Genomic DNA, 56036 nt, shown 5'->3' with positions numbered 1-56036 from the left:
AATTTGTGAAGATAACTTGTTTTTATAAGGTAATGTTTTTGTATGTTTATGTAGAGCACACCACTCAACCACAGTGACTAAATAAATAAAATAAACAACATCTCATTTACTTAAAGGCCTAATAACTGCTACATATCCATTGCAACATTCTCTCAGTATAACTAAGGACATGGACTAACCCCTCAACAGACCTCTTTTTGTTCAGTTGTAAATAACATTCCTCAAATTTCCTGGGAGCTTCTTCTCTGATCCCACCCAAGTGACTACACACAGCTGCAGCGGAAGCCGTTCTCTTATTAACCCACTTATATGAGTAGTTTATGAATAGTTTTGACTAGTTAGTTTAATGAGATTTAGATTTAGTTTTGATTTTGTTAGTTAAATGCAACTGAGCATGTAGCCAAGCATTTGGGGATAAGGGTTTTGCAAAGGGTCCAGCAATAGGTCTCTGGTTGCCTACTCACAACCTTTCAGTCATTAGTGCACTACTGACAAACTACTGCATGATCATAATCTCTGTTCATGTTTTACACAATAATTTATAACTGAAGTCAGATAAAGTGTGACTGTGGAAGAGAAAAGTAATGTCAAATCTCTGTGGTTGACCAGGGCAAAATTTATGCAGGGTTCTCCTGTACTCAAAGATTTAGGTTCTGCTTGCTAGAGCCACATATAGAAGTATGGTGTTCACTTAGTGAATAAATATAATGGTTCAGCTGACCGGTTAATCTACACACAAGGTTGGTTGGTTGGATGGTGGAATAGATGGATGGATGGATGGATGGATAGACAGACAGACAGACAGATAGATAGATAGATAGATAGATAGATAGATAGATAGATAGATAAGAAGCTAGGTAGAAAGGTAGGTAGTCCCATTACACAACCATTCCCATTAATATGGAGTTGGTCCAATTTAATACTTTACTGAAGCCTCCAAACTTCTTGAAAGGCTTTCCGCTAGATTTTGGAACTTGACTGTGGGGATTTGTGCCCATTCAGACAAGTGATCTTGTGCACTGATGTCAGGTGCAGTTGGTGTAGCAATTCATCCCAAAGGTTTCAGTGGGGTTGAAGTCAGGGCTCTGTGCAGGCCACTTGGGTGTGTCCACACCAACCATGGCAAACCATGTTGTGCACAGTGGCATATTTATACTGGAACAGGTTTGGGGCTCTTAGCTCTAGTGAATGGTAGTGAATGGTCATTCTACAGCATACAAAGACATTCTAGACAATTGTGTGCTTCCAATTTTGTGGCAACAGTTCGGAGAAGGCTGACATATGGGTGTGATGATTAGGTGTCCATATACTTTTGGTCATATAGTATAACATTACAAACACCTATTATGATCACTTGTATACCCAATATTTATGCAAACATCCAATCAACCAATCATGTGGCAGCAGGGCAAAACATTTAATCATGTAGATACAGGTCAAGAGCTTAAATTAATGTTCACATCAGAAAGAATGGAGGAAATGTAATCTTAGTGATTTTGACTAAATGATAAGTTTACTGTTAACACTCTCCTCTCTCTGTGAACACCCCCCTCTCTCTGTTTCCTGGTTCCTGTGTTGGTCCCTTTTCTCTTTGTTGACTCAGGTGTTGACAGATGAATGACCTAACCAATCAATAGTTAACCCATTGTCTCCGCTGTGTGTCAAGCATGATATATACTTGGAATACCTTTCTTGGAATAAATGAGAGATCTTGCCATTTGAACTTTGTGTGTCTGTGTGTCATTTGGCAAACTCTCCCAAGGCCTTGGTGTGGGAAGTGTGTAGCGAGGCGAGGGCATCTTCTTTCTTGTATTTTCTAGATTCTCTAGTTTCAAATCCTAACAGTTTTCTGGGGGCTTGTCCCTGGATATAGATTCACAAATCCTAACACTCAAACTAAGCATAAAAAGGCCAGGTGGGATTATTCCAATCTTTATCTGGCCAGTTTTGGTGAGCCTGTGTCTACTGTAACCTCAGTGTCCTTTTCTTGGCTAACAGGAGTGGAACCTGATGTGGTCTTCTGCCCTTGTAGTCCATCACCTTAAAGTTTGACATGTTGTACGTTCTGGGATGCTGTTCAGCTCACAGTGGTTGTAAACAATGGTTATTTGAGTTACTGTAGCCTTCCTGTCTAGCCATTCTCCTCTTACCTTTTGCCATAAACAAGACATTTCTGCCTGCCAAACTGTCAGTCACTGAATGCCTTGCACCATTCTGTCCAAACTCTAGAGTCTGTTGTGTGTGAAACTCCCAAGAGATCAGCCGTTTCTGAATTACTTTAAGCAGCTCATCTGGCACCAACAAACATGTCTTGGTTAAAGTCACAGAAATTATATTTATTACCCATTCTGATGATGTGAACATTAACCGAAGCTCTTGAGCTGTTAAATGGCAGAGTTACACTAAGGTGTGAAAACAACAGGTACCAGCAATAAATAGATCAAACACTAATTCAACTGGAGTTTGTTTCACTGTTTTAAAATACTACTAAATCTCAGTAAAATTTAATACCAGTAAAAATTTATGATTACATTAAACAACTGCCATTTTTGGTTAACACTCTATTACCGCTAAAAGAAAAGACAGACACTTAAAAAAACTGGCATATATAACTGGAGTAATTATATGTAATTCCAGGAGTAACTGAACCACTTTTAAATATAATCAATTCTTCCCTTAGCACTGGCTATGTACCTAAATCACTTAAATTAGCAGTTATTAAACCCTTGATTAAAAGACCTGACCTTGACCCCTCTCAACTGTCCAGCTATAGACCAATATCAAATCTCCCCTTCCTCTCTAAGATTTTAGAAAAGGTTGTAGCAAAGCAGTTATGCTCGTACTTACATAGGAATAACATTCATGAAATGTATCAGTCAGGATTTAGACTTCATCATAGCACAGAGACAGCGTTAGTTAAAGTAGTAAATGACCTACTACTGGCCTCTGATCAGGATTGTGTCTCGCTGCTTGTGTTACTCGACCTTAGTGCAGCTTTTGATACTATAGATCATACTATTCTCCTTGATAGATTAGAAAATGTTGTTGGCATTAAGGGAACAGTCCTCTCCTGGCTCAGGTCTTATCTGACCGATCGTTATCAGTTCGTAGATGTAAATGAAGACTTCTCCACGCATACTGAGGTTATCTTTGGAGTTCCACAGGGTGCTGTTTTAGGCCCACTGCTTTTTACTTTATATATGCTACCCCTAGGACAAATTATTCGTAAGCATGGAATTAGCTTCTACTGTTATGCTGATGATACACAGTTGTATGTTTCAGCGAAGCCAGAGGACAGACAGAAGCTTAGTAAGGTTGAGGATTGTGTAAAGGACATTAGACGTTGGATGTTAACTAACTTCCTTTTACTTAATTCTGATAAAACAGAAATACTATTATTAGGATCACGTGTAGCTAGAAATAATCTTTCTGATCAGACTCCAGCCTATCATTTGATGCTCATGTAGATAATATTACTAGGATAGCCTTCTTTCATCTCAGAAATATTTCTAAGATAAGAAATATATTGTCACTACATGATGCAGAAATACTAGTTCGTGCATTCGTCACCTCTAGATTAGATTACTGTAATGCCTTACTGTCTGGATGTTCCAGTAGGAATATAAACAAACTCCAGTTAATCCAGAATGCAGCTGCTAGAGTCCTAACTAGAACTAGAAGATACGACCATATCACACCAATATTATCAATACTGCATCGGCTCCCAGTGGAATCCCGCATTAACTATAAAATACTTTTATTAGCCTATAAAGCACTAAACGGTCTCGCGCCACAATATCTAAGCGATATTTTTTGGTTTTCTATGATCCGCCATGCCTACTTAGATCAAAAGATGCAGGCTATTTGACGGTACCTCGAATAGTGAAGGCTACAGCAGGGGGGAGAGCTTTCGCTTATAGAGCCCCACTGTTATGGAACAGTCTTCCTATTAGTGTTCGGGACTCAGACACAGTCTCAGTGTTTAAGTCTAGGCTTAAAACGTATTTGTTTACTCAAGCCTACCCTGACTAGACTTTCTATTATACTAATTCCCAGTCCTAATAATCTTTTCTCTCCCTCTCTCCTTCTGTCGAGCCACACACGATTTTATGCAGATACTAGAGATCCAGATCCTTTCTGCCTCTGGATGGAGCACAAATCTTCTCCAATTCCAGACTGCTGGGACTATGGCTGCTCCTAAGGCCATACAGACTTCATATAAGTCAATAATGAACTTTTTCACATTATCTGTTGTTACTCAGATGAGGATGGGTTCCCTTCTGAGTCTGGTTCCTCTCAAGGTTTCTTCCTCTTAAATCATCTTAGGGAGTTTTTCCTTGCCACCGTCGCCACTCAGTGGCTTGCTCAGTTGGGATAAATTCGCACCTTTAATATCTGTATACCGTGTTGATATTTCTGTAAAGCTGCTTTGAGACAATGTCTATTGTAAAAAGCGCTATACAAATAAAATTGAATTGAATTGAATAACGTCGGTGTTAATAAAATACTGTATACATGAAGCAGCCACCCTTGCAGATTTTCAATACCATCTTTTATTAAAAATTGCATTAAAATAGGAATTTCTGCCACTTACACAGTCAACAGCAATGGGCCTTTTTTTAATATGCATATGTACAAACAGAACAAATATTACAGAAATGTGAAAATTAAAAATCTTATAATCTTATCTTAAAATATTGTATGTTTGAATTACAAGGTAGAGAAATTTACAGTCATGCAGATTAACAGAAATGTTAGAATTCATCATTCACTTAGTCAAATCATCAATTGTTCAACCAAATGGCTATTAATTTTAGTCGAAAGTAGGTTGATTTTGTGATTAGAAACATATCCTGCATCTTGCATTATTGTCTTTCAGTTTTAACATGCATAAAGTATTATAATCTATCAACTGCATCAGTAGAACAGAAACATGTCTAGACTTGTGAAAGAGCCACATATAATACAAAAATAGCTTTCAAAAACCCATACATACATTTTAAACCTTACATCACAAGACTTTTCTTTATATCATATTTATTAGAAGAATCTTGTACTTAGGCAAATTGTTTGCAAAAAAACTAGCATTTTTGTCTTTGTATATGAAGCTAGCAAAACTTTTGTTGTATGATTTTATCGTAGAGGTGTAATAGTTATATTAGTACTGTGTTATTTAAATATATAATCTATCATATGTTATCTAACAACCAAGTTCTCACATCCCTCACATCTAGACAACTGTCTTCCTTGAAGCCTTGCATGCTGCACAGCTTCTTTACAATACATACTTTAACATCAAATATCCCAAATCTCTGTGCTGTAAGAAAAGCTCCAACCTTGAAAAAAATGGAATCTGGCCAAATCTTCTCTTAATAATGCCTCAATAGCACAAATAAGGCCTTATGTGTGTTGTTGTTTTTAATGGTAAAATTACAGCAAACACCATGATAAAATACTTCTGGAGGAATTAAGGCTTCTAGTTGATCCAATCCCATTTGTCCATGCCTGGCTTAGTTCCGTGGCTGAGAGTTAAACTCGTGGCAGATGTTGTGTATGATCTTGGGCACATACTTGTAGAGGTTGTCGAACTCATCCACAAAGAAGGAGTGATCTTTGTCTGGGTCTGTGGCGATGTATTCTAGCTCATCCTGTGCAGCCCAGGCAATGCCGATGGAGTAAGCAATCACACCTGATCAAACAGTTACAACACTTCCATTTAGTTAAACATTAAGAGAAGCCTTTCAAACAAACCCTGAATGCATGTGGGCTTGTTATGTGCAAATACATACCAAAGTACACAACAAATTCAAGTAAGATATACTATGCCATATCCTTTCATTCTGGCATTGGCATTCACTGGCAATGCCACAAACACGTTCATTTACAGAATCTTCCAGTGTGTAGAGTACGGTTTTTGTATCTCTACAGAAATCAAAACCAAAGTGGAGGTTCAAGATTCTGTACAGTATAGTGGATCAGTGTTCAGTTGTGCTGTTATCTTAACAAATCAGTTAAAGTAATAAAGCACATGACCCTTCAAATATCGATAGCACTCAGGGAATAACTATGGTCTCTGTACGTCACTCAGAGTCTTCTGTCTGGAGGCAAAACTCAGTCTAGGCCAGAGTCTCAAGAACTTATATTCCATGGATAAGTGTTTATGGTCTTGAAGTCAGCCTCTAAAGTGGGACAGACATTGACTGGGTCCCCATGTCTGAGTCATGCCATGGGTCTCTAAACTTAAAAAGAATTGTTCTGGGAATGAGCACTTAGAGTCTTAGTGAAGGTTAATACTTAGTCTTTGTCTTGGACTTGGCACTACTGAAGGGTCCTGGTTTGAGTCTCAGGTCTCAGAAGTTTAGTATAGGTTTTGGCCTTTGGTCCGAAACAAAACTGTTGTTTGTTTGTTTTGTTTTTTTACCACAAAGTCTTTCTGAGTAAGTTTGGAACATAATACAAGTACAAAATACAAGTAACATTCATATACAGTGAGGGGAAATATGCATTCAGACACTTTTTTTGTTATTTAATAGACCTCCAGTGCATATATCTACTTTACATTTAAACACATAATGTCTTAGTACTTATACAGTATATATGAACAAAAAGTATGTATTCCTAAGCATAAACAAAGATATGTTTAAAAAAAACTAAATTTATAGGGAAAAACGTATTCAGACACCACAAATTAACAGCATTAGAACTTTGTCGCAAAGCCATTTTTGGCAATTACAGCATCAAGGAATCTGCAGTAAGAAGTAATTAGCTTTTTGCAGCAATGTGGTTAAATTTTGGCCCATTCCTCTTGGCAATTCATCTTTAATTCCCCAAGGTTATGAGGGACTTGCAATTTCAGAATACTTCATGAATAAAGTCAGGAGATTGGCTTGGTCATGCGAACACCTTCACTTCATCCAGTTATTTTGGCTGTATGCTTGGGGTTATTGTCTTGTTGAAATCTTCATCCCCATATTGAGTTTCTTGGCCGAAACTCCTCTAATATTCCCCAGTACATCGCTCCATTCATGTTTCCTTTGATGATGTGTAATGCCCCAGTACCATTTGCAGTGAAGCAGCCCCATATATCATGATACTCTGTACTTCACTGCTCTTGGGATCATATACACAATCTTTCTTTCTCCAAACATGACAAGCTGAATTATTGCCAGAGAAATTATATTTGTTCCAAAAGAGTTCTGATTTGTCTAAATGCTCTGCAATTTTTAGATTCGCATCTCTGAATGGAGACGATTGTGTTACAGTTCATTGCTTATTGTTCTTTTCGTAATTGTTGATCCTGCTACTTTCAGGTTGTCCTGCAATCTTTTTGAGTGATTGCTGGTTTCTCTTTTTTCCTTCCTTATCATTAGTCTGAGTGCGCGTTGTGAAATCTTACGTGGCGAACATGTCGGGGACAGTTAGTTGTGGTTCCATTAACTTTCCACATATATATTATCAAACTACCTGTAATGATAGGGATGTTTAAGGTCTTTGCTATGGCTCTGCAGCTTTTTCCATTGGAGTGTTGTTTAATAATGCTGTCCCTAAGAACTTTAGGAAGCTACTTGTTGCATGAAATTTTCCCAACCCATGGCAACATCTTTTATGACACCTGGTGCAGTTTGCCCCAGAACATTTTTTGCATGATGTATGCTTGTTCATGCTTATGAATATATACTTTGTGTTCATATTTATAAGAACAAAGTCAATAGACATTATGTATGTAAATAAACAACAAAACCAAAAGTGTCAAATATAGATATGTATTGGAAGCGCACTATAACTTTTCTTTTATTTCTGTTTGAGACTAAGGGTGTGCAACCAAAATAGATGTGCAAGCAGGATGTTGTTATTTTCATGTGGGCACAAGTGAGCAGTCAGATATGAATCTAGAATGATAAACATAGATCTCATTAATTAACATGAATATGTGGCACTTCATAACACATTTACAGGTTATTAACTGCCTGGTCAGGGTCTTGGTGGTTCATATTAGACAACTAGTGCGTTTACATTTTGGGAAACAAAACCTTAAAAATTTGTTAAAAAGGTCGGGAGCAGGTACATATATTAATATTAGTTTTTGCTGAGACCAATTATAAAATTGTGTGATGTAGCTGAGGTTGAAGTACTGTCAGAGCCAGAAATCACAGACCATGCTGACAGTGCTGGCATTTCGACCTCTGGTGTTTTCCAGTGTTTCCAGGGGCATAGTGCTAGGTTTCTTATTTAATTAATTAACAAAAAAAAAGAAACCTAAACCAAAAAAGCTTCCAGCTTACACAATATCATATACAAATATGGATATTTGGAGCACTACACAGATAGAGATACAGATGGTTATTTTGCATTGGCCAAAATTGTGGAATCTTCACTATCAGCTGCTTTCAGTAGGTTTTCAAACAATCCCATAGATTGTAAAACGTACTGTGCTCTGTAACACTTACCTGAGCGGTGCACTGCCAGAGCGGGCGCACGCACATCATCATAGGAGCGCCCATCTGTGATGACAATCATGATCTTACGCTTGTTTGGCTTGGACTTGCTGAAGAGCTTCTCAGCAGCATAAGTGATGGCGGCACCCGTACTAGTACCGCCACTCCAGTAATTGATGCGGCGAATGGCATTTAGGACATCAGCCTTGGTGTTATGCTGGCCAAAAGCAAACTCGAGTCGCTGCTCATAAGTGTATTGCACAGCACCAATGCGTGTATCCGTGTCGGAGATCTCAAACTCACGCGTCACGTTGGCCACGAACTGCAGCACAGTACGGAAGTTGCCGGTACCTACGCTGCTTGAGCCGTCAATTACAAAGGCGATGTCATTGGCATTCAGGCATGTCTTGCTGCACACGAGCCGGTCTGTGTCACACACACGTTTCACCAGAGGCTGCGCTGCCTTACGTAGAGCAAACCAGCTGGTCACTGGCAGTGAGAAGAAGCCATTGGTCCTGCACACAGCCTGGTAGAATAGAATTAAACATAAAAATAATGACATTTGCAATTTTTTATGCACTGAAACATGAACATGATCCCTTTTTTTCAAATTTGTGATGCAATTTCTCATTTTTTTTGTGTGCTTTTTTGCGGAAAACTACTTGAATTGGTGAAACTGCAATTGCACTAAATTGCTTTGAATAGTCTTTTGCAGTGATGTACTCATGTTCAACGCACTTGAATCGAAGGGGCCTTTGGCTGAATGTGCATTGTAATGACGTCACATAGCACGTTGTGATGATGTCACATGACGCGTCTTGGCCAGAATCTGTGGGAAAATCTGCGGTAATTTAGAAAAATTGCAAGCTCTTGCATATATTGCACAGTTTCCTTGATTTTGCGTTCATTTCTGCGATTGCAAAATCCTGGAGGGACTGAATAATAATTAGCTTAGCGTGATTGAAAAAACTGGTCCATGTTCTCTGGTTGAGACCAATTATGAACTCAAGTGATGTAGCTGAGGTCCATTACCTGTTAGATCCAGTAGATCCAGGACAAACAAACAAAAAAACCCAAAACAATGCTACTGGTTTAGGCAACAACCTCTTTAGGTTTAAATCTGATTACAGATAATGATATTTGGAGCACTAAACAGATACAGATAGTAGCGTTACATTACACCATTAATATAGATGTAGATTACCTTGTCCACAAAATTGGCCTCAACCACATTGTGCTTCTCACTGTCATCTGGGCCTTCAATGGTAACAAAAAAGATATTGATGCCTGATTCCCGTGCCAATCTTGAAGCCTCCTCCACTTTGTCTGTAGGCCAGCCATCCACCAGCACCACAACGACATTGGGTGCCCCACCTCGGTTTCCATTAGCATCGCTGAAGAAATGCTTGTTGACGTAAAAGAGGGCTGTCCCTAAATCACCACAAGGAGGCAGCAAGTATCCAGTCAATACAATACCATTCTGAATACACAGACTTCTTGTTTCAGATGGGGTGCAGTATGGTTTTTGTTTGTTTGTTTGGTTGGTTGGTTGGTTGTTGTTGTTTTTTTGAAGGTCTATAGGACTGGAAAATGTTTAACTCAAACAGAGAGTGAAAGCAAGCAGGAAAGCACTGAATCATAGGTAGCAAGATTTTTCACAAATGTTTCACAGTAAGCAAACATTACAATAAATCTAACATTTAGTAGTTTCCACTAGCCAATGTGTAATATATGCATCTTCATCTTCAGTAGCCACTTAATTACGATCAGGGTCTCAGGGGATCCTGAGCCTATCCTATGATCACTGGGTTAGGCAGGAACACATGCTGAATGAGATGCCAGTCCATCACAGGACACCATGCACACACACTCACATTTACTCAATCATTTACACCTAGGCAAAATTTAGAGTAGCCTGTCCACCTACTTGCACCTACTGGAGAACCCGGTGGAAATCCACATGGACATATGGAGAACACGCAAAGCTGCACAGAGACAGCAACCTGTGCTCATGATCAAACTGGGGAAACTGGGGCTGTGAGGAAGCAATGCTACCTGCTGTGCCACTGCGTAAAACATTCAGTGTTTTTTAATAGCTGCTTAAGATACCTAACAGTGGTCAGCAACTACTGGGAACAATATTAGCAATTGGCTTTATTAATGAGCCCATTGGTAATATTCATTCTGAGTTGTTTAGCACTGCAACAAACAGAAAAGTACATAGCTGCATTACTTTATAAGAACAAACAATAATGTGCATGGTCTAATACAGGCATAAAGTTCACAGGCACTTAATGTCATAATTTAGCTAACTGAAGGATACTTATATCACACTCCACTCCTTTGTGTTTACCAGACAGTAGGTTCTGTACTGTTTTCCCTACTTCTGACTGATTCAACTAATTATTTGTTGATGGTCTTGAGCAGGTAAGTTATATCAGGGAAAACAACCACACAGTTGGCTTACATGGACATAATGTCTGAAACACAATGTCAGATGTAAGCTAAGTAAGTGGAAAAAAATCCACATTTGGTCAACAGAAACAAAATCACCAGTGTTTAGTGGCAGCCCTATAATGTACTTAACAGTTCCCATTTCAATTTTAGATTTAATTCAACCTCACATATGTAGATATGGGCAGTGTCAGTGAAATCCAAGTGATAATTGTGGCCTTTACACATTCACATGCTTATGTTGCAGAGAGAGAGAGAGAGAGAGAGAGAAAGTCTAATGTTTTGCTGATGTCGAATTTAAAATAAGCTGCTGCTCAAGTTTCTTGTTTAGTTCCAAGAATGCAATGCTTCTGCAGTGAGTAACTATCTAATCCCTTTTGATTTTTAATTGTGGATAATCAGCTGTCGAAATGCACTGACCCAGTGGAAATAGCTCGGGGGTTTCAAATCCTAGAGGGCCATGACAGCCTCTTTGTGGGAAACTATGTGATCGAATTCGTCAGTTAATCGCACAAGGCAGCACGTGCATGAATTAGTGTTGTTCTCATTAGAAGTTGACAGGTTTCCAGATTGCTGAAGTCTCACAATGTGGATAGGTAGGTAGAGAGACCACTCTGTAACTTTGAGATAACCAGCAGTATCAGAGCCAGGAATTTATTACAATGGGTTGAGGAAATACACCAAATAAACTCACTGTATGATCTGTACAATTATGATGATAAATATGATGTGCTCATGCATTTTGGGTGGATGTTGAACAGTAGCATATGCGATGATGGCTTAAATTGGTTATTTAATCATTTAAGACTCAATCTACTGTCAATAACCCTTGCTATATTAATAATGTTATTATTCTATTGGCAAATAATTAGTCCAGAATTTATTTTGCTTTACTGATAATTTTTTTGAAGTGTACTACTATAGATACTGTCTGCTTTTTAGTACCTCTGTTGCTTGCTATGTGATGCGAGTAGTGGCTTTGTTAAATTAAAATCAGATCTATGTTTCACTCACCCACATTGGAGAGTCCACCTTTCTGAATAATCTTGTCAATAGCAGGTTTGAGGTCTTTGGAGCTAGAGAACTGGCGTAGACTGAACTCTGTCACTGGATCATCCCTTGTGAACCAGAAAGAAAAAAATAACTAATATACTGTACAGTGGTGCTTGAAAGTTTGTGAACCCGTTAGATTGTTCTATATTTCTGCATATATATGATCAAAAACAACATCAGATTTCCTAAAAGCTGATAAAGAGAACCCAATTAAACAAATGAGACAAAATATAATGCTTGCTCATTTATTTATTGTGGAAAATGATCCAATATTATATATCTGTGAGTGGAAAAAGTATGTGAACCTTTGCTTTTAGTATCTTGTGTTTACAGAACAGCTTCAACTCTGGGATGTTGGTGGATTTCCTCACATGAACTGATTGCTTTAGGTTCTTCCACAACATTTCTATTGGATTCAGGTCAGGACTTTTACTTGGCCATTCCAAAACAATAACTTTATTTTTCTTTAACCATTTTTGGCAGAATAACTTGCATGCTAGTTAACACTAGACTCTTATTTCAAATGAACTGATAATCTGATAATACTTTTGCCGCTCACAGATATGTAATATTGGATCATTTTCCTCAATAAATAAATGAACAAGTATAATATTTTTGTATCATTTGTTTAATTGGGTTCTCTTTGTCTACTTTTAGGACTTGTTTGAAAATCCCATGATGTTTTAGGTCATATTTATGCAGAAATATAGAAAATTCTAACAAACTTTCAAGCACCACTTTGTTATATTCTCTTGCCAATATCTTCTTCATATTCTCACTAAAGATTTACATTTAAGTTACATTTGTAGACAAAAAGAGGGTGGCTTACCCATACTGGATGATCCCCATCATTGGGCCATTTATGCCTACATTAATGACTTGGGAAACCTCCGACAGGAAGTCTTTCTGGATCTTAAAACGACGCTTGCCAATGCTCCAGCTGCCATCCATGAGGAAGGCGATGTCAACTTTACAGTCTGCAGTAAAAGATACACGCATATCCATGTACTATAGACTCTGAGATACGTTTCAGCCAGTGGAGCAACTTAAGATTAACCTTGATTGTATAAATATAGCAAAAAGTAGTGAAAATGGATGGATGGATAACTAGATGGTTGGATGGATGGCATGGATTTTTGGAGTAGAGTGATTCCTGCTGCAGGCTGTTTCATTAGTACACAATTTTAAAAAGAAATGATCCAATTATCCAGGAATTCATTGGTGTCTGTTTGCAGTGTTCAATATCTTATCGTTGTTGTAACTGAAGGTCAACATCAAAGGCATTCCATGTAAGTATGCATGTGTTACAGGAATTCAGAGGTACTGAAAGAACTAGAGTGAACCTACTTGTGTTTCCCTGAGTGTCTGGAACTCTGGGTAAGGGGTCTTTCCCTCGGTCACTAAGGTCTAGGGAGGAGGAGAAATGTTTTATGTGGAATTAACACAAATGCAGAATGTATTCAAGTCAGTTCGGTTAATTTGATCACATTAGAGGAGCAACTCAACCTGTTATAATGAGTTATAATTACATGATATGAAATCCCTGGTATCAGCTCTGGGTCTTTCCAGAAGGAAAATGTTGCAGTAAGTGAGCGAGAAAGAGAAAGCAAACCAAGCAAACTGCCTCACCTAAATCAAACGGGTTCCCTTCTGGCTTCCACACCTCCACTGGCTCCACTGTGACATTAACATCACACAGATCACATCATGGCACCAAGCATCCAAGCAATAAAGCAAAAGCATAGAGCTCTCAATATCTCAACAGAAGCTCACATGAAAGTGTGACACTGGTACAACTGTGTGTGACAAACTAAACACTGTCACTGTGTCTGATTTTGCTTCTTACTCACTATTCCTAATACTAGTCTCAGGAGAACTAGGACACTAATATAGGGCTACAAAAGGCAAATTAATTCACACAGTGTAAATGATTTCATGCACTTCAGAATTCATACATTATTCTGCAACAGTAGTCGTGTTGAAACATCCAAAGTCCAAACTATTCACTCTTTACTATATAAGTGACCTATTGTGGTGCATCAAAACATGCACTGAATATACTCCATTATTTTTCTGGACAAAAAACAAAACGAAACAAAACAAACAACAACAACAACAACAAAAAAAAACAGATTCCCAAAGTAGAGCACTACATAGTTTCATACATGGCATGATAAATCGGTGGCTTCTTTAACACTTAATTCAGCCAATGAGCAGAGCTTTGCAATTCCAACAAGCTGAATGCTGCAATATGGGGTGTGAAGAGTACACTACCAAGATTCATATCAAAAACAAATACTTCATTTTACTCAGCCAATGCTTATCATAACGGGTGGAAAATACTAGCGTTATTATACATTGTTACTATACTTAGACATTATTTTGGGTAAAGTATTAAGACTTTACTTGCACATTATTGAAATGCTCTTCAGTACCTCCAGGATTTTGCGATCACAGAAATGAATGCAAAATCAAGCAAACTCTGCAATATTTGGAGGAGATTGCAATTTTTCCAAATTACTGCAAATTGTCTGCAGATTTTCCACAGATTTGGGCCAAGACATGTCATGTTTCGTCATCACAATGCACATTCAGGTCATGTGCGTCGAACATGAGTACAGCTAAAAAGGTCTCATTTACCAACAAACATCACTGAGAAAGACCATGCAAAACAATTTCGTAAAATCGCATTTTCGCCAATTCAAATAGTCTTCTGCCAAAAAAGCACAAAAAGGACTCTACAAATTGCATCGCAAACTTTGAAAAAAGCTGCAGCTAAATCAAGCATTTTTGGCCACAAGAATCACAAAAAACACCCTGAAAACCATTACAAAAAAGACTTACATTTTTTAATTTAGACCTTATAAATCACTAAATTCATCATTGTAGAAAAAAACATGGCTCCTCTGCCTCCCTATAAGGCATGAACACCATCTAATTAGAAAAATCCTGTTGAAGTAAGTTTCGCTAATTTGCTTACATTAACTGGATATATTTAACTAAGCTAGCCTGTATTTTTGCTAATGCCAGGTTAGATCTAGCATCGATTCCAGTAGCTAACATAATTAGCTAGACCGCAAAACAAATTCTAGCTAAAGGTAAACATTGGTTATTTACAGGATATTACGAATAATGGATGAGCAAACTACATAGCATTAGTCATAGATATGACTAGCAAACTTACAAACACTGAGCAGGCAAAATGGTGTAGTTCCTTATAACATCTTCAGATACGTAAGCAAAGTTAGTTTTCACGTGAAAACATTACTTAATTTTATCAGTTAAAAACATTTACTTTTTCATTTTTAATTCTTGAGGGCATTTGAAAGTAGCAACTTTTTTAGTTACTTTATGTCATGGTCGCTTAGTGGCTTAGTGGTTAGCATGTTCACCTCACACATCCAGGGTCGGGGGTTCGATTCCCACCGTGGCCTTGTGTGTGCGGAGTTTGCATGTTCTCCCCGTGCTGCGGGGGTTTCCTCCGGGTACTCCGGTTTCCTCCCCGGTCCAAAAGATCTTTGGAGTCCCCCAGTCCAAAGATGTCTAAAGTGTCTGTAGTGTATGAATGGGTGTATGAATGAGTGTGTATGTGATTGTGCCCTGTCCAGGGTGCACCCCGCCTTGTGCCCGATGCTTCCTGGGATAGGCTCCAGGTTCCCCATGACCCTGAAAAGGATAAGCGGTATAGAAGATGGATGGATGGATGGATGAATATGTCATGGTCACATCAGAATCTGCACTGAACTACAGTTCACACAATGCACCTCTGCCTAGAAACATGGCCACCTTAGACTACAGCACGCACACGCCACACTGATTATCATGTTCATATTCTCCCGATTACTGATGACTCTGCAACTGTCACCGTCTCTGCCACCTGACACTTCAGTACATTTTTGTTTGGATACTTCCACTTTTAACTGAGTAAGATTTTGACACATTATTTATACTTTCTATTACGGATCATTTCTCTGCATGTTTTCTACTTATCAGAACTTTACAGGTAGTTTCTATAGTCCAAATGGTAGCATTTAGATCACAACATGACTAATTTATACATTATCAACGCTATTGCTTTTCAGCAAATTATGTGAACAATGAAATACTGTATATACTGTTTATAGAAAACGACAATTTGATGAATACATTCTGGTCACAGTTGATCGGTAGACTCAAACCTTTGGAAATGGCCTACTACTGAGGACTCAGGAAGCCAAGCATGTGGATGTTATGATGTGAAATATGAAGTAGAATTATTTTTTACGCATATGCCATAACTCATCCATAAAATGCAGTAGGACTCACTTTTTGACTTATGGTATGTATAAAAGAAGACCACACCTGTTTCCCCAGATTTTCACAGGCACACAGATTTGACCTTTAAGAATTGGTTTATGAATTGTGCTCCAGAGAGTAATACACAAAGCTAGGTAAGATGTACTTGTGTATGAAATCAGTTTTTAATATTTTGGTGACACAATCACGTACCTCTCGTATGGAGAGTTTCAGGGAGGTGCTTTGGTCCACTGTCTGTATCTGCTGGTTGAGGAGCTGAGAATAGAAATGCAAGCATAAGGAATGCAAAAATACCAAAAGGTGTTACACGCTCCTGGTCTTGTTTCTTCAATGGAAAGAAGTTTGCTACTCCTCTGCTTTTGCACATTTAACAGTTTATGTGCAGGGGTGTGTGCACAAAAACATTGCCAGTGTTTACCGCTCCAAAACCCAGATCCTTGTAGCTTGGATGGCTTGGCAGTATCACAAAGGCTGTACATCCTGCCCTTTAATTTAGAAGAACTAAACACTAAGAGGACTTAGCAATGCCTTTTGGTGGCAGAGTGCATTTATGGTTTGTTTATTATTTATAGCGTGTTTACTAAGTGCTAAGCATTCAGAGCTAAAAATAAGCCGAACAAAATACAGATATGCCTGGGTGGGTGTTTGCACACCATTTAATTTAAAGTCAGTATCAAAGAAAACACTGCATCAAAGATGCGAAACAAACACTGTTTTCATGTTGCCAGGATACACTTAAACCTGTACAGATATGTACCTCATTCAGACATTTTTCAGTACATGGTATGCTCAAACACCATAAATCCATAATTTTTATGATGAATATGGCTTAAAGGAGTCACATCATGATTTTTAAACATTTTTAAACGTTAATTATTTTGTTTATTGGGAGTAATAGAATATGTTAACATGCTTTAATGTAAAAAAAGTCACAAACTGTAATTATTGTAGTACCTCTATTCCCAGGCTGCCTGAAATGCTACAATTTCTCCAAAGCCCCTCCTTCCAAAAAGCCCAGAGTGCTCTGACTGGCAAGCTGACCTATTGTGTTGTGATTGGCCAAAAACCTCAAGTGTGTGTCGGAAATGTAACGTCCTTTGGTTTATTCAGCCTCCAAGGCTTCTAAAGCAATTCTAAGCAACATGTTGTCGGTTTTACTGTCTCAGTTCGAACCCGAGTCAGATTCAGAAAACGTGGATGATCAATCGGAACCAACTTTACAAACATGACTTGAGCAGAAATTTTTGCAGCGGTAAGTTTTTATTTTGTAACTCTCTTACCTTTCAGATATGATGTAAATTCCCGACCCCGCCAGCAGGACTAACTGTGCTGTACACAGCTTCTGTGTTTATGTAGGTACTCATGCGATATATCTTTGGAAAGCTAAGATTCTTGTGATTCAATTGATATAAACCGTTTCGAAATATAATCACAACAGAAGCTACAGTCAACGTCTCTGTCAGACCACCAACATATAAATAAACCCTAAATAACTGAGGCAACTTAGCAAACTTTAGCTAGCATGTTAGCAGAGATCTACAACTGAGCCCTGGGCCACAACACAAAACTCTGTATTTGGACAGTCAATAGCAGATACTTCATAAAATAGTCAAACATACTTACAGGTTCTGATTCAGAAGCACAAGATTGTCCAAGCAAAGTGGGAATAGCCCCACTTCTCAGGAGTAACCTTCGTGTATAGCCTCCCTTGTACTTACCCAGGTTCAGGAAGCTGTCCTCCGTAAAATATGCTGTGCACAAGCAAATGTTCGGGTTGCACTACTCAGGAACAGCATTATAAATAAACATTAACCACTGATTCCTGATTTTGTCCATTTTCGGAAGGCTAAACAAAGAGTTTTTGCTTTCACATCGAAACACACAGCAACATGGCGCCTGAATTCACTGAAGCCTCGCCTTCTCTCTTCGTGTCTGCCTTTGGGTGGGATTATGTTGATGGTGCACGCTGTGATGAAGACATGTTACGGAAATTATATCTAGACTTAATACGACACATTTTGGACAGGTCTGGAGCAGTGTTCTCTGTTAGATAAAATAAACCCCTTCGGAGGAGACTATGAGCTTTGTGACTTTACAGATCTTATACATGCAGAAAGAGATACAGTACATTACACACACAAACAAAAGGAAAACATTAGAAATCATAATATGACTCCTTTAAATAAATGTTCAAGCCAAACGATATTCTACACTGACCTGTAATATTTAAACTATTGAATACTGAAACACCTTTTTGACTCAAAAATGAAAGATCACTTACGATACTGTCCAAAGTACCAGCGCTCATACTCTGATATTTCTGGTCTTGGGTCTGAAGCTGTAAGGAAAGAGCAGGGTATTTCAGACACAGTTCAGTCTTGTGCACTGGGGGAAACATGCACAAGATGTCTGTGATTGATCTGATTTAAGGGCCGCTTTAATGGAGCCCCAAATTTTTCTTTAATAAAGGAGCTTAATATAGTTTAACGTTGTTAAACATGTTTTAAAATGTACCACTCACTCCCCAGTCCATAAGGTTGACTTGTGAAGCTGCAAAAACAACTAATTTTGGCTTTGTTGCTTCTTCAATGTCATAGCAACAAACACATTTAAATATTCCACACATTCACTCAACAGCAGGTTAGCTTGGCAGTTAAGGCTCTGGGTTACTGATCGGAACGTCGGGGTTCAAGCCCCAGCACTGCCAAGCTGCTACTGTTGAGCAAGGCCCTTAAACCTGTCTGCTCCAGGTGCTGCATCATGGCTGACCCTGCACTCTGACTCCAACTTCCTGACATGCTGGGGTATGCAAAGAAAAGAATTTCACTGTGTGATCACTATATGTGATCAATAAAGACTCATTATTCACTCTACAGGTGGTTAGCTCCACATATTCACTCTACAGCAGGTTAGCTCCACCCATTCACTCTACAGCAGGGTAGTCCCACCCCTGTTCACTTTAAAACAGGTTAGCTTCACCCATTCGCTTTTTCAGCCAGTTCCAGATGATCATCATCACATCACTCAAATGATGTGGCTGAAGTTTATTTTATCTACGTTTCCTGAGCATTTTAGTTTAAAATAAAACATGTAAAATCTAAAAATGAGATGCATTTTCAATGAGGCACAATACAGGACAGGTTACGTCAAAAAGGATAAGGCAATTGCAACATTTTACCAGACAGCAGACCCACATTCCACAAGTACTATAATTTAATTTTCATACTTCTTCTGTTTATGGTTATTCAGTATGACCACTGATTATGAGGCCGCTTTATCTTACAAAGTATGCACCATTCTGAATGTTCTAATGATAGCTAGTTAGTCATCAAGTCAATAATTGTAGAATTACTATTAGCTTATTTTTAAATTGTTTTTAACAGGTTTTTTTAACAGTTCTGAGCAGTTTTTTTTCAAAGGCAACTATTCAATTAGAACAGCGGTAATTTACATATAACAGTTTTAAATGGACAGTAACAAAAACATGCTGTTTTATTTAGAGGGATAGTCATGACAAGTAGTCATGTAAAAATTTAAGACTTTTTTTTTTTACATTTAAAAAAAAAAAAACATTTTTGATTTACAATAAGTGGACCAAAAATGTAGAATCTTCAATTACATGAATCATCAGTAAACCCATATGGCTCATGTTATATAGAAGCAGCATATGTATATGCATACAGCATGGAAGTCATATGGGCAGCACACAGACAGAGCTATGTTAAGACACCTTGAAAACATACTTACAACATGACAGTCCAAATGAGCAACAGATACATCTGCATGGATGATGTTTTACCACAGTGACATAGATACTGATGCAGATGAATGTAGATTTAATGCCTCTTCTCCCAACTCCCTGAATAACATAGTATCTTACCTGGAGAATCAACAGTGTCCACATTGCTCCATGTGTAGCCTGTATCTGGCTCAGAGTTACTAACATCTGAACACAGAAAGTTAACATCATAATTTGCAACTATGGTATGTCTCTGTATGACATTCCCGATATGACATACTGCTACTGAATGGCATTCAGAGATGTACTGTGTGAAGAAATTGAGAAATCGCAAGCACCATGCAAGATACCTGTTGGTCTCTTTGGACCAGAAAACCAATTGGGTTGGGCGTAGACAGGATGTGGCCATTTTCTCCGAACAAGGGCTGAATGGAGAGATTGTAGAGATACTCACAATGTACTTACAGTTCCCAGGTGATTAGTGGTAAGACCCAACACCCAAATGTCTTTCAACAATGCCACATTCTAAAATTACACTTCTGTGACCTATGATTTGAACAGCATGATTTGAGCTCTCTTGTTTAAGAATGCACAAAGCCACATTAGTAAACAGAGCTGTAAAATATTTTATGCAAAGTCTCATCATTGATCTCATCTTGTTTTTTTGCTTCCTTATTGTTTAACTCCAGGCAGCTTTACAAGTATGTCTGAGTATCTGACACCCTTAAGGAGAATTCCCATGGGATTCCCATTGGAATCCATGAAGTTTATGAAGTTTATAACTTATATATAAGTTATAAACTTATATAGTTATAGAGTTATATGAAAAGTACTCCCACTTGGCCTGCCATGAAGGATACCTATAGACCAGAATGTCTTTGGAATTAACATGGCACCCATAAAATTCCCATAAAACCAGTAGGATGCCTTTATTAAAGTTTGATAATCACCAATTACATTTGTACAAGATGCAATATATTTAGAATGTAATATACAGATATTGTATATTATGTAATACAATTAATCTAATTGATTAATCACTACATTTCTAGTAGAAACCCCATTAAAAACAAATAATTTCAATTGTTGTCCATTGAAACTCAAGTGGATTGTAAGCTTATCATATAATCATCAAATAAACCCTCCAATTAAAATCCCATATGTAATAAGTATTAATTCAACATGTGATGCCACTGGAAATTTTCATGGGAATTTGGCGAACAATTCCAATGGGCAATTTTTAGTAAAGGCAACTTCCTGCTTTACTTCTTCTGACTGTGTGATAAAGCTAAGGCCACAATATAACAAATTCCACAGATGCAAACCTAATGAACCAGGCTGATCTGCAACAATGTCTCTTATACCAACTCAGTCCTACAACATCCAATCAGGCAAAAAACTAACCCAAACTAACCCTTCCATGCCCTCTTTAAGATAAGCAATTCATTCTTGTGTTGACTGCACACTAAAATCCTGAGCTTCACTGGCACCATCCCAAATCTGAGGCCCTCAGCTTAGTGCGACAGGTTGCTTCTGTGCCATTGGGCTCATGAGAACGGATTTAAGCTGCTTGGACAGGGCTTGGTGTTGCCATGGCAAAGGACATGGGGAATCTTTAAAATGCTGTGTCAGCTTAAAAAAAGCTTGCTTTACAGATGCACACATTCTTGCATGTCTCTCAGTTTATGTACTTTCTGTTAAGGCTCATGGCTATTTTCTGAAAGCATGAATCTGGAGATCCGTTGGTTGCTGGTCCTTTTCCAACCAAGTGTGGTTAAAACCACTAAATCTAAAATGGGCTGCGGATGCTGTTGAACACTGGTTAATTTCCCTGTGTAAGTAACTGTCTCAATTTTGTATGTACCGTTCCTGAAAAGATGCTCCAAGGTCAAAGCAGATTAAGCATACATACCATACAAATGGTATTTTTGTCATAAGACACATTCTTTACATTCTTAAATCATACAGAAGTGTCCCAGATGAGCTTTGACATAACATTCCAGTTTAAAAGAACACAACTATAAAGTTCATCTTGAAATGAAATAAATCTACAAGTAAAACTCACAACATTTGCATTTTCTTTGTATTCCATGGAAGAATCAGAGTTGGGTATTTTAGTCAGCAATTACAGTGCCCACCACTAATATTGGCACCCTTGGTAAATATGAGCAAAGCAGGCTGTGAAAAATTGTCTTTATTGTTTAACCTACTCATCTTTTGTTCCGAAAATTCACAAAAATACTCCACTCTCCTGGATATCAAACAATTGCAAACAAAACACAGGTTTTGAAAAAAAAACCATGCAACATTGTTAAATATAGACAATTAAACAATTATCGGCCCCCTTTTATTAAATACTTTGTGCTGTGTCCCTTTGCCAAGATAACAGCTCTGAGTCTTCTCTTATAATGCCTGATGAGGTTGGAGAATACATGGAAAGGGATCTGAGACCATTCCTCCATACAGAATCTCCCTAGAGCCTTCAAATTTCGAGGTCCAAAATAGTGGACTCTCCTCTTCAGTTCACCCCACAGGTTTTCTATGGGCTTCAAGTCAGGGGACTGGAACACCTCTGGTTGTCACGGTTTCCCCTTTAGGCAGCGCACTTGGAGAGCCGGAGGGAGCGTGCGTGCACGAGCATGGTGCGCGAGCGCCCGCTCTTTGAATGTTGACAACCGTGACACTGTTTACTATGGACACGTGCGTTTGTTTTGTTTCTGTTCTGTCTCCTCCCTGTTCTGTTATTGGTTGTCGTTCGAGGCTGTGTCTTTATTGTTTTCAGCTGTCAGCACTTAACGCTGATTATGTTCGGGATATATACCGCTCGCTTCCCTGTACACCTCGTGGAGTATTATAGTTAGTATAGTTAAATTAGTTAGACAGTGAATGTTACGTACCTTGATAGATTTGGTTAGTTTAAACTTTAGATTAGTTCACTTGGACCACACTGGGGTTTCCCACTCCCAGTTCCCTGTCATAGCTTCATGTTTCTTGTTTTGTGTTGGGACCCTGTTTTCTGTGCCCATGACTTCGATTCCTGCTTTGCCCCGTTTATGCCTGTTTGCCGATCGCCCAACTCATTACCTGTTTTTGACTACGCCTCTGTTTCACGATTTGGATTTATCTGCCTGTCTCCTTTAAATAAAAACGTCTTTACCTGAACCTGCTTCCATATTTGACTCCCTTATGTCTCGGAATGTGACACTGGTGTTTATTGCCAAAAAGCTCTATTTTGGTTTCATCTAACCATAGAACCCGATCCCATTTGAATTTCCAGTAGTGTCTGGCAAACTGAAGATACTTGAGTTTGTTTTTGGATGAGAACAGAGGCTTTTTTCTTGAAACACTTCCAAACATCTTGTGGTGATGTAGGTGACTTCGGATTGTAGTTTTGGAGACTTTCTGACCCCAAGACACAACTAACTTCTGCAATTCTCCAGCTGTGATCCTCGGAGATTTTATGGCCACTTGAACCTTCCTCTTCGCAGTGCAATATAGAAGACAATATAGACAAATGTCCTCTTCCAGGCTGATTCATAACATTTCCAGTTGACTGGAACTTCTTAATTATTGCCCTGATGGTGGAAATGGAAATTTTCAATGCTTTTGCTATTTTCGTATAGCCACTTCCCATTTTGTGAAGTTCAACAACATTTTGCCACACGTCACAGCTATATTCCTTGCTCTTACCCATTGTTATGAATGACTAAAGGAATTTGGCCTATATGTTACCTCATATTTATACCTCTGTGAAACAGGAAGTCATAGTTCCAAGCAATTTCCTGTTCCGAGTCACCCAGGTGTACTAAAAAGTGTAAAATATCAATGGGAATATACTTCAAATAATTGTGGCACACATATATTTAAAAAAATTTTGTTGAACAAAATATCAAATGGTTAAACAATAAAGCAACTTTTCACAGCCTTCTTTTCTCATATTTACCAAAGGTATTAGTGGAAGGCACTGTAAGTTCAAATTATACATCAGTATATACACTGGACATGTTAGTTGTGCTACACAGGTGTTTAACTTCTTTCTGGCCATCCCATTCATTTGTTGAAGATTTAGCATAAACACTTGCAATGTATTTTCATTACTTAAAACATGAATTCATTGTGGAAATATTGTGGTTACAACAAATTGATAGACAGTGGCACTTGATTTACAAGAAAATTCAAAGTAATCGCAAATAACTGAAACATGTCTCTGTTTTGGGCAAATTCAGTCCAATGGGTCAAACCCTAAAAAATGAGGGAATCTGAGCTGGCATGATCTTATTTGCACAATGCCTACCTGGCTCAATTTAATTCACATTAATGTTTTAATATTATTGAGGAATATTTCCACTAAGGATGGTCATCAAACTGAGAAGTCTGGAGTTTAGTCCAGGACTAATTTGTAGAGAGAACATCCAGTTCAAAAGCCTTAGCTCAGCTGTAGCTAATATTTTTAGACACACGTGAACATTCACACATACAGTATGGGCTGTTTGATCTATAGCAGTCAGCAGGGAAACACACACACACACACACACACTCAGGGCATGCAGGTACTTACCAGGATTGGTGGGAATGGTATGCTGGTTCCTCTCTGGCTGGACTGGCTGGACCCGACTGAAAGCTGCATGACAACGCAAAGCAGAAAGAAGCGAGCCGAGAAAGGAAGAAGAAAAAGCAGTAAAAAAGGAAATTCACTGGTCTGTTGGCAAGGGTAATAACAGCCCATCAGGAACTCAATAGCAGACATGCAGGACAGATGCTGACAACAGGCCTCAGAATGAGGCTTGGAAAATTCCTCACTGTTTTAACTCTCTAACTTTTTAAATGAATGGAAATAGAGAATGAAAACAGGAAATATCACACAGACATTCCAGGCCAGCCTTGACTGTGGTATGGCAGATCATGGCAGGGTAAAAGAAGACACTTCTGTTTCAATGTTGCAGTGAAAATGTCTGAAAACCATTCCAGTGGGACTGTGACTTATTACTGCATCAGCAGGATAAATGATAAAAATGATAAAAATTAAACTAATAGGGGCTTTTTTCAAAAGCATTGTAGCATAAAGATAATTGTCTAATGATAGAGCTTTCCAATGCTTTGGGGAAACTGGGACACTGAGTCACATTAATTAGGTACATGCACACAACATGTATTTGTCTTATAGTTGTTACTAACACAAATCTATTCTTACAGTAACCTATATTTACTTCTTCACCAAACAAGAGCACTTGTTTTTATTAAAACACATTTCGAGTCATATTAAAATCACTATTTAGAGTGTCATTAGAATCTGAGAGTGGATGATGAATAAGTCCTTAAATATAATGATTTAGATGTAGGTATTTGATTCGGAACACGTTTTCCCCCTAATTAATTACAAATTAATCTTTATGATACAATAAGAGGTAAGCGGTAATATTTTATGTATTTACGGATGTATATCTAAAATAACTGATTTTGTTCAATGTATCCTTTCACTGTTAATACTGACAAAGTTGCAAACCTGAGGTAGCAGGAACTGATGGCTGTCTCCTATTATTGGCACCTGCCTCTGGCCTGCGTGCACCTATGACCAAAACAAAACATTATTTTAAACACAGGGGGCTTTGGATCAAAGTCAATGTGCATTCATACTGTAACTTGTGAGTATGCATAATCAGTATGTGCCTACAACCTCATAGACAATAACCGTCCAGGTTCTGAGTAGAATAAAGGAGATTGAACACTTGAATCCTGATGATGCAACAAAGAAAATGTTTGTTCCATTTTTTGCTCATTTGTTTGGCTAATTAGCTAAGCTTACAAACCACTTTTGGGGAAAAAACCACTCACTGTTAAAAGTGTACCAATAAAGTCTTCCTTTACTGGACGATACTGTGATAGACTACAAAATTGGCTGTATGGATTTAATACCATGGATTTTCTATGACCTTTCATCTTCAGTAGTTCATTTAGCATTTTCATTGAAGCAATCCTTAAAGTTTAAAAAAATCCCTTCAAGAGAATGAGAAGTGTTTTACCTGGGTTGATACGAGGTGGAAATCTACCTGCAAAGGTTGAGCCACTTCTGACTACTTTGGAGAAATGAAACATTCAGAGTAATAATGTGATTTAAATGGGACACTCATTCTGTGATTGAAAGAATCAACTTACCTTGATGAAGACCCTTTGCTTGGCCATTCTGTGTCTGTCCTATAGCCAATGTTGAGACAGAATGATTCATGTAGTTTACCATGAGCATTCAGACAACATTGGATAGAAGCAATATATATATATTTATTTCTTTAATCTTTTTTTCTATGGATGATTCTAGAAATTTTCTAGAAAAAGTTCTACTTGAAAATGTTTATTGAAAGAGAGAACCTCTGTTGTATGGTTCATTATAAAACCTCTGAGGGTTCAGCCAAAAGAACAAATCTTTAGGGTGCTAGTGTAGTTGAAGAGGGTAGTTGGATAAATGTTCATTCATAGCTTTTTTGAAGAATAAGCTGCAATTGTAGCAGTAGTAAAATATCAGGGAATCACTTTCATTAAAATACCACACTATCTCAAAGTGTGTACAGAAGCCCTTAATAATAACTAGCCTTTAACATACTCCATTATTTACTATGTTACAAGTAATTCTAAGTATTACTGTGGTATGAAAGTATTGAAATTGCCTCTTACATTATGGAGGCATGGTTTACCATCAAACACGACAAAAATGATAACCAAAACTTAGTTGGCAAACATGGCAACTTCCAGAAAAAGAGTTGAAGCCCAATACTGTCTACAAACACAAAGCCTGGGGTTATAACAGGAAGTAGATTTATCATTTAAAATACACATTCATTCATTCATCATCAGTAACCGATTTACCCTGTCAGGCTCACGGTGGATCCGGAACCTATCCTAGAAAACACTGGGTGCAAGGTCGGTCAATTAACACAGGATTGGGTGCTAGTCCATTGCAAGACACCATATACACACAGATTCACACACTCATTCTCATCTAGGGGCAATTTAGCATAGTCAAATGACAGTGAGGTGGCAATGCTACCCACTGCACTATCATGTTGTCCTGTTTATTTTTTATAAAAATGATTTTTTTTTTTTTACTATTTTGTAAATGAAACTGCATCAGATACATTATTGGAATGCAGACCTGCTACGGAATCTAATCATCATATCTACTGGACTTACGTGCACTGGCTGCTGCAAGGTATGGGTGACTGTTGCCTGGATTAGAGAGATAGGGATACTTTAGAGGGAAAGAAAGAGAGGGCAAGACTGATCTTATATATATATATATATATATATATATATATATATATATATAAAATGTGTATGTATAATATAAAAAATAAAGATTTTAAAATGATCATCTCAAGGGCAGAGTTTTCCCCAGTGTGTTATATGACCAAAGATATCCATGCCAGCACATGCGCCTCACATACAAGCCCAAAAGAAGCTTTTAATAGAATGATCATTTTAAAGGGTGATGTGTTGAGAAACTGGAATGTACCATACCTTAATAAAAAAATGAATCAAGGTTTGCTATTACTTTCAGGAAAAATATCCACAATCATCCAATAAGTCAATGAATCATATATGTGAAAGGGAAAGTATTTGAAAATGTGTATTCTGTGGTTCTTATGTAATTCTTATGCGAATCTAAGTCAGTGTAGGACTTTTGGAGGGATGTACTGTATGTGTCAGGTTTGTGAGTGAAAGTGTAGGGGTGTGATGATATGGGAAGCATACTTTTATAGTTGTGGAAAACAAGGACAACCTGATTTTCATCTGACGGCTAAGAGTGATCCTGTATCCTTTAATTTAATCCTTTTTGGAATTGTGAATTTGTAAGCAAAAACCATGGTGATGGTTCATTTTTCCTATCGTTCCACCCTTATTAAATAAGGAGAGACACAAGTTTACCTGCATCTCTGACTTTATGTACTGCAGCCCGTGGCCTCACGGTGGTGGTCATAGTTGTGGTGGGAGTTGTTGGGGGTGGGGTTGTGGTGGTGGTTGTGGTGGTGGTGGTTAGCTCGCTTGTGGTTGTCGTTGGCTCTGGAGCTGGCGTCGTGGGCGATGTGGTGGAGTGTTCCTTCTGACCTTTAGAGGGACAGATGGGCGAGAGGGAAAAAACAACTTGCACAGTAACAGTAGTGTTTAACTGCATTCCAATGTCAGACCAACGCAGCCTGAGGCAAAGGTTTATGAACCTACGCTTAGGCATTAATCTCTCTGTACAACAAGTATGCTCTGGTGTTGTTTGGGATACTGTACTGCCACGAAGAACTCTTTAACTGTAAAGTGTTAGTAGCCTACAGTTCTCTCTTCCGCATTTCTTTCGACTAGCCAGAGGTGGCAGTGGCAAGGAAACTTCCATACACTTTCAAATATAACTATAATCTCTTTAAAATAAAGGACAACTGTAAAATCTCTGTACATTTTGAGCAAACCAACAGTGGATTGTTCAGTGAGACCAATAAGAAAGGTCCATAATTAAGAAAGTGAGGAAAGGAAGAATGGATTTGCCAACAGGTCCAGGGAGTTTAAGGTGTTTAGCTATAATCATTGTTATTGTTGAACAAGATGACAAAACACTTACTTTCCAAGGTAGCAGGGTAGATCACACCTTTCTTTGGCTTGCCAACTGAAATGCAACCAGCAGCTTGAAAATACTTAAAATGTCTGTCTTAAATACTGAGTATTATTTAAATATGGCAGAAACATCAGTCCTAATATTTTCTTGCAGATTTTAGCTCTGGAATTGAAGCCGATGTTACCTGAGACGGTGAAAGACTCTCTCCATTTGGGGAGGGACAGTGAGCGGATGCCATTTGCAAAAGTGCCTTTATACGGCTCTTGTCCTGCCATCTTCTTTACAATCACCTTTCCTCCAGCATTCGTAATGACCCCACTGGAGGGCAATTCAGAAACATTCAGAGTTGGATGATAAACTGATTACCAGGAAGTGCCTGAAAATCTTATGCTTGTTCACTGCAACATCGGTGAAGTTGATAGGAAGTAAATTGTTTCAACATTATAAACACATGTGAAAGCAAAAGTTACTTCTTAAACAGCCAATCCCTCTTTGTACAGTAGCATATGTAGTCAAAGCTACATCTTAGCATAATTACAGGGCCATTCAGCTACAGTAAATAAACAACACTGTAGATCAGTGGTCACCAACTCTGTTCCTGGAGAACTACCTTCCTGAAGACTTCAGCTGCAACCATAAGTGTGGCCACCTGACTATCTAATCATTGCCTTAAGAAGTTCTAAAGATCAACTAAAACGGGTGTGTCAGATTTTGGTGACCACTACTGTAGATGATAGTTAAGAATTTTAGAGCTGTGTTCATTCCTACTTGTGAATAGCAGCATTGCAAATGCTGGATATGGAGGCAAAGACGCCCGTCCCATAAACCTTCTCCTTGGTCTCACGGCAACTGGATGGGCACCGAACAATGAATTCTGGGAAGCTGATCTTCCCTGCACGCGCATCACATTCTATATCTGGCACAACTAGGGAAATGAAGACATGGAGCACATAACATACACTATTAAAAAGTAATCAATATAAATGATGAAATAACTGACATAATGTTGTTGTATGTATGTACCTTGTTTTGCCTTCTTGTCTTTTCCATTTGGCTTAGCCTTGCTGCTAAAAACAAGAAGGAGTCCTAAGAGAAGAAATCAAATAAGCAGTTTGACAAAACAGCAAGCATGCATATAATTATTTATTAGGAATTTATTACTGGGAATTAGCTATTGTTAACTGATAATTTTGTTCAAGAGTTGCTAATATTTTTTTATATCATATGCTGTACAAATAAGTATTGCCATTGTGTGAATGGGTGAGTGAGAAACAGTGTAAAAGCGCTTTGTAGAACCGCTAAGTTTAAAAGGTGCTATATAAGTGCAGACTATTTACCATTTACATTAAATCGACATTTACGCAGTTTGATACTCAAAATCTTAATCCTTCACCAGAACTCATATACAGACAAAACTTCAAACACAACATGCGTACCAAAAAAGATGGTGGCAAGTGGAGCTCTCAACATCTTGGAGGAAAGAATGGAGAGTATAAAGTGTGTTGGTCAGTTGTTTTCTTGACCTAGAAAGAAATACAGTGAATATCAGTGCGACTGCGAATAAAGTCATACAGGTATATTACCTGCCCAGTAAAAGCGCTTAGATTTTTTAAAAGACTACAATGTTTTAAACATTCAAATGTTTGCAACAATACAAAAGACCAAGTAGCCTAAGAACTAGGCAGTCTTACTCACATCAAAACCAGTGAATATTCCCTTTTCTCCATGTAAGTGTAAGACAAGATCAACCTGATAACACATACCTTGAGGGCACTGGAATCTATCTGTATGGTATCTTTTCAGTTCAGCTGCTAGAAATTAGTCACAGGTAGATCAACAGGTAGACAAATTAGGCCTGTGTCTGATAAGATGTCAGGTCTGTGGTGTCAAGAACATTAGCAAGTTAAATTTTCTGATTCATTACCTCATGCATTGAAAATGCTTACATTTTATTCTTATGTAATTTATATGATTGTAAATATACTCCAACTTTTACTGACTTAATTTCAGTTCTATCTCTTTCTTTATGTGTGTGTGTGGGGGGGGGGGGGATATATGTGTGTATGTGTGTGTGTCTGTGTGTGTTGTGGCCTTCTCAATGTTTTGGAGAAGTGAGACTGCCAAAATTTAGCATTTTCCAGATCCTATGGTGCAAGTGGAGAATATCTGCAATTAACAATTTTGCACCAAGCATTATAAAAAATAATAATAATACTGTTAATTATTTTCTTGCTCCCAAACATCAAACAAAGGTTACAGTCTGTTGCACTACTGGGATAAAAGACCTTATATTTGGCCCTTATTACTACAGTTACACAAGCTAAAGACCCTTTGTACCATCTCTCAGTCATCCGATGGTCACATCTGATAAACAGTGATCTTGAGCAAATAAAATGAAGCAGCCTGTTGTTTAAGACCAAAATGTTAACCCTTCCAACCCTTCCTGTCCGTATGACTCAAAATGACCCATGTAAAAGAAGAACCTACCTGAATCTATTTGCATGGCCCATTTATGGAAACGCATATCTAAATGAATGAATATTGGAAGTTATATGATAGAGAATTATGTCTAGGTCATCACATCCAGAAGGGTGACAAATGGACAAACTACTGGTTGTGTTATGCTGTGGGAGGAAATTTTGCTGGCATGGTTTTGGGTTCACTTGTCCCCTTAGAGGGAAGAAGAAAAACCGTGTTCATCCCTCCAGTACAGTTTCAGAGACTTCTATACCAAGACACATTGAAGCTGCTCTGGTGGCTTCCCATGGCCAAAGACACTTTATGTTGCTTTTTCCTTCAATTTGTCACAGTCTATACAGTATATTTCATATTTGCAGTCACGCCGGTGTAGAAGTGTCTACACCGGCGTGACTGCAAATATGAAATATACTGTATAGACGGTGACAAATTGAAGGAAAAAGCAACATAAAGTGTCTTTGGCCATGGGGATGATTCTCCACCATTTACTCTTTTTCCATACATATTGTTTATACTGCTAATAATTGCAATGTACTGTATATTATGTAATTTACAGTACAATTTAGAATATGATAAATGTTATAATACTAAAAGACAGACCTAGATCAATATTAGGACATGACCCGCTAAGTAAAAAACAAGTCTTGATGTAAGTGGAATGATTTATCCACAAAAAAGAAATCCATCACTCTTTTGTACTAGTATTTATGTCTATTACATATTTTTATGTTAGCATAATCCTGACAATGTATTATGTAAGGATGTATTGTTGCTCTGTGTGCTTTGTCTGAAAGGAATAAAGAACAGTGCGACAAAAGAAGCATGCTGAGACAGAAACAAGCCTTATTCAAGACAAAAATCTCACCGGTTTGTGGAAAAGGAAACTACCCGAGTCATTTGTCAAACATCTGTTAATACATCAATAAAAATCCTACAGTGTGATCACTACATTAGACTATCATTCTAACTATGAAACTGAAATCAGAGCTGGGTGGAGGCCGGGATCAGAGTGTTTCCACCCATTACTGCGGAATAGGGTCAGAACAAATAAAACCTGACACTATGAGGGTTTAATAAGGAGAAAGGACTGGTGTGAGTCTGTATGTGTGGTATAGAAGCCAAAATAATAATAAACCAAACCCAGGGCTTGTAAGAACCTGTGTGCTCTCATGGCCTGCAGGATTCAATATAAGATTAAATAGATCTCCAGCAAAGATCAAAGATAAGGAAGGGCACACACACACGCACACACACACACATACACACACACACAGACATACACAACACACACATACGCACACACAGGCATGCACAATGCACACATCCAAACACACACACTCACATACATACACACACACACACACACACACACACACACACACACACACATACACAACACACACAAATGCACACCTGTGAGTTCCATACATGTTAGTCATGGATGTAGATCAAAAGCATGAATTCTAGAGAATGATTTACTTCCTTGTGACATGTAAGATAATATCTGATAAAATTTTCTAAAAATCTTCTGCTCTGCAGCCCGAAACCCCTTCAACTGTAAAAAAAAAAAAAAAAAAAAAAAATTTTCACAGACCCCCTTATGTTTGCAAAAGTTTGAGCACCCCTGGCTGAATTACATATTTCGCTGATTTTCAAGCGAATAGAAAAAAACACAAGCTCTGCATGCAAAATATTCTTTGTTTTTCTGCAAATGTTAATGCACACTTACATTATTTGATGAACTTATAAAAATAGTCATTTTGGCATGTGTACAAGTTTGGACACCCTACTAAGTCAGTACCTAGTAACATCCTCTTTGTCAGATATCACAGCTTTTAAATGCCTTTTGTACCCAGATAGGAGCACTGCATGTTTAAAAAGTCAAGGGACTGTAAGGGCATTTCTTGAAGTAGTTCATAGTAGATCGTCAGGTATGTTTTGGATCATTGTCCTGTTGTATAAGCTAGCCTCTTGTCAGCTTTGTTTTTTTTTTTTCGCTGTCTGTGTCACATTTGCTGCCAGAATTTGCTGATACTTACTGTAATCCATTCTTTGATCTACCTGTGCAATCCTGTGCCATGGGCTGCCACAGAACCCCAAAGTAAAAATAAATAAATCCATTTAGAGCTAATGCCATCCAGGTGTTACTGTCAGAGTTAACAACCTGCTGACAAATCATAACCTATTTAAAATTCATGTACAAAGCTTATGGACTACAAACATATTCTCCAAATATGAAGCATTTCACAGGTCACCAACTCATGTTCATAAGGTCACTGGCTTGTGATTCCTTTCGGGAGCAATGCTTTGCAATCTGTTTTCCACTGTATACACCTTTAAACAATATTGTCCTTTCCTTTTTTTGCTAAAGACAACGGCTTTTCTAGATGATGATAAAAATGCTTGCACTGACACAATGACACGTTTATCCAAATCGGAAATTTGTGTAGAAAGTTCTAATGAATGCAGATTTTTGGCTGGAAAATGTGGCTTCTATTGTACTCCTCTGAAATGCTTGATGAATTTGAAGTCGTGTATTGTAGATCAACACACAGCAGAATTTGACACATGCTGCTGGTTAAATTTCATGTCATATATTGTTTATCTTGATGGCTTTAGACCGGAATACATGCTAAACATACACACTGTTTTATGTATTTGTAGAAGAGTACTAATTTATAATCCCACAATCCGGTGTCACCCAGAACAGGATAGAGTCTTCTTTCAGCCTGGTTTTTTCCTCATGATGTCTCAGGGAGTTTTTCTTTGTCACGTCACCTCTGACTTTGCTCATTATGGATCTAATCCAACCCAGGATTACTTTAAAGATTTCTGTTGTTAAAATTGCTATACAAATCAACTTTAGTTTAACTGAATGCTAAAAGCCTTGCACATAAATCATACTTTCTCTTTGGAATTAATAGTGCATCATAACCTAATTGAATACAAGGTTTATAGATGTCTTTTTCCTGGTGTTTGTCAACAATTTTACTGGGTGGACATGGTGTTTAAAACATGAAAGACACCACATAAACTATACATATACAACATAGCTGCTTTCTGTTCATTCCACCACATCTACAGTATTAATAATAAAGCCAGTAATTAGTTAACTCAGCAATAAAACTGGGTGTATGGTAGTGCACGGAGCTCAGGTTACTGTCTTTGCTGAGTTTTTATGAGGCGCAACTTAGGCACTTGGTATTTCCATACTTACAGTACCATAAGATCACTGAATTAGACCAATGAGGGCTTTAAGTAAGGAAAAAAACACAATGAAGTGTGAATATACTTATGATTATATGAATATAAATCAACGACTATTTTACTCCTCTTATATCACAGCAATTGCTCAGCGCTAACAATTCTTATTAATTAAAGAATAACACATTGTACATTTGATCAGTTTATAGTATTGTTTATTGGTGTGGAACGTTTGTGAAACAAGTTACTTCCTGTTATTACTTATCTCAAAACAGCTATAAACAGTGATTACCTCACCAGCTCCTCTTGTTAATAAAAAAAAATAAGCCTCTTACAGAGGCTTTTACAGAGAAACCACACACTCAGAAGGGATGTGTTCATATCCTACACACTTTTTGTGTTATTACTATTTCAACACATGTTGTGTTAAATTATCCAATGAATGTGTTAAAAAAGAGAAAACAAATTCACACGATTGACCAACACAACAAAAATTATTTTAAAAATTATTTTTATTGTCCAGTCACGCTGCGGATTGCGCTGCCGATGTCCTTATTCAAACCTAAACTCGAAGGATGTTGCTTTGAGCTTTTGATTGTGACAGTGGAGTTGGAGTCTTGAGGCAAGGAAACCAAATGACCACTGGTAAGTTAGCTTTCAGCACTATTTAGCGTTAATGCTGCTGAAAATGCCTGGCTGAGTTTGTGATATTTAGGCAGGGAGCTCTCCAAAATGTATTAACTGGAAAACAGTAACTCAGCGAGTGATAATTAACTTTACCTATAGCGACGGCTTCAACAGTGAATGTACTTCATGTATTTCCTCAGTGTTGGCGTTACACTACTAGTGTCATGTGTTCATGTTGGCTGTGAAATATGGACTGAGGTTATTCTATAATTCTCTGGGTCTGCATCTTATCTGAGGCTATGAGTTAGGGTTAGCTAGCTGGATAAGTGATGCTAACCTAGACGCTCACCTGAGTAGATAGCATTACTTTAGCACGCAGCTCGCGGTAACACCTTTTTGAAAGTTAACAATAGCGTAGCATTACAGCTGTTCACCATGATGTAATACAGAGAGTGGGTTAATGTTACTGCTTTTAGCAAGTGTTTTGAACAAGGCAAGCTGTAGTAATTAGCATTAGGAGGATGGGTTAGGGCTGTGTTTCTTCATGTATTCGGTGAATGTTAATGCTGGTTAACAGGTGCAGACAGTCAGTGGCTAACAGAACTTAGATAGCTCAGAAATGTTGAGGCCAAAAGTTCTTCACAATGTTAACGTGACAAAAAGAGAGGATGGGGTTAAAGTAGATTGTAATGCTTTCCACGATCACTGTAATGTTGGTTGACTTAATTAGGTCGTGCAAAAAATGGGCTGTGAGGTGCTAAAGGCTAGAAAAGAAATATTCGCAAGCTATCTAGATTTTCTTGGTGAGGCTACAGCACCATTTTGTTCATTAGGAGAGTGAACATTTCCAAAATTACACAGTTTGGGATTCTGTAATGCAATTTCTCAGTTAAAGCCCAAAGGCACTTGTCCATAGTTTGGTCTTTTACAGCTTTTCAAACGGAAGGGAGCGGGACTCCTGCTTCCCAGGTGGCCGGGAGATATGTAAGAAGATGCATCAACTCCAGTTCTTACATCTGTCAAATGTGTTAATGATTTTAATCAATTTCACCTGAATTTCATGCATTTATTTGGTCAGCATTTTAGTAGAATTTTTGCATAGAAACAAATTGCATTTTAGGATAACTGTAGGGGAAAAAGTATAAACAACATCTCTGTGTTATCTTTTAACACATCATTGTGTGGAAATGTTTCACACACAGCATGTGTTAAATGTACTAAAACACTGATTGTGTTGAAAGTAACACAAAATGTATTGTCCTTAACTAGACACACATCTGTTTCAAGAGTGCATATAGCCCTCCATCCTTATTACTTTCATGTGTTGGAAAACATAATGAAAATTTTAAATGAACATCTCACTCAAATCAATTGCACACATTTTTAATCCGTATGTAGAGCGTCCACCACACAAGTCCCTGTGTAAGCTGATACTATAGAAACAATAAAATATTATAATGAGGGCATTAATAGAAACCTGACTTGCCTTGCAGCCAAACTACTGTCAGAGCCATGCTATAAGAGAAAATTAATCAACACCTTCTGATCAGAATGGAGCATTCAACAATGCTGTGCTATAAATCTACTACTACAATACTGTGTGTGTATATTAGAGCTGCAACAACTAATCGATAATAATCAACAATAATCAATTATGAAAATCGTTGTCAATGAAGCTCATTATTGATTAGTTGGTCTGTGCTTGGCACGGGGGAGATTACTCATTATTCTACTTCTGTTACGAAAACACGCTTCGGAGAGTAAATACTGAAGTTGTGTCCCAAATGAAGTACTATACACTTGCACTATGCACTGTGTACTCAACCGTCTAGTGTGTGGATTTTACAAAGGTAATATCTAGGGATGCACCGAATGTTCAGCAACCGAAATTATTCGGCCAAAAATAGCAAAAAAAGCATTTTCGGAGTTCGGCCGTATAAGTGAAAATGCCGAATAAATTTGACCGAACAATGACGTGTTTGAAGAAGCGACCAAATAGCCTAGCAACCAGAGTGAGACGCGCAAATATCACGACCTCAATGAGGGGGCGCGCGCATGCACGAGCTACGTGCACAAGCTACGTGCTCTTCGGATGTTTACTTTTTCGTTTCTGTTCCGGAGTATTTTGTCACGTCGCGAGATGTAAGGGAGTAGAGTACGGAAGCAGGTAAAGACGTATTTATTTAAGGGCAGGCAGACAAATCCAAATCATAATCCAAAAAACGTAGTCAAGACAGGCAAAGTTTTCGGGCGAGCAGCAAACAGGCATAAATGGGGCAAAGCAGGAATCAAAGTCGAGGTCACAGAAAACAGGGTCAAAACACAAAACAAGAAACATGAACTAGTACTATGGACAGAAAGCGGAAAAACCAGCGGGGACTAAATGAACTAATCTACAGTTTAAATTAACTAAATCTATCAAGGAATACTAACTAAATCTATCAAAAAAACTAACTAAATCTATCAAAGACATAACACTAACAACATATCTAACTATACTATATCTACTATAATACTCCGCGAGGTGTACAGGGACGCGAGCGATATATATCCCCAACATAATCAGCCGTATAGAACCGAATAGAACCATTTTTTGCACTCTTGTCAATGCACATTTTAATGCACTTTTTATTGTAGGCTACAGAGTGTTACATTCTTTCAGCAGTCAGTTATAGGCCTAACATAGGCTATTCAAGGGGCCTCAAAGATGACCACATAAAAATATTTTAATTTTACTAATTTATTTATTTAAAGTTATATTGTGCCTTGTTGGTAGCCTATGCCTGCTGGAATTAAAAAAAAACATTCAGTGTTAAATAAATATTTTGAAATTGTAGTTTCTGTAATTGACTTTTTTTCTTTGAAAAGCAAGACAAAATAATAAAAAGCACATTTTGACTATTTAATTTATGCAATGGTGAAAAAAAAGGCAAAATAAATGGAAAAAACGCGAAAAAACGTGTTCGGTTTCAGCCTTCGGCTTTCGGCCAAGTTCTTCATTATATTCGGTTTCGGCTTTGGCCAAGAATTTTCATTTCGGTGCATCCCTAGTAATATCATCTCAAATATATCCCTAGCGGGATTTTTACTAACCGGAAGTATAATCCGCTTCCTAGTCGACAGTGCATGACGTCATATGCACGCTAGCATTAGCAGACACCCAGAGTCACCGACAATGACTTTCGTCAGTTTATTGTCTATGTCAACGTTACCTTTTATTCCCAACATGAACAGAGTCCCCATCAGACGGAGGCAAAATCATCACGTGACTGAGGAAGAAAGTGTGTAACCACCAAGTCCTCTAAGGCAGGGGTGCATTTTAAACACCGTGGAAATCAAACTGATGCACGAGGACAAACTTGTGTTTATATCCAAAATGCTCCACTGTGTGTAAGGGGCAGGGGAAACTGGTGCAAACTGCTTAAAAGGTTTAGTTTAATTTAAGTTTATTGTCATTATATTCTGTATTTGCGTGCTTGAGTGTAACTTCTGTTGTTTATTATAACGGAAGTGGTGTGTTAGTAACGAGCCCACGTTGCTGATCACACGCAGTGTAGACGCGGTGATACACAGTGGGAGCACGAATAAGATCTGTAATGTCTAATTAAAACATTATGATCACAAATAAACACAAGTAAAATAATATTACTAAACGCAGAGAGTAACAGAAACCATAAGGTGCAGTGAAAGTGAGTTTTTAAAGAGATATATTGTGGGGTATGTGTGTGTGTGTGTGTGTGTGTGTGTGTGTGTGTGTGTGTGTGTGTTGGGTTCTTTTCTGTTTTGGACAAACAGTTGTGTAAAGTTTTAGTCTGAAGTTTATATTTTATATTTTATATAGTTTGTGGATTTTATTTTAAATAAACAAAAAAATGGTACTGAAAGTTTACCCACCCCCATCCGATTAATCGATTGATCGAAAAAATAATCGGCCGGCTAATCGATTAGGAAAATTATCGTTAGTTGCAGCCCTAGTGTATATACAGAATCCCGAAATTAATGCAACCTACAGTTGCAACTATTATATCCTTATGGTGAATGGCTATAGTGGTTTATACAAATGTATGTCTGATATTATTTGAGCAATAATGCTTTTTGAACACCTGGCAATGGTCTTTATTTATAGTGCATGTTGATTTCAGCACTTTTGAGGTTAAAAAAAAAATAAGAAAACTATTTTTTTGCACTAGTGTTTGTCTCTGGTTACTAGATTGGTATAAAATAAAATAAACACATATACACACCACACATACACCAAACTTACTGCTTTAGGAACATTGTCAACTGTACTGTGAATGTAGTAATTATTTGCCAGTTTAACATGACTATGGGATATTTTTTTTCTCCATACTCCATTTTTGGGAGTACACATACTAAAACTGAAAAATAAAAATTTTAAACCCCACAAGAATTACACATTTTCTGTGTTTAACCAATTAATCAAAGACCTGATTATAGCACATTCTAGTTCCAGATAAGGTGTTCATTCCCTAAGCTCTCTTAGTTTTGGAAAGATGCTGTATAGTAACAAATAATGCCCCTAAAACCACTTTTACATATGCACAGTCAACCACTGTTCTACAGAGCTAGTATACTTTTGTGAAAGTTTGTGTTCAATTTGGGGAAAATGTAACATCTATACAGTAGTCAACAAAATCCTAAATGGCCAATGCACAGCCTGCAGATAGGAGAGAACCATTCAGGCTGAAAATTATATATGATTAAATTCCCAACCAATAATTACTAAAAAGGTGGCCCAGCTGCCCTAGGACAAAAACTCTTTTTTCTTATTTGTACATATTGTCCATACACAACAGTCTTATTCTGGTATCCCTTGCTGTTTTGATACAAAACACTGGCTCAATTGGGATATATAGCATATAGCCATATAGCAACAACAACAAAAAATATTTAAAAAAGGAAATCTTTATGATATTTTTGTTTGTAGTTATAATAGGATGGTGCTAAAAGTATTTTTCGCTTTGTATCTGGGCAACTGTTATATATCTATTACGTTTGCAATTGTGGGGTCCGATACAGTAAGGCATTTTCAATATTTATAGTTGTCTTGTGTGTATCTTAAGAATTACATAACCTAAATGTATGAGGGCACTCACAATGGAGTCACAGTGCACAATTATCTTAAACCCAAATAATATTTCTAGAGCATGCCCTTGTGAAGCCTGGCCTTAATGGAGGCAATCATTCATTTCCTGTTTCTAGTTTAAAGCATATTTACTTATTTAATGGTCTGTTGAACATTAGACACCTGAAAATTGTGTTAGGGAATACCTCTCTGTCATTTGAAGTCCTAACCAGTAAACATGGTTAAACAACAAAGACCTCCTGCAAAAGTAAAAAGTGGGGAAAGACAAAGACAAGTTTCTGCAAGGCCGCTTTTTTCCTCTACATATAGGGAACTTTATATAATGCAACATCTTTTTGTTGACAGGCCATCGCACAAGATATGTTCAGCCTTGGCAGTGACAGGCAGTACAAGTCTCATCAGGTTCACTGCAAACACAGGTGACTGATGCAGAGAGAGTCTGAGTGTTTGAGCTTCTAGCTATCTATCTGTCTATCTATCTATCTATCTAAATATGAGTCAGTCTGTCTGTCTGTCTGTCTATTTATCTATCTATCTAAATATCAGTTTTTCTGTCTGTTTATCTAAATATCAGTCTATCATCTATCTATCTATCTATCTATCTATCTGTCTGTCTGTCTATCTGTCTATGTAGCTATGCTCTCTATCTATCAGTCAAACTAAAACTATCAGTCAGTCAGTCGGTCAATCAGTCTATCTATCTATCTATCTATCTACAGTATTTCACAAAAGTGAGTACACCCCTCACATTTTTGTAAATATTTGATTATATCTTTTAATGTGTCATCACTGAAGAAATAACACTTTGCTACAATGTAAATTAGTGAGTGTACAGCTTGTGTAACAGTGTAAATTTACTGTCCCCTCAAAATAACTCAACACACAGCCATTAATGTCTAAACCGCTGGCAACAAAAGTGAGTATACCTCTAAGTGACAATGTCCAAATTGGGCCCAAAGTGTCAATATTTTGTGTGGCCACCATTATTTTCCAGTACTGCCTTAACCCTCTTGCACACTGATTTCACCAGAACTTCATAGGTTGCCACTGGAGTCCTCTTCCACTCCTCCATGACGACATCACGGAGCTGGTGGATGTTAGAGACCTTGTGCTCCTCCACCTTCCGTTTGAGGATGCCCCACAGATGCTCAATAGGGTTTAGGTCTGGAGACATGCTTGGCCAGTCCATCACCTTCACCCTCAGCTTCTTTAGCAAGGCAGTGGTCGTCTTGGAGGTGTGTTTGGGGTCGTTATCATGCTGGAATACTGCATACTGATCATGCTCTGCTTAGGTATGTCACAGTACATGTTGGCATTCATGGTTCCCTCAATGAACTGTAGCTCCCCAGTGCCGGCAGCTCTCATGCAGCCCCAGACCATGACACTCCCACCACCATGCTTGACTGTAGGCAAGACACACTTGTCTTTGTACTCCTCACCTGGTTGCTGCCACACATGCTTGACACCATCTGAACCAAATAAGTTTATCTTGGTCTCATCAGACCACAGGACATGGTTCCAGTAATCCATGTCGTTAGTCTGCATGTCTTCAGCAAACTGTTTGCGGGCTTTCTTGTGCATCATCTTTAGAAGAGGCTTCCTTCTGGGACGACAGCCATGCAGACCAATTTGATGCAGTGTGCGGCGTATGGTCTGAGCACTGACAGGCTGACTCCCCACCCCTTCAACCTCTGCAGCAATGCTGGCAGAACTCATATATCTATTTCCCAAAGACAACCTCTGGATATGACGCTGAGCACGTGCATTCAACTTCTTTGGTAGACCATGGCGAGGCCTGTTCTGAGTGGAACCTGTCCTGTTAAACCGCTGTATGGTCTTGGCCACCGTGCTGCAGCTCAGTGTCAGGGTCTTGGCAATCTTCTTATAGCCTAGGCCATCTTTATGTAGAGCAACAATTCTTTTTTTCAGATCCTCAGAGAGTTCTTTGCCATGAGGTGCCATGTTGAACTTCCAGTGACCAGTAAGAAGGAGTGTAAGAGCGATGACACCATATTTAACACACCTGCTCCCCATTCATACCTGAGACCTTGTAACACTAACAAGTCACATGACACCGGGGAGGGAAAATGGCTAATTGGGCCCAATTTGGACAATTTCACTTAGGGGTGTACTCACTTTTGTTGCCAGCAGTTCAGACATTAATGGCTGTGTGTTGAGTTATTTTGAGGGGACAGCAAATTTACACTGTTACACAAGCTGTACACTTACTACTTTACGTTGTAGCAAAGTGTCATTTTTTCACTGTTGTCACATGAAAAGATATAATCAAATATTTACAAAAATGTGCGGGGTGTACTCATTTTTGTGAGATATTTTATATATCTAAATATGAGCCAGTCTGTCTGTCTATTTATCTATCTAAAGATCAGTCTTTCTGTCTGTCTATTTATCTAAATATCAGTCACTCTGTCTGTCTATCTGTAACTATGCTCTCTCTCTCTCTCCCTCTCCCTTAGATATACCACTCATATAACTCAGTGTATCTCTGAAATACATTCTGGTTTATTATCTAGAAAAGCACTTTACTCTGATCCTATCCAGTAAACTTGGGAGTCAGAGTTTAAAACGATTTGAACCCAGTGTTGAGAATCTACAGCCAGATTAAAAACGCGTGTAAGATTTATATGCACACTGTAAGTGTTATTTCTGAGCCACGTGTAGAACAGGCAGGGGAAAGTTTTCAGCAGAACAGCTTAAGGCGAGTGGGTCAAGTCCATACTAGCACATCATAAATCCCCAACATGTCCGCAAAGTCTCACCAGGTTATGCGCGTAGTTTACTTTATTTTTATTTAGATGAGGATGGATGCTAGCAAACATGAGGAGTTTTATAAGATGTTAGTGTTCTGTCAGTATAAACCAGGTCGTGTGGGACGGACGCATCATTTAACATACACATCATGGCTAAGGTTTAAAAAAAGATATAAAAAGGTGTATCCAAATTCACAATATAAACACAGACTATATAAATAAGGAGAAAATAATTAAATAATCGAGATAAACTTACCCTTAGAGGCAGTGATAGTCCTGTACAAAGAGAATGATGAGAAATATCTCAGAGGGAAAGCATGACTGTAGAATATCCCGACCTGAGCGTATCCTGCTGCTCAGCTCCTGTTCAGCGTACCGTGTGTGTGCGCGCTTGTGTGCGCGAGTGTGTGTGTGTGTGCTTGTGTGCGAGCGTGTGTGTGCGCGTGTGCTTGTGCGCTTGTATGCGCGAGTGTGTGTGTGTGTGTGTGCTTGTGTGCGTGTGTTTGTGTATGTGTGTGTATGTGTGTGAAGGAAGAGGAGGACAGCTCATTAAAGTGAGAGAGAGAGGGTGCTGAGAGTTCACGCCTTCCCTCCTTGTCCACACACACACTCGCGCATACACGTACACATCTCTCTCTCTCTCTCTAATATATATATATATATATATATATATATATATATATATATATATATATATATATATATATTATATAATGTAAAACATTACACAGTTCAGATATGTGTGCTTTAGAGTATTTTCTGCAAACTCTATCACTCACAATGGAGAAGTATCTGTGCACCCTGCAGCTTCAAAATGTACCACAGTATGTATGCAAATAACAAAAAGGCAGCTTTGGTATTCTCTCCACCTCTGACAACACCCTGAGAAAAGATGGCTCATTAGTGAATGAACCCAAGGGCCATTCCAAACTTAAATCACATCCTCAGGTGAATATTCAGGTTTTGGGCTTGTCAATACTTCCACACTTCTGGGACAAACACAGGTTCTTATAGGAGTGCTAGGAGTTCCTGTGAGGGTGTGGGTGACTGCATACCAGTTTGATTTAATGGTCTTGAGACCATTAAATGTGTTCATTGTGTAGGTCATTATGACCATAGCAGAAGGCAGGAAGCCCCAAAGAAATTGAGGTGGGTTCATATTTATAATAAAGGTAATTGTACACAGTTCACTGGTTACAGTAGAGGGCATGTGTGATTTTAAGGGATAAGTTGGTATCGCATCTAGGTTACAGTAATTACTTTCTCATGCTCCGTGTACTGGAGTAAGTGGGACAAGTCAACAGTTCTCCTTCTAGCCATAGCTTTTCACCAGCCAAACAGCAACAGCACAGAAGCAGTGGGTGATATTTTGGGTTTATATGACTGTAATGAGAATTTACTTGAGTATGTTGGTCATTTATGGGGTGAAAAAAAAGATAAATATCAGAAGAGATATTTTAGTAATAGTATAGTACTTAAATTATTCTGTTTTCACTAGTTGTTAAAAGCACCAGAACTTTTAAATCATTATTTTCTTATCTTAGAATTTATTTTTTTTTAACAAAGACATTGTACTGTATGAACATTGGCCATGTTAAATGCATGTGTCAGTGCAATGGACATTAACCCTATTAAGCTATTGTTGGAATTCTAGCAGGTAATAATTCCAGTTCGATTTGCACAGCATGTCTTCTTTATGGTCTTCATTTTCATACTTTGGCAAATGATTCTTGATGAGGGGGCATTTTCAAGACCTCCATGCTGAGTACAGGTGGAGTCTGAAGATAGCTGTTAAGCCCAGAATATTTGTCTTTGGCTAAAAGCCCAAGCTTAGTTTGGTTTCCTTCTTGCACCAATTCAACCTTGGGTTTAAGATAAATTACATCCTTGGTGTGAGGTAAACAATGAACTAAGCCAGTGCCATCCATGTAGAGCTTGACGATGAGATAGATAAACATGTTGTGGCAGGAGGATTAATGCTGTATTGACTGCAGTAGACATCTAGAGTTATGTACATCTACAGGATGAAACGGTGTTACGGTTAACAATTAAGTCAACAATTATTATGTGTTACTCTTAAATTCCTACAGTTGGAAAGAAATTAGCCAGGTCTTGTTTATTGGTCTTTTAGTGTCATAGCAATAAAAGAATTGCCATGCTTTTGTGGAGACTGACCATTATTGCTACATGATTTATAATGAGTTATAAATAATATTACCCTGGACTGTTATAGGTTGCTATTTAAAAGTCCACCATTTACCTTTAAATTTAGAAAATAATTTATTCACACTTGCTGTGGGTAGCTTCAGCTAATAGGTAGCATGCTTTAATACATGCAGCTGTAAGGTCATTAAGGGTTGTTTGCGCTGCCTCCCATGACCACCAAAGCAATGCCGAACAAGCTCCTGATGTTTTCACCACATGATGTCAGATCTGCAAGTTCCCAAACAATTTTAAATTCTGGGCTGTGCGGGCTGGAAAAACATTCTTTTGTTTTACAACATCTCCTTTGTATGCTAGGGCTATGATGTGAGGTCTTGTGATTCGTCTTTGGTCGGTGAGCACTTGTATTTTGTGAACTGTATTTAAGATACCATAGTTTGAAATTGTGACTTGTGAATGACCAACTTGCAGCTTGGCTCCAGAAAATGATAGCCCTGACTTGAAGTCCCACCCAGCTTTGTTGAAGGGATTTGATCACTCACGAATGATGCCATGCTATAATAAATGGCTATAACTCTATAGTAGGCAAACTTATTAGGGGAAACTGTTTCATAACTCTGCATAACCGAGTAATAATTGTCTTCGTATCTCACCATGTATTGCCTTTTGTACTCGTTTGTACAGGTGCACAACAAAACCAGCCAATATTGAATTCCCACCAACAAACAGGCCAACTGAGTAGGTGCTACTCTGTGTGAGGTGACAGTATGATAACATTATAGGGGAATCTAAAACTTCAGGTGTGGTGAGCCTCTTGAAATATCATAGTACTTTTTAAATAACAAGATAAAAACTCCTAAGAAAAAAGTATTTTAAAAATGGAGGAATGACAACATTTGCAGAAATGTAAAATAAATTGATTGCGATTTCCATGTGTAATGTTTCACAGGCTTTTATTTTCAAGACCATGAGGGACATTATGACCTTATCCTCTAAACTGAATTGAAACATTAAATTGATTACTTGTCAAGGCACAGTGAGGTACATAGACTGAGAAAACTTTAAGTTAGCAATGAATGCTCTTTTTCTTTGCCTCCTGTGCAAAACCTTGGTAATGAAAAGAAGGATTGTTGACACAGCACATATTGCTCCAAGAAGGGGGGGGGGGGGGGGGTGTTCAACTGGTGTTATTTGCTCTTGGTGCAGGGATTAATCAGTCCCTTATTTCCTATAGTCTATACTCTACATTTGGTAATGCCTAGTGTTAGGAAGAAGCTGCTCAAAGCAAAACTTGGCACAATACATCTTCATCTTGTATTATAGACTAATTATGTGGTACTTATATGATCATAAAATAATGAGCAAATGAGATTCCAAGTTTCTGATTTTTCTATGGATTACAAAATTGTTCATTACAGATAGATACTGTATTTCTGAGCTACAATAAAAACTTTGTTTCCTTGTATGCTGGTATTCGCTTTAGTTTGAAGTGACTATAGATCTCTAAAGGCTCTTTGCATTATTCTACTGATAACTGAAAGGCAGGGGTTCTCAAACCTTTTTTTATTCTTAGCCCAACATTTCTCACGACTGACTGCGTTATTATACTATACTATGCATCATTGTTACTGCTATACTATGTATGATTACAAAGTTTTTATAATCTAACCTCAACCACAAGGTTAAGAACCTATGCTGTAAAGTTTTAAAACTGGCCAGACCAGAGAGAGAGAGAGAGAGAGAGAGAGAGAGAGAGAGAGAGAGAGAGGAGATTATAAAAAATGTACTATGGGTCAGGTCCATGTACTGTATATACTGTCCACACAAACAGTGTTTTTCAAAAATATCTCCATGCACTTGAAAATGCAAAATGATTTGAAAACTCAGAATGATTTGGCCTCAGTTAATCAATGATCACTACAGCAAGCTCTTTCTTATTTACAGGTCATTACAAAATACTGTCATTTGAATGAGGACCATTAAATCAGTCACTTAGATCTTTGTTTTGCCACAATATTGATTGGGGCATTGTTTTTGGCTCTGGCATATATTCCAAAAACTTCAGCCTGTGTGATATTTGTGTGTGTTTGTGTGTGTTTCTTTGTTTCTGCCTTAACTGCATTACTTCAAAGCTTCACATGAAAGCCAAGAAAGCATTACACTTTACACTTAAGACAACATCGTCCAATCCCCTAAATTACCAACTCTCACTGTTCACAATGACCTACATTCTCACAGTTGTCTGAAGATCTCACCTTATTTGATGTATTTAGACCTGGGCTTGTGTAGTATATTCTCAACATTTGCAAGATAATATTAAAATATACAATCCCCGTTACAATTCATTAGCCACAATATTGTGTATTTTGAGGCAGCTGCCCATGCAAAATATGCTTTCACATTCACCAGTGTGGATTAGCCTTAGCCAGTTTGCACAGGATCTTTCTTCAGAGACGATAAAGCTTCAAAATGTGCTTCAAAATGAAAAGTAGTATACCTGTATGATACAGAAGACACACAAATGATAACTGCAAAGTAGCATTTTCAGACAGTGTGAATGGAGCTTTATCAAAAATTTTGACTATAAATAACCTTCCCATATATATGAAAAACATTAATAAACACTTCTGACAAATTCTCTCTTGTCCTGTCCTGCTGAAGTGCATGGAGATACAGGCGGAATTTGGAATTTGTCTGTCCCACCTGTAGCTGCACATGTCCCATCACGCTGATGCAGTAATCTGTTAATGCTTTTCACATGCCTGAGTTGCTAGCCTTTTCACTTTTTTCCTACCTGCCTCCCTCACATATTTACTCCATTTTATGCTCCATCCTTCACTCTCACCTTCACTTATCTCCTAGTGTCACTCCATCTCCCTACTTACCTGTATCCTATCCATTTCTAAGTGGGGTATAGAATTTTTGACCCCACAATTCCACAGCCACTTCAAGACCTGAGAGGGCTTCAAGGACTGGGAGATGAGTTCATGGCATAAACCATGTCGGCCAAAGACATGTTCTCTTGTGCACATAAATATAACCTTAAGAAACATTTTAAGGTTTCTTATCTTTCCAACTTCTGAGGAGCTGAGGTGTTGTGTTTTTCCTGTGTTTTTCTTTTTTTTTGTGGGTTTTTTTCTAAGGCAGTAAGGTTTCCTACTGCCAACTAGCCTGGAGCATAAAAAATAAGCAGTGCAAAAGTGTTTCATAATATGGCAGGTGTTTTCAAACTAAAGTTACATTTGTGGTTTAAATTAAATTTATAGTATATGTTTTAAAACTCTAGTAACTACTCAGTGTATAATTTGTCGATATGCAGTTTATCTTGGATGAAAAAAATAAGCTTAAGGAATAAATGCGAGACCTTTAAAAGCACTATAAAAAGCACATTTTCAATTATATTAATTGTATCTATCATCTAGCAATCAATAAGTCAATGACACATTGCAGTATTTCCTGATTGGTCTTGTAACCTGATCCTCAGTTTTTGGAGACACAAAAATTACAAGTAGAGGCACATATAACAGTCACTGAACAAGACAGTCTCTTAGATCATAGAGGAAGTGCCTCATATGATAAACCAGCTCTTTCCCTCAGTACACACTAGCCAACCTCCTATAGTGCCAACACTTAAGCACAACCGTGCACAGTCCTGGCTTCTCTGGCCCATACCAGTTGGATATTACCTGACAGGTATTATAGCTCACTTACCATGTGCCAAAGGCTGAAATCAAGCCTCCAACCCTGGAGGCACAAGCCAAATGTGCTAACCACTAAGTCACCGTACCCACCACAACATGACTATAATAGTCATTAAAACATAATAACATCATAGAGAGACCTAACTGACTATAATTTAGTGATATATTTAAAAAATATTAGTATGATTGTTATAGTGGATACGGCTTATCTTAGAAACACTGAGCATGAGGAAAAAATACACACTGGATGGGATCCCATTCCATCATGTGTGCTGTCCACAATGCACACAAACTCCCAAAGAACTCTGCATGGACACAGGGGGGACATGCAAAACTCCATACGGGTAGTAACTCTAACTGGGATCAAACCAGGAACCTGTAAATATGAGGCAACAATGAATGCTACCTGCTGAGTCACCATCCTGCCCTTGATTACCATCCCAGAGTATCAGAATTTATTACAATATTCCTTAAAACAGTGATCACCCAATCACATTTAGTAGCTCAGTAAATAGCTCATTTAAGTTGGTTACTGTTAGTTATAGTACCTAGAGTACATGTGAACATGCTAAATAATGTAAAGTAATTATTCCCCAAATGAAAATATATAACTTGCTACTAGATTACACAAAATGTATTTTAATTAAGCCACAACACTTATTAGTTATCTTGTGTGAAAATGGTCAACTAGACTGTTAACTAGTGTGTCATCTTCTTGATTTTTACCTACAAAGAGAAAATATTCAAATAGATGTTTCAAATTACTGTATTATCAGTGTATATATATATATATATATACACACACAAACACACAAAATATATATAGATAGAATATTTGAAATAGTTAATACAGTTACAGTTTTATAGTGTAGATAATACTGTAAATAAGCAGCTCTATATAGTGAGAACTGGTAAAAGAAAGGCTAGTATGCAATACGGAGGAAATGGAAGAAACAAAAACAACAGGACAACCTTTGTAGTTTAATGCAACATGCACTCTTGATTCATGACTTCAGAAAAAAAACACATGGTCTGTGCTTCTTCACACTGAGTTTAAAACCTGGAAGCTTAACCTGCCTGTAATTCAAATCCCCTAAAGATTTACCTTCAATACTTAAAAGAAATTTACTGAATGCCAGTGATATTTACCGGCCAAGTCCTATGAATGCTTGGCTAGGAGTAATACCTCTTGCACAAACAAGCTACTTGAAATGCTACTTACAAAAATTTGGCCAAAGCCAACAGCAGCTTAAAAACACAGATAAGCCACACATAAACCAAATATGTTTCATGTACATTTTGAAGTTGCCTGTTAGTGTCCAATAAGATAGATCAAATAGACATCATAAATAATCAGTACTATATTCTGCAAGTTCACAATCCCCTATGTGAGAATATGAATCTGTGTTGTAAATCATTCAATTTAACAATTTTGCACCATCAGAGCATTGATTCAGCTAAGGTTAGGTTAAAGGTATGAATGTTCTTGACAAAGTATTATGTCATGAAGCCAGACAGATGGACGCAGGTGCAGGTTTGTAATTTTCCTTATAAACCACACAGACAGTGGGTCATGTGATTGGAAAACTGGTCTAAACTAGACAAGGCTTAATGAGAGAACACTAAACAGGCAGAGGTCAAAAATGAATGAACAAATACATAGTAACACATCACAGATGCTATGAATCTGGACTGTGAAGTATGTATAGTATACTACAACCACATGAGTTCAATCAGTAGTCGCTGTAGACACTGCAGGTGCTACAGTAACTGAGGTTTTCTGGTCTGGACAGTCAGAATGGCATGCGTGAAATTCTCTGATGCAGGATCAAGGACATCTAGTGTGGGGACCCAACAGACTTCCTGACAAACTTTAAAATGTTCAGAGGAAATGACCAATTTCTTGATTTGATCTATCCACTTTCTTGGGAATGATAACCAACTAGGTTAAGACATTAAATCTCAGTTTTTCACAACTCCACACATTTCATGTTACCATACACTTGTTTTGGCAAGTCAATTAGGGCATCGAATTTGCTCATATCCGAGGTGATATGATTTAAAACAATCAAGTAGAGGCAGATTTATTTCAGCTTTAATTTACTATCTGAAAAATTATTTAATAACTTTTAAAAGCTTCTGTTTGGCTAATTGTCATAATTAGTTAATTGCTAGCATATCTGTGGCTAGTAAAGGACATACCTTTTAAGAGAGTGCCTTTTTGCCCTTGACACCATGAGAAAATAATTGTGGCCCTTGACAAGTCCAGTTCCTCCTTAGGAGCAATTTCCAAAGTTTGCAAATCCAAGACATTCTTGCAAGACAAGTCTTTAACAAAGCACGTGTTTTCTTTTTACTTTGACAAAGATGTCATTCCGCAGGAACATCTGTAGGACATTTTTGACATGACGGTGTGTTGGCTTAGGGAATCAGGGTATGCTGTCTATGTAGGTGATCATGCATATTCCCAGAATGTCCCTGAAGACATCTTTATCAAATGCTTGAAAGGCAAAGAAAGCACTGACCAGGCTATACGGCATTACCACTTTTATAAAATTGGACAAGCATAAGGATCTGAGCGACTTTGACAAGGGTCAGATTGTGATGGCTAGACAACTGGGTCAGAGCATCTCCAAAAGGCAGGTCTTGCGTGGTGTTACCAGTATGCAGTGGTTAGTACACACCAAAAGTGGTCCAAGGAAGGACAACCGGTGACAGGGTCATGGGCGTCCAAGGCTCATCTACGCATGTGGGGAATGAAGGCTAGCCTATCTGCTCTGATACCACAGAAGAGCTACTGTAGCACAAATTGCTGATGAAGTTAAATTTGGCTATGATAGAAAGGTGTTAGAGGTGTTAAAGGTGTTAAAGGTGCATTTCAGCTCACTGCATATAGGGCTGCGTAGCTGCAGACTGGTCATAGTGCCCATGCTGACCCCTGTCTACCTCAGAACATGCCTACAATGGTTCAAATGAGCAGCAGAACTGGACCATGGAGCAATGGAAGAAGGTGGCCTGGTCTGATGAATCATGTTTTCTTTTCCATCATATGGATGGCCAGATGCATTTCTGTCACTTACCTGGAGAAGAGATGGCACCAGGATGCACTATGGGAAGAAAGCAAGCCAGCAGAGGCAATGTGATGATCTGGGCAATGTTCTACTGGGAAAACTTCGATCCTGGCATTCATATGGATTTTACTTTGCCATGTACCTACACATTGTTGCCGACCAAGTCCACTTCTTTATGGCAAAAGTATTCCCTAATGGCAGTGGTTTCTTTCAATGCACCCTGCCATACAGCAAAAATTGTTCAGGAATGGTTTGAGGAATATGGCAAAGAGTTCAAGGTGTTTACTTAGCCTCCAAATTCCTCTTATCTTAAGCTGATTGAGCATCTGTGGGATGTGCTGAACAAACAAGTCCTATCCATGGAGGCCCAACCTCACATCTTACAGAACTTAAAGGATATGCTGCTAATGTCTTAAGGCCAGATACAACAGGGCGCCTTCAGCGGTCTTTTGGAGTACATGCCTTGGCTGGTCAGCTGTTTTGGCAACACAAGGGGGACCTGCACAATATTAGACAGGTGGTTTTAATATTATGGCTTATCAGTGTATATTTAACAGTGATTTGGACCAGGTCATGGTAAAATCCATACAGAGACAGAAATCTTCTCCCTTTTTGTAAATGAAGAAAAATGCTGCAGATATGGGACAGGGAGGCTTGATGTATCCTTACTTTAGTGCTTCTATGTACTCAACCATAACTTTGTTTTTGGTGGATGTCAATGGATAGATGTGAGACAAAGATTAAATAATGCTATATAATAAAGTAAATACAGTGGAATGACCCCCCCCCTAATGGTTTTCCATCCAGTGCTTGAACAGGAAATGGAGTCTTAAGGGGTTGTACAATAATCCTGACATGATGCTGACATCTATTATGTTCATGGCCACCCTGATGTCAATGAATGCTGAAAGTGGAGGGAGAAGGAATTGTGTGAATAAAGGACCATGGCAGGTATATAGAATTGTTTGGGAGAAATAGCACAGGGTGTACTTAACACATTAGAGAATGGTCGTTTAAGCATGTTCTCTCTAGATTGTCGACGCTCTTTGGTAATGGATCAAACTGAACATTGTGCAACACAGTGCGCATATTGTTCTGACTTTCTTCAATAGCCAGCTTGGTAGGACCAAACTGCATGGGATCTGGAGCTTGAAGAATCTCATTATTGATGTTGGTGGAAACAGAACTGAAAGCCTGAATTCTCCTTTCACTAAAGTACACACCAAAAGTGTGTATTTAGATGGTCTCTAAAACTAGTGACAGTGTCCAATGAGAAAGTGTCTTTCTGTCTCTATAAGCCAACTCTGTGAAAATATCTCCTCTCAGACCCTGGCAGAAGGTGACAAGGAGAGCAGGTCCATTCCATCTGATTCCAATGTGCAAAACTCTAAAGCTTATTCAGCTGTTGAACACTGTCCTTGCTTGAGTGTAGTGAGATGTCCCCCTGCTTCTTTGTAATGTTCTTCTGCAACATTACTTAACAAACATATGGAAGGAAATATTATCCCCTCTAAATAGCTCTTTAGTTTCACCTGAAAAAATAAACTTATCACCATTATCAAAAACAAAATTCTATCAATATACTTTCACAAAACAGTATCAACAGAACTATTAAAAAAAACTTAAGTGCTGGCAATATTCATTTTAATATATCATTTTTTTATGAAAAAGAAAAGTACATTAAAGATGTTAAAGGTGAATTTTGGGTTGTTCGCAGGATTTGCTTGATGGCATATGGAGCTAATCTGCTGGCTAAACTCAAAGCAGCACCAACCTTGCCTTAATCCTTTCCCTATCAACATTTCTGTGCCTATTCGGAGGTAATTAGAATCCTCCAGCAGGCTTGGAACTCACAGTGTACACCTTGTTTCAGACCAGCTACCCTGACTTTCTGGATGTGGCAGGCAAGGCTCCTTGCTGTTCCCATCTCCTCATTATCAATCTATCTATTGAGCTATGCAGAGAGAGTGCAAGAGAAAGAGAGATATTATTGTGGATCGAGTCTCAGTTCAGGCAGACATCTGGTTCAGTTAGCATTCCCCTGAATAGGTTCTAATGGTGCCTGAAGCAGTGGTGTGTTCCTACCAATTTTAGAGAGGGCCCCCAGAGTACCACAGAATTAGGCCTGGGGACCACTGCTCAATACTTTACTTCCCATTAGCAACTGTAACAAACTTTAGCCACCTGAACATAAGCATAAACTTTAATCGCAAACAGAATTCAAACATAACAGAACCACAAACAGAACACAAAGCGCACATGCCTCTCTCTCTCTCTCTCTCTCTCTCTCTCTCTCTCCCCCACTGATTAGCCAAATCAGTGCCAGGTGTGCATCCTTACAACCTGGCTTCTCCCTCCCCCTCATTACGGTTCTCTTCCGCCAGATTCAAGACCCCAGCCTGATGCACAACCCCTCCCACCCTTTCAGGAGAATGTTGCTGCCCTCTCGGCTATGTCTTTCAGCCAGCCAACCAGCCCCACGTCCTAGGAGCGAAAGGAGAGAAGAAGGGAGGAAGAGAGGCGAGAGAAGGAGTGAGCAGGAGCGACAGCAAAACAGAGAGAGAGAAAATACTCTATGGTCCCCAGACACACTGTCATTTGGTCCTCAGCCTGCGGGGAAGCGATAGCCCACTACGCCAGGCAATGGCACCGGACTTCTGAGCAGGCGGTTGTGGCTCCTCCCCTTTCCCGGCGGACAGTAGCCACACCCCTGCCTCCTTGATGGACGGTTACCTCATTTGTTATATAATTAACAATTTAAACTGGTACATTAATCACACAAAGTTTTAACTTATGTAAAGAATTGACAACACTATATTTCATGTCCTAATTTTCATACGAATCAAAATAAAGGTAAATATTTCACAGTAGTGGCTTATCTGTTTTCCTTTCTAGTTGGTGATTAAATAATTCTTTACTGATTCTCCTGAAAGGCCTACTTCAGATTTTTTCAGTTCTTTTATTTCCAACAAATTGACAGTAGTTTAAAGTTTTATGTTTAATTACTTTTTAAAAATGACTAAACTTGATTATGGTACAGCATACTTTAATGTACTTATAGTCACTAAAGATGGTGCAGTGGCACAGCAGGTCCTCTCACAGATCCAGGGTCCCTGGTTGGATCTTGAGCTTAAGACACTGAGTTTTGTATGTTCTACTTGGAACTTGGTACAAGCATCAGAGTCATTTTTGATTTCATTATAGTTTGAACTTTAAGTATGTATATAATATCAAAGTGAATACTGTATATCCACTGTTCAATAATTGGGAATTGAGTGTAAACTGTTTTTAACAAGTGCAGTCTTTAGGCTACCCAAGTAAGAACATCCACAGCCAAACTTTTGTTTAGACATGTAGGGCCATCCTCACCAGCAGCAAGTGATTGTTTGGTGAAAGAGGCTCCAAGCAGAGGTATAGAATCAGGATGGATCTGGAGGGCAGACATCTCATCAGGCAGCAGGACTGACATGTGTAGCTCAAGAAGAAAGCATAGCTGTACTTCACCTGGAAGCCATGTGATAGTCTTTTGAATCACAGAATTTCAGATTTTCCCTAGAGGAAAAGACATTCTGGAATCATGTTTGTAATATTTTCCATTTATTCCCTTCATCTCTTTGTTTTTTTAATGATGGTTAAGAAAGCTACTCTAGTATGCTAATCATGCTGACAATAGTTGTGGAAATGTTTCCAATTGGAATTGCCAAGTGCTAGCTCATGGAAATTGTGGTAATTACTATACCAATATTTACCTTCCTTGCTACTGTTTGGAGAACCCACCTCTCTTTTTACATTCAACATCTATAGCAGAGTGTCTGTGGTTCTTTAAAAATTTTGAAAAGCATTAAATTAAAAGGCATTAATATGTATTAAGTCTCCTCCACATGTCTTAAAATGCCACAGACAGTAAATACAGTTTTGGCTTTATTTTCTCACCATGCATCTAAATAAAGAATGGGGAGATTTCGTATGTAAGTTAGCATGCTGTTTTGTAGCATGCCAGCAGAACCAATGGCAATAATTTATGTTTCTATGTTCATTTATGTTTATGTTTCCACTTGTAGCAGGTACATTCATAACTTACATTTAGCTAGTTTGAAATAACGTTAGCTGTATAGAAATGGGAAAGTGTATATTGTATGTGTAGGTACAAAAGCAAAAAGCTGCAGAGGGAAACATATGAGCTGAAGAAAATGAAGGATGCTCTGCTCCAGGTATTTATCAGCTTGCAGAAAGAAGCTGAGGGAAAATCTAGCACTTAGATGGCATAGCTTATCACAAACTCAAACATACTGCAAACACGATACAGAGAAAAAAATCTGTGCATTTAAAATAGTAGAGGAAGAGTAG

At 38.2% G+C, this 56036-nt stretch overlaps 1 protein-coding gene across 12 annotated transcripts; it reads right to left on the bottom strand.

Annotated features, from left to right (window-relative positions):
• Nucleotides 1–4535: 4535 nt before the first annotated feature.
• On the bottom strand, nucleotides 4536–43338 carry vit (vitrin). 12 transcript variants are annotated; one of them, XM_053619144.1, is made up of 23 exons: nucleotides 43011–43338; nucleotides 30004–30090; nucleotides 29591–29653; nucleotides 29336–29492; nucleotides 28752–28885; nucleotides 28574–28618; nucleotides 27895–28074; nucleotides 27160–27195; nucleotides 26131–26169; nucleotides 25998–26051; nucleotides 25481–25543; nucleotides 24536–24598; nucleotides 20328–20402; nucleotides 20119–20184; nucleotides 18520–18576; nucleotides 16431–16493; nucleotides 13572–13619; nucleotides 13290–13349; nucleotides 12772–12919; nucleotides 11904–12007; nucleotides 9640–9866; nucleotides 8448–8961; nucleotides 4536–5689 (listed from the first exon to the last, which is right to left on the bottom strand). In XM_053619144.1, the coding sequence occupies exons 2-23, from the start codon at nucleotides 30035–30037 to the stop codon at nucleotides 5511–5513; spliced, it is 2409 nt and encodes an 802-aa protein (XP_053475119.1). In that variant the 5' UTR covers nucleotides 30038–30090; nucleotides 43011–43338; the 3' UTR covers nucleotides 4536–5510. The 12 variants fall into 12 exon arrangements, with proteins under 12 accessions (XP_053475119.1, XP_053475120.1, XP_053475122.1 ...); XM_053619145.1 differs by having other exon boundaries at nucleotides 25998–26048; XM_053619147.1 differs by lacking the exon at nucleotides 13572–13619.
• Nucleotides 43339–56036: the final 12698 nt, after the last annotated feature.

Source organism: Ictalurus furcatus, chromosome 29 (genome assembly GCF_023375685.1).
Source record: "Ictalurus furcatus strain D&B chromosome 29, Billie_1.0, whole genome shotgun sequence".
In the NCBI taxonomy this organism is placed as follows: domain Eukaryota; kingdom Metazoa; phylum Chordata; class Actinopteri; order Siluriformes; family Ictaluridae; genus Ictalurus; species Ictalurus furcatus.
This window is presented reverse-complemented; position numbering and strand designations above follow the sequence as displayed.

Coding starts and splice junctions, on each gene's coding strand:
- vit (XM_053619144.1), bottom strand. CDS start 30,037: ATGTTGAGAGCTCCACTTGCCACCATCTTTTTTG. Junction 28,886..29,335: donor TGCAATGCTGCTATTCACAA/GTAGGAATGAAC, acceptor ATTGCCCTCCAG/TGGGGTCATTACGAATGCTG. Junction 12,008..12,771: donor ATGGGGATCATCCAGTATGG/GTAAGCCACCCT, acceptor CTGGTTCACAAG/GGATGATCCAGTGACAGAGT.